The 72,089-nt window shown below is 46.5% G+C and overlaps 1 protein-coding gene and 1 long non-coding RNA gene across 2 annotated transcripts; one reads left to right on the forward strand and one right to left on the reverse strand.

The window, feature by feature from the left end:
* Positions 1 to 2,242: 2,242 nt before the first annotated feature.
* Positions 2,243 to 28,311, reverse strand: LOC148140786 (cytochrome P450 2K1-like). Its single transcript, XM_087978922.1, has 9 exons — positions 27,818 to 28,311; positions 24,615 to 24,777; positions 22,347 to 22,496; positions 14,117 to 14,277; positions 12,914 to 13,087; positions 11,411 to 11,552; positions 8,140 to 8,324; positions 5,260 to 5,401; positions 2,243 to 2,572 (listed from the first exon to the last, which is right to left on the reverse strand). Exons 1-9 carry the CDS (start codon positions 28,007 to 28,009, stop codon positions 2,394 to 2,396), a joined length of 1,488 nt encoding a protein of 495 aa, XP_087835048.1. The 5' UTR covers positions 28,010 to 28,311; the 3' UTR covers positions 2,243 to 2,393.
* A 3,747-nt stretch (positions 28,312 to 32,058) lies between these two features.
* Positions 32,059 to 38,868, forward strand: LOC148140787 (uncharacterized). Its single transcript, XR_015752961.1, has 3 exons — positions 32,059 to 32,253; positions 33,478 to 34,231; positions 38,626 to 38,868. It is a non-coding gene; the product is annotated as an uncharacterized LOC148140787 (long non-coding RNA).
* The last annotated feature ends 33,221 nt before the right edge of the window (positions 38,869 to 72,089 follow it).

Here is a 72,089-nt window from a genome sequence, read left to right on the forward strand (position 1 = left end):
GTGACATGGAAGGGAGAGAAAGACAGTGGAGATCTAGGGACAGCACGGTGGCTCAGTGGTTAGCACAGCTGCCTCACAACGGCAGGGACCCGGGTTCAATCCCACCCTCGGGCAACTGTCTGTGTGGAGTGTGCACATTCTCCCCGTGTCTGAGTGGGTTTCCTCCAGGTGCTCCAGTTTCCTCCCACAGTCCAAAGATGTGCAGCTTAGGTGGATTGCCCATTGTGTCCAGGGATGTGCAGGTTCGATGGATTGGCACAGTAAATTGCCCAGAATGTTCAGGGCTGTGGGTCAGGGTGGATTGGCCTGTATTAAATAGTCCACAGTATCCAGGGATGTGCAGGATGGTGCATTAGCCACGAGGAGGGCAGGGTTAGGGTTGAGGATGGGTGTGGATAGGATGGTCTTTGGAGGGTTGGTGTGGACCTGTTGGGCCAAATGGCCTGTTCCCACACTGTGGGGATTGTATCTCTTCCCTAAATGCACAAAGATTAATCTTGGTCTGCCCCATTCCCGGGGAAACTGTGAGTTGCGAGCAGAGATCTGTTTAAGCGATAGACCCAGGGATACAGAGGTGTTCAAAAAGGCACCATGAATTCTCTATCATGTGGCCTCCCAGTGTGATATACATGAGCCTGTGTAACAGAGGTAAAGTACAAACCTGCTCATCTCCACGCTCTGACTCAAAACAGCAAGCAACCAGCCACCAGTCCGGGCCCCACACTCTGGGCACTATTCATAGAGTAGAATCCTCACAGGACGGAAACAGGCCATTCAGCCCAACAAGTCCACACTGACCCTCTGAAGAGTAACCCACCCAGACCCATTCCCCCACCCTATTACTCTACATTTACCCCTGACTAATGCATCTAACCACATCCCTGAATACTTTGGGGTAATTTAACACAGCCAATCCAGCCTTACCTGCATATCTTTGGATAGTGGGAAGAAACCCACACAGACACAGGGAAACTGTGCAAATTCCACACAGACAATCGCCCAAGGCTGGGATCGAACCCGGGTCCCTGGCGCTGTGAGGCAGCATTGCTAACCACAGGACCATCGTGCTGCAGACTCAGGGGTGCGTCTGCCCCAGGCTGGGACTGGCTCATATACAAAACAAGTAGTGGCTCTATTTTGGTGTCCAATAAGAAACAATTTTCCTTTCCAGCTGTGACTCCTCAATTATTACAGAGAGCAAAATGGACTGTCGCAGATTAACAATTCACTTCAGTATAGGAGTTGGAGGTCATGCAGTGGTTGTACAGGACCTTGGTTAGGACCCTTTTGGAATACTGTGTTCAGTTCTGGTCTCCCTGCTATAGGAAGGATGTTGTGAAACTTGAAAGGGTTCAGAAAAGATTTACAAGGATGCTGCCAGGATTGGAGGATTTGAGCTACAGGGAGAGGCTGAACAGGCTGGGGCTGGTTTTACTGGAGTGTCGGAGGCTGAGGGGTGACCTTCTAGGGGTTTACAAAAACCATGAAGGATATGGAGAGGGTGAACAGCCAATGTCATTTCCTCAAGGTAGGGAGTCTAAAACGCGAGGGGTTTAGGTTTACTGTCAGAGGGGTAAGATTTAAAAGGGACTTGAGGGACAACGTTTTCACATAGAGGCTGTGGAGTGTATGGAATGAGCTGCCAGAGGAAGTGGTGGAGGTTGGAACAATTACAACATTTAAAAGGCATCTGGATGGGTGTATGAATAGGAAGGGTTTGGAGGGATATGGACCAAGTGTGGGCAAAAGGTATTAGATTAGGTTGGGATATCTGGTCAGCATAGACAAGCTGGACTGAAGGGCCTGTTTCTGTGCTGTACATCTCTATGACTGTACGACTCTAATAGCGAACATGGTTAAACCATTCAGTTATTCATTTTAATCTGACAGTTTTTACACAATTAGGTTTGTATGGAACTAGACCGACCAGTCTGACTAGGCTGTGTGAAACCTCCCAAACAAACAATTCAGAGAGAAATGCGAATTATTGCAAGATTCGGGAACATGGTTTAATCATTCAGTCATTGCAATGCATCAGTTCAAATACCTCAATGAATGTAATGCTCCAAAAAGCAAGGATTCACCTCAAAATGAATCAGTCAGACAGGTTTGGAATGGGGTCTGAGTTAATTTGCAAAGAGCATTCAAACCCTCAATGAAATGCCTGCCTCCTTTTGTAATGGGAGAACATTCTCAGCCGATTCCCTGGAAACGTTATCGTTACAGAAGTGAAGGTGGGACGATATAGATTTGTACGAAGAGTAAATGATTGTGTGCCACGTCACATAGAGACAGGGTAATCCGGTTCTGGTGCTGCCTCACACTTTGTGCTGCAGCTCCCACCTTTATAAACCCAGCAGTGAAAGACCGACTGGGCCTGTCGCTGGGCCCCATCAGCGAGACACAGCACAAACCCGGTGGGGTTTCGGGTTGGACACTAAGCCGATTCTCGGGCTGGTGTCCAGGTCTGTCACGCCTGGTGGGGCCTGGAAGTGGAACTTCTGCAGCAGGGTGGTGAAGAACAGGAAAAGCTCCACTTTAGCCAGTGCCTCACCAGCGCACACCCTCCGACCTGAAAAAGAACAGGGGAAGGTCAGTACCTCACCCAACACACACACACACACACACACACAGACACACACACACACACACACACACACACATATACACACACACAGACACACACACACATATACACACACACACACACACATACACACACACACATACACACACACTCGCACACACACACTCGCACACACAAACAGGCAGACACACACACATATACACACACATATACACACACATAAACACACACACATACAGACACATACACACACACTCGCACACACAGACACACAGACACACAACACATACATGTACACACACATATACACACAACACAGACACACACATATACACACACACATACACAGACACACACACATACACACACAGACACACACAAACACGCATAGACACAGACACACACCAACACACACTCAGATCCACACTGACCCCCCCACACACTCCCACCCACTCACACACACAGACACACACACACACACACACACACACACAGTCTGTTCAGAGACCACCATCTTCCAAACCCCCATCGCTGAAACCATCCCAATGGTCACCAACTGCAAGCAATCTCATTCCCACAGTGTGTCTCTCTATCCCCGTACAGACAGAACTCGAACAGCTGGGAGTACATTCGGCCCTTCATGCTCTTTGCTCATTCAATAAGAACCTGGCTGATCTGCTCCCTCCACCCCACCTTCCCAAACCTTCTCCATTCCTATCCATTTAGTTCGGATCCAATAGCCTGGTCCTGAATCTACTCAATGACTGAACATCCACAGACCCTCAGGGCAGGGAATTCCAAAGACACACCCCACTTTGAGTGAGAGAACATTGTCCTCTCCCCATCCGAAATGGACACTCCTTCACTGTGAGGCTGTCCATTGAACAGAAATGATGGAGTTTAATTCAGATAAATGCGAGGTGCTGCATTTTGGGAAAGCAAATCTTAGCAGGACTAATACACTTAATAATAAGGTCGTAGGGAATGTTGCTGAACAAAGAGACCTTGGAGTGCAGGTTCATAACTCCTTGAAAGTGGAGTCGCAGGTACATAGGATAGTGAAGAAGGCGTTTGTTATGCTTTCCTTTCTTGGTCAGAGTATTGAGTACAGGAGTCGGGAGGTCATGTTGGTGCTGTACAGGACTTGGAATATTGCGTGCAATTCTGGTCTCCTTCCTATCAGAAAGATGTTGTGGAACTTGAAAGGGCTCAGAAAAGATTTACAAGGATGTTGCCAGGGTTGGAGGATTTGAGCTATAGGGAGAGGCTGAACAGGCTGGGGCTGTTTTCCCTGGAGCGTTGGAGGCTGAGCGGGGACCTTATAGAGGTTTACAAATTTATGAGGGGCATGGATAGGGTAAATAGGCAAAGTCTTTTCCATGGGGTCAGGGAGTTCAGAACTAGAGGGCATAGGTTTAGGGTGAGAGGGGAAAGATATAAAAGGGACCTAAGGGGCAACCTTTTCACCCAGAGGGTGGTGAGTGTATAGAATGAGCTGCCAGATGATGTGGTGGAAGCAGGTACAATTGCAACATTTAAGAAGCATTTGGATGGGTATATGAATAGGAAGGGATTGGAGGGATATGGGCCGGGTGCTGGCAGGTGGGACGAGATTGGATTGGGATACCTGGTCGGCATGGACGGGTTGGACCGAAGGGTCTGTTTCCATGCTGTACATCTCTTTGACTCTATGACACATCCCCTCTCCAGGACCTGAAGAATTATACTTATTTCAATGTCTTTAAGGAATAGAGCACCAAGACCCTGTTCCAGGAACCAGCTCAGTGACTCTCTCTAAGGTAACTTTACCCTTCCTTGGGTGGAGAGACCAAAACTGTGACTGAGTGTGGTCCCACCAAACCCCTATGGGATCGCAGGACCTGTGCCACCTCCTGAGCTGAATTAGTTGACATTACTGGTCATAGCCTTCGTATTTAACTTCCCTTTTCCTTATTCACTCATGGAACATAAAATATTCCCATTTCTGAAGTGAGGCAACTGACTGTGGAGAGCCAGCTCTGATTTGAACTGGGAGCAAGCTCCAAAATTTCACAATGGGTTGAGCTCCCCCATTTGGCTCTTACTTCATCCACGGTATGTGGGTGTCACTGGCTGGGCCCAGCACTTATTGCCCATTCCCGATTTGTCCCGTTGGGAAGGTGGTGGTGAGCTGGCTTCTTGAAACACTACAGTCCCTCCGAGCCACTCACCATCCTGACCTTAAGACCACGAGAAATAAGAACTGGAGCAGACCATTCGGCCCCTCGAGACTGTTCTGCCATTCAATAGGATTATGGCTCATCCCACATTCTTCACATCCACTGCCCTGCCTTTTCCATCTCCCCATTCCTTCAGTGTCGCTGGCTCAGAATCGTGGAGTTCCCTCCCTAACAGCATTGGTCCAGCGCATGGACTGCAGTGGGTCAAGACACCAGCTCACCACCACCTTCTCAAGGGGCAACTTGGGCAGGGGCAATAAATCCTGGGCCCAGCCAGTGACACCCACATACCGTGGATGAAGTAAGAGCCAAATGGGGGAGCTCAACTCATTGTGAAATTTTGGAGCTTGCTCCCAGTTCAAATCAGAGCTGGCTCTCCACAGTCAGTTGCCTCACTTCAGAAATGGGAATATTTTAGTCACGGAACACATGGCCCCTTTTACAACCGGTTACCTGCAGAGAAAGGCATGAAGGCGTCTCTCTTCACAAAATTCCCATCAGCATCCAGGAAGTGAGCCGGGTTAAACTGGTGGGGCTTTTCCCATTGGGTTTTATCGTACAGCACCGAGGTCAATAAAAGAATAACGGACGTTCCCTGAAAAACACGGAAAGTCGTTCTGAATGTGTTACTGTGCCTGTGTTTAATGGAGAGTGAGTCATGCAGGATGTGGAAAACCCAGTTTTCTCCCTGATCCTGTTAGTTTCACTAGATACCTCAGGTTATAACCGACTCCACCTTATTGTCAAATGTAGCGGCTCTTCCCCACGATTAAAGAAACTCAGTTCCTAAAATCCAAATTGCTGTTTGGCCTGCAGTGGGACATAATTACCTGCAGTGGAGGCTGGGTAGATTAGTGCACAGGGCCCTGCTGTTTGCTGACAGAAGGAACACGTACATAGATTGTGCCTGTTCAATTCAATAAAACAGGTGACTGCCTTTATCCAGTTCACTCTTCAGGGCAATCATAGTCAACCTGCCCAGTTTAAAACTTAAACAGAGCTTGGCAGTTAAGCACCAGTCATCATTAACTGGTGCATTTGCTTTGACCTCTGCTAATCAGAGTCTACTGGCCAACCAATCAGCACTCTCCTCTCATTCATTAACAATAATGTTACCTGCCCCTCTTCCGTAGTTACGTTAGGGCCCGGGTGTCCTTGGAGAAGGAGCACGCGGTGTCCACCAACACCCTGGAGTTGTTCAGGGAGAGGTGGGCGCCACAGGGAGTGGAGGGCATTATTTCTCCTTCCAACTCTATTTTGATTTAGTCCCTACCTTCCCCTTCACTGTTTGATCACACAGCACTGCCCTTTGATGTGAAGGGCAGTACTTGTCACTGGCCACTCGGGTGTTTTCCTATCTTCCTGGTGGTGGAAATTGAATAAAGATCCATGCGCTTTGTGTCTTTCAATGTGTCTCACACCTGCACACACACACCATGGGTGCTGGGGAAAAAATAAGCACCACCGCGGTTAGGCGGTAGTGTGGGGGTTAACAAAAGACAAAAAAATAAAAAAAAATAAACGAGAGTGTCGTCCCTACCCTCCCCTTCACTGTTTTGATCACACAGCACTGCCCTTTGATGTGAAGGGCAGTACTTGTCACTGGCCACTCTATCCCCTTCCCCGACAGAAAAAGGAAAGAAAAGAAAAAAAACAATAATATTACCCTTTTCATTGATGAGTGCAAAGTGTTTGTAACAGGATTGAGAGTCAGATGGCACATTTTAACCACATTTTGAAAAAAAGCATGTGTGAGGTGCGATTTGACGCATTTTAAAAAACACAAATGTGAGGTGAGATTTAAAATCAAACCTCTTCCCACAGTTAGTGACTGGGTTTGGAATGAAGTATGGTCAAGACAGGGTCACATGAGGCATTCAGGAGAGCACTTGATGATTATTTCAATAGGACCAATGGCTTATGGGGGAAAGGCAGACGTTTGGTTCTGTCAAAATGCTAAAGAGAGCTAGTACAGATAAGATGGGAGAAATGGCCTCATTTTTCACTGTTGAGGTTGTGTGATGGGAACCTTCAATGTGACTTTTTTATTAGCAATTCTCAACATTGAAATTTCCCCTTTTAATTTGTTTCCCTTCTAACTCAGTTCCTGTATTTATTCAGAAAGTACCATAATATTATTACCATGGTGACAATGTTCCAAGTAGAACCCTTCTTCAGGACTCGGGTGGGGGGTGAGGGGAGCTGCAGATAAAGGTGGGGGGGGATGTCGGGGAGGATTTTGGGTAGGAAGTGGGCCGGGTGGCAGGGAGCAGTGGAAGAGAGGGGGATGGTCTGGGAAGGGAGGTTGTTTGAAATTGGAGAGTTCAATGTTGAGGCGGAGGATAATGGACATGTCGGAGAGGGTATGGGAAGGGGAATTGAAATAGGCAGTGGTTGGGAGGTCAGGTTGGCCAACTCTAACTAGACCCAACCCCAAGAACATCTCCCCCTCCCCACCCATCTCTGCCCTCAGGAAAAAAACGCTCCCTTCAACAGTCCTTGGTTTGTGCCACTCTCCCACCAACATCTCCCCATCACCCCACATCCAACCCATGGTACCTCCCCTGCAGCCGGAAAAGGTGCAAAACCTGCTGGTACACCACTTTCCTCACCTCCCTCCAGGGCCCCAAACAGTCCTTCCAGGTCAGACAGGGGTTCACCTGCCTCACTTCCAACCTAGTTTACTGTATCAGGTCCTCCCAATGTGGTCTTCTCTACACTGGGGAGGCAAAATGTAAACTTAAGGAACTGTTCACTGAACCTCTCAGCCGGGCCCACAGGGGCCGACCTGACCTCCCAGTCACTGTCCATTTTAATAACCCTTCCCACTCCCTCTCCAATATGATCATCCTCAACCTTTACCATTGCCAGACCACAAGTTGGAGGAACAACACCTCATCTTCTGCCTGGGCAGCCTACGGCCAGGAGGACTCATCGTTGAGGTCTCCAATTTCAATCCCTCTCCATCCCCTGACTCCCTTCCCAGCCCCTCCCCCTCCCTTCCATTCCTAGGATCGACCCTTCCTTCCGGCTACCAACTGGATACATTCCTCCCATCGACCAACCAGATCGTGCCCTCTCCCTGTGTTCACCTATTCCTACCTCACCACTCTGACCCCCTCCCCCACCCCACCCCCTCACCCCCACCCCCAGTGCTGAAGAAGGGTTACACCCGAAACGCCCACTTCCCCACCTCCTGGTGCTGCCTGACTTGCTGTGTCCTTCCAGCCTCCTGTTTGTTTATTTTGGTTTCCAGCATCTGCAGTTTCTTTTGTCTCGAACAATGCTCCAAGTGGCACAAATTGTGAAAAGTAAGCCTTGTATCTCTGATACCTTTGGAAGGAAATACCCTCTGAAATGTGTGTCCTCGGTTGTCGAATGAGCAAGGTTCGGGACAATGTTGGCAAACCTCTGGATTTCGTGAATCACAGCCTCAGTGTAGGGCATGTGTCTCTGGTCTTCTGTCCTCGGGAATCGACCAGCTCCTATCACCCGATCAATTTCATCTTGAACTTTCCCTGAAACAGACAAAAAGGTAAAGATCTTTGGATGGAGGGTAACAGTTTACAGCAGACTGAACTGAAGTGGAGAACTTTGTGTTGTTGAGTGACACGGAATGGGCTCGATCAGTTCCATTGCCAGTACATTCCCCTCTCAATACTTTACTTCATCAACTCTGACAGGCATAAACATCAAACTGCCCCAAACACACAGCTGATGTGATACCACCCACTGTGTGCTAACCTCCAAGGTAAATTTTTATTGTTCACTACTGAGGACAACTTGACAATCTATTTAAAATAATTCCATGCCACTATTCATATTTATTACCCTTGAGAAGGTTCCGATTGAAAGTGCTGATTTGTCGAGTGTCATAATTTCCACAAACAAAGTGCTGGGCAGGAAACTCGGCAGGGGCAGGATGATCCCAGGAGGGACATTTTAGGGCCACCCCCAGAGTATTCCCCGCTCAACCTAGATCGAAAGTATAACAAATCAATCCAAGTGGCCCATCCCCTCTGCAGTGACCTGTTTATTGGGATAACTGTTCACCTCAACCGACATAAAGGAGGAGAAAGTGAGGTCTGCAGATGCTGGAGATCAGAGATGGAAATGTGTTGCTGGAAAAGCGCAGCAGGTCAGGCAGCATCTAGGGAACAGGAGAATCGACGTTTCATTCCTGAAGAAGGGCTAATGCCCGAAACGTCGATTCTCCTGTTCCCTAGATGCTGCCTGACCTGCTGCGCTTTTCCAGCAACACATTTCCATCTCAACCTACATAAAGCCTTCTTGTCTTCAGTCCAATTGGGAATCAGACAGTGAGGTAATTATTTACCCAAGTGAATCAGACTGACAGAGGATCTGCCAATTCTGTTGGATTCCCGATGTCCCTGAGGGAGGCTTTGTCTCTCTGTCAGAGAGCGAGAGAGGTCTTGGATACAACTTGTTCGAGGCTTATCAATGCTCTGTCTCCACATTCCATGCTGTTGGTTCCCCTTGACCACAACGATCCACAAGATTGGAGTGTTCACTGTGCAGCTACTGGGGTGTTCACCTGGGCTTAAACTCAGGAAAATTGTGATAAATTGGATAATTCTCTGAACATCGATCCAGGTATGGAGCTCAGTGCTGGACTGCAAGGCTCCACCTAGTGAGATTAGTGTGTAGATGCAGGACTATGACTGTGCCACACTGTCAACAGGTTATAGCTCTGCTCTCTTTCAAACCTGCACTCCCAGGTCTAGCATTTTCTCTAGTGTTTAATAAAGTTTTTGTGCTCCAATTCCAGGGCAGAAGTCAAATACAGAATTTAAAATGTGGATTGATGAGATGTGTCAATATTGATTTTGTGTCTTTATGAACGTCACCCTGGGTATCATCCCGGAACCTGCAATGAAAGTTGTCTCCTCTGTGCCCAGAGGTGTCACCTTGGGCTCAAGCTCAGGAAGACTCCACTTGCTGGCTCACTAATGATCAGCTCGTTCTAATCCCAACCATTGGAGGGGTTTCTGATTGAGATGGCCAATATAGTGCTGAACCCAGAGCTGTTTCAGTATTGCTCTTGGTGGTCACTTGGTTCCTGGCTGACAATGTCTTGTCTTATTCTCAATCAGATTCTTACAGGGGTCAGTATTTTACCCTGAGGGAAGGGTGGGTTTGAGCGCCAGATGTAGATATGAAATGCCACGTGCCAAGACACTCATGACAGGAACTAACCTCCCTCAGGGAACATAAAGGACTGACTAAAACAAAACAAAGGAGAGTAGAGCCCAGGAACACGCCCTTCGGCCCAACAAGACTGTGCTGACACGTGATGCCTTTCTAACTAAAACCCTTTTGCCTCTACGTGGTCAGTATCCCTCTATTCCCTGCCTGTTCCTCAATTGTCAAGATGTCTCTTAAACGTTACTATTGTCTTCACCTACACCACCTCCTCCAGGCACTTACCAACCTCTGGGTAAAAAAAATTTGGCTCTCATATTTTTGTTAAACTTACCCCCTTTTACCTTAAATTGATGTCACCCAGGAACTGTCATTAAGGACTCCATCTATCCATGCCTCTCATAATTTGTAAACATCTATCAGGTCACCCCTCATCCTTTGAAATTATAGTGAAAACAACTGAGTTTTTCCACTGTCTCCTCATGGCTAATGCCCTCTACGCCAGGCAACATCCTTATCAACCATTTCTGAACCCTCTCCAAAGCCTCCACATCCTTCTGGTAGTGTGGCGACCAGAACTGTACACAATATTCCAAATGTGGCCTCACTAAAGTACCACACCACTGCCACATGACTTGATAATTATTCATCCTCTATCCCTGACCAGTGAAGGCAAGCATGCCCAGATGTCTTCTTGACCTCCTTATCGACTTGTGTTGTCACTTTCAGGGAACTGTGGCCCTGCACACCAAATGCCTCGGTATGTTGGTGCTACGAAGGTTTCTGCCATTTACTGTGTGCAGTACTTCCCTCCTGCATTAGATCTCCCGAAATGCATCACCTTCCATTTGTCTGGATTAAACTCCATCTGCCATTTCTCCACCCAACTCTCCAACCAATCTCTATCCTGCTGTATCCTCTGACAATCCTCCTCACCATCCACAGCACCCCTGAACTGTGTGTCATCCACAAACGCATCAATCAGACCATGTCTGCATTCCCCTCCCAACCATCTATATACATTACAAGCAACAAGATACAATTATATAAGTAACAATATTATATTAGATTCAGATGCCAATTTAGGCACAACCACCAAACTAACACGGGTGGCACGATGGCACAGTGGTTAGCACTGCTGCCTCACAGCGCCAGAGACCCGGGTTCAATTCCCGCCTCAGGCGACTGACTATGTGGAGTTTGCACGTTCTCCCCGTGTCTGCGTGGGTTTCCTCCGGGTGCTCCGGTTTCCTCCCACCATCCAAAGATGTGCAGGTCAGGTGAATTGGCCATACTAAATTGCCTGTAGTGTTAGGTAAGGGGTAAATGTAGAGGTATGGGTGGGTTTTGCTTCGGCGGGTCGGTGTGGACTTGTTGGGCCGAAGGGCCTGTTTCCACACTGTAATCTAATCTAACAAACACAGAGTGAAGGATTCCTTACTCTGGATTTCTGGGTAGTTTACCATCAGAAGAAGTCCCCAGCAGAGGGTAGTGGAGGTGGTTTCTGTGCCAGCAGCAAACAGGTCAGTGATTGTAACCACGATATCCTTTTTCTTACTCTCTAAATCTTCACCTCCCAGCTCCTTCAAGACAAAATGAAACAAAGGAGAGTGTGTCGCCTCCTTCAGGAAAATATTCAGCTCCATAAATGTCTGGACAGGGGTATGTGTGCCCGAGGATAGTGATCCTTCCAGCCTCTGGTCATGAACGTCACGATGACAATGACAGACTTGGCAGATGGAATACAATGCAGGGAAATGGGAAGTGGAGGGAGGAGAAATACACTCACTCATGGTCAGGCTTTGGGGAGGCAATAGACTTCACCAATTTGAAGGTGGAGGGACAGGTCGGGAAGTCCTTTAAAGCAACTTTACAGCTTTTGTTGGACTGAGTACGTACATTAGGAAGTTAACCCACACCATTCTGTTTTATTTACAAATATATATAAAAATCTGGTAAGGCCTCAGCTGGAATATTGCATCCAGTTCTGGTGTCACACTTTCAGGAAAATGTCAATGCTGGGGCGTGGGTGCAGGGCAGATTTACTGAAGGGGAGAAGATCAAGGGGAGATTCGATAGAACCATTGAAAATCATGAATGGGTTTGACTGGATAAGTAAGGAGAGATGATTGCAGGAGCAGGGTGGGTCAAGGGACAAGTCCAGTAGGAGGGGGCAACAAGGAGCACTCTACTGTAATGCGATGCTGAGTGACTGGAATTCCTGACACAGACACAAAGCTACATTCACACGAGAGTCGGGGATATACTTGAAGGGAAATAAGTGACAAGGCAGTGGAGAAAGAATAGGGGAGTGGGATAGCTCTACCAGGGAGCAGCTATCGATATGATGGGCCGAGCGACCTTCCCCTCTGCTGAACCACCCTCCAATTCTCTGAATGAAAGTTGCCTCTCCTGTCTGAGTTCACCATTAGGTTTCAATCCACTCTGGCAGCTCAGCAGAGATGAAGGGGCAGGACTTAATGAATGTGGGGTTTAAATTAATTAAAGAGATTGATTTCCTCGTCAAAATGAGAATAGTGTGGCTCCAAAGCACTGAACAACAGATCCAGGTGTGAGTTCAAGGGCAGTGTTCGGGGAAAATAATGTGTAAAATTAGGAAAGACCTCTCCTCAGTTATATTACTCATGAGACTTTCCGTGTTGACTTTTGCAAGATTGAATCTCACACACCATCAATGCTATATTCTGGACACATTGAGCATCCATGTGATGTCATGAGCACTACGATGAGATAAATAATCAGATACAGTGAGCGCTTGAAGCTACACATTCGTAGTTGTATCCAGAAACGAGGGGCAGCACTGAGCGACATTTTAACAGATGTTTGACACAGAATCTTCCTCCATCAAAACCCACAAAGTCCTGGTGTGGAGTCTGAAATCTGGGGAGATTCCCCTTAGTGCTGAAGAGGTGTGTCACTGTACCTGCTGATGCCTCAGAATTAAGGCCTCGCTGAGTGTCTGGATGCTGTTCTCGCTCAACGTCTCTTTAGCAGCTTTGAAGAAACCTTCAAAGATTTCATGCATGTTCACTTGATTTTGAATAATCTTCCTGCGGCTCGGAATCAGAAATCCCAAAGATGGGAAAGAGTTGAACAGCTGGATTGGAACAAGAACATAAGGATCAGGCCTTTGGAGGATCCAGTGATCGCTCGTCCACGGTCAGTGCAGCAACTACTTACATTCAGTGATGCTTCATGGGAGATAGGAGATTGTCATGGCAACACCGCACTTCCTCTCCTCTCCTCAGTGCCCCCACCCCAACCCATAAACCCTCCAAATTTACAGCTTTAGTTTGAATGCTTTAGCTCTCATCCAGAATGGGTGACCTATCAGCTATCATCTGTTACACATGGATTCCAAAACTCAGATACAGGTCAGACCAAGTAAGGACAGCAGATTTCCTCCAAATTAGTGGACCAGCTGGGCTTTTCTTGCCAATTATATTCATCATTATACTCTTAAATCCAGATTTGTATTGTTAAAGCGAATTGAAATTCCGCCATCCACCACAGCAGGATTTGAACCCGGCTCCCCCAGGTCACTTGCATCATTTTCCTTCATGTGGGAAGCTGAGGGAATCACATCTCTTGAAAGCATTACCCCACCTCCCCCCCCCCCAACACCCCAACCCCGCCCACTCCCTCTCCATATCAAGAGTCTGGGAGAATGATTCCACTTCGGGGAATCTTTCTGTGATTCTATAAAATGCCTCATTTCATTCTAAATGAGTTGAGAAAACTCATTACGGTGACAACACGTTCAGTGCCAGGCCAGGTTAATTTTGTCAGTGCTGAAGGAGGGCCATTGGACTTGAAACTTTCTCTCCTCAGAGGCTACCAGACCTCCTGGGTCTTTCCAGCAACTTCCCAACCATTTTCTGATTGCCAGCACCCCCATTGTTCTTTGCTTTATTTTAAAATAGTTTTCCACGTTTATTTTCTCACTTAAACGTTTTCCAATTTAGCCCACGTAGGCCTGTCTCACATATCAGCATTTATGGCTGAGACACAATGTTAACAAGAGTCTTCAACCTGTAACAGGTCAGGTGCGGAAATCGTCACACACACCAAATTGCAAATGACCTCAACACTCAGCCTGAGTACAATACCACAGAACGACAATTACATGTATTGGAGCTGTTCCCAACAGTCTCGTGTTCTCATTAACCATGTTGGTTAGATAGATAAATACTTCATTGTTATAATCAAAACGGTCTCCAAATATGATGGAACAGACGATATTGCTCACAGCCAAATACATAATCTGTGCAGTTTCAAAAGGCTGACCTGTGAATAAACACAGAATTCCATTACAAAAAGGCCTCTAAACAGTAATAATACTTCAATCATTGTCCTCTTTTACAAAGCACAAGTTACTCATGTAAAACAAAGAACCGCGGAGGCTGCAAATCTGAAGCGACAACAGAAATTGCTGGAGAAACTCAGCACATCTGGCAGTATTCCTGGAAAGAAAGCAGAGTTAGTGTTTTAACAAACAACAGTACATTACTGGAACAGGCCCTTTGGCCCATCGAGCCTGTACTGATGCATGAAACCTTTCTGAACTGAAACCCTTCTGCCTCCACACACTCCATATCCCTCTATTCCCTGCTTCTTCAGGAATCTGTCCAGTTCCCTATTCAATGTTCCTGTTCTAAAGACGGGGACTCAAAAGGTTAGACCTGCTGAGTTTTGTCAGAAATGGGAAGAATTGGGATTAATCAGGAAGCAGGAAGTCAAAATTACAACAAAGTGCACATAGAAGTGCACAGTGTGGAAACAGACCCTTCCCTCCAGCTCTCCCATGCTGAACAGATATCTGAAATTAATCTAATCCCATTTGCCAGCACTTGGCCCATATCCCTCTAAACCCTTCCTATTCATGTACCCATCCAGATACCTTTTAAATGTTGTAATTGTACCAGGCTCTGCCACTTCCTCTGGCAGCACATTTCCACACACGCACCACCCTCTGTGTGAAGACGCTGCCCCTTAGGTGCCTATTAAATATTTCCCCTCTCACCCTAAACCTGTGCCCTTTAGCTCTGGACTCCTCCACCCCAGGGAAAAGACCTGGTATATTCAACCTATCAGTGCCCCTCATGATTTTATCGTCCTCTGTAAGGTCATCCCTCAGCCTCCACACTCCAGGGAAAACAGCCCCAGCCTATTCAGCCTCTCCCTATAGTTCAAACTCTCCAAACCTGGCAAATTCCTTTTCCATCTTTTCTGCACTATTTCAAGTTTCACAGCATCCTTCCTGTGAGAGGGAGGCCAGAACTACACATAGTATTATAAAAGTGACCTAACCAATGTCCTGTACAGCCGCAACATGACCTCCCTACTCTTATACTCAATGTACCAATAAAGGCAAGCAGACCAACTACCTTCTTCACTATCCTGTCAAGAAACTATGAAAATGCACTCCAATGTTCAGCAATACTCCCCAGGACCTTTCCATTCAGTGTATAAGTCTGCTCTGATTTGCTATTCCAAGCTGCAACACCTCCAATTTATCGAAATTAAACTCCATCTGCCACTCACTGATCCATCAGCCCATCTGATCATGATCCCATTGTACTCTGAGATAACCTCCTTCACTGTCCATTACACCTCCAATTTTGGTGTCATCTGCAAATGTAGTAACTATAATTCCTTTGTTCACATCCAAATCATTTATATAAATGACAAAAACCAGTGAACCCAGGCACTGATCCTTGTGGCAGACCATTGGTCACAGGCCTCCAGTGAAAAGGAACCCTCCACCACCACCCTCCATCTTCTATCTTGGAGCCAGCTCTGTATCCAAGTGGCTAGCTCTTTCTGAATTCCATGTCATCTAACCTTGATAACCAGTCTACCGTGCGGAACCTTGTTGAATGCCTTACTGAAGTCCATACAGATCACATGCACCACTCTGCCCTCATGAATCCTCAGTTACATCATCAGTAACTTGGAAACTCTCCCTAATCTCCCACATCCAACAGGAAGAGCACATCACCCGAATAAAGGCCATCTTCACACCATAATAATCTACAGACACAGAAAATAGCTCAGTCTTGCTGCTCTAAAAGGATAACTTAGCACCTATATTTTATATCTTTAAAGTATATTAAAGAGAGCGATCTCAATAAAAATATATAATCAAAAAATAATTGTTCTCACAATTGTACATTTACCAAAAAACACAATAAGATTACACTTTAAAACTAGTCACTTCGCTGCTCCCCTGTTGTGAGATCCCCACATGGTTTCTCAAAGGTCAACTGTGAATTTCACTGTTTGTTCATTTTTGTCAGAATGAACTCCAATGTCCAGATACATTGATTACTAAACAGCAAAATCAGGCAGCTGTGCAGGTTCATTGCTGGGTCAAATATCTGTGCAGGGTCACTGCTGGGTCACACAGCTGTGCAGGGTCACTGCTGGGCCACACAGCTGTGCAGGGTCACTGCTGGGTCACACATCTGTGCATGGTCACTGCTGGGTCACACAGCTGTGCAGGGTCACTGCTGGGTCACACAGCTCTGCATGGTCACTGCTGGGTCACCAGCTGTGCAGGGTCATTGCTGGGTTACACAGCTGTGCAGAGTCACTGCTGGGTCACACAGCTGTGCATGGTCACTGCTGGGTCACACAGCTGTGCATGGTCACTGCTGGGTCACACAGCTGTGCAGAGTCACTGCTGGGTCACAAAGCTGTGCAGGGCCACTGCTGGCCCACACAGCTGTGCATGATCACTGCTGTACAGGGTCACTGCTGGGTTACACAGCTGTACAGGGTCACTGCTGGGTCACACAGCTGTGCAAGGTCACCGCTGGGTCACACAGCTGTGCAGGGTTACTTCTGAGTCACACAGCTATGCAGGATCACTGATGTGTCACACAGCTGTTCAAGGTCACTGCTGGGCCACACAGCTGTGCAGGGTCACTGCTGGGTCACACAGCTGTGCAGGGGCATTGCTGGGTCGCACAACTGTGCAGGGTCACTGCTGGGTCACACAGCTGTGCAGAGTCACTGCTGGGTTACACAGCTGTACAGGGTCACTGCCGGGTCACACAGCTGTGCAGGGTCACTGCTGGACCACACAGCTGTGCAGAGTCACTGCTGGGTCACACAGCTGTGCAGGGTCACTGCTGGGTCACACAGCTGTGCAGGGTCATTGCTGGGTCACACAGCTGTGCAGGGTCACTGCTGGGTCACTCAGCTGTGCAGGGTCACTGCTGGGCCACACAGCTGTGCAGGGTCATTGCTGGGTCACACAGCTGTGCAGGATCACTGCTGGGCCACACAGCTCTGCAGGGTCACTGCTGAGTCACACAGCTGTGCAGGGTCACTGCTGCCTCACACAGCTGTACAGGGTCACTGCTGGGTCACACAGCTGTACAGGATTACTGCTGGGTCACACAGCTGTGCAGGGTCACTGATGTCTCACACAGCTGTACAGGGTCACTGCTGGGTTACACAGCTGTACAGGGTCACTGTTGGGTTACACAGCTGTGCAGGGTCACTGCTGGGTCACACAGCTGTGCAGGGTCACTTCTGGGTCACAGCAGTGCATGATCACTGCTGCGTCACACAGCTGTGCGGGATCACTGCTGGGTTACACAACTATGCAGGGTCACTGCTGGGTCACACAGCTGTGCAGGGTCACTGCTGGGTCGCACAGCTGTACAGGGTCACTGCTGGTTCACACAGCTGTCCAGGGTCACTGCTGTGTCACACAGCTGTTCAAGGTCACTGCTGGGCCACACAGCTGTCCAGGGTCACTGCTGGGTCACACAACTGTACAGGGTCACTGCTGTCTCACGCAGCTGTACAGGGTCACTGCTGGGTCACACAGCTGTGCAGTGTTACTGCTGGGTCACACAGCTGTACAGGGTAACTGCTGGGTCACACAGCTGTGCAGGGTCACTTCTGGGTCACACAGCTGTGCAGGGTCACTGCTGGGTCACACAACTTTGCAGGTTTATGTCTCCATTTCTAACCTCCCATGTGGTCTCTGTTTTGTCTCACTTCATTCTCTTTTTTCTAAACACTGTTGTTTTGATTTTTTCCCAAAGTAAACAAAGCAACAGCTTATAAAACAGTAATTACTTCTTCAAAAATTCCAGGAAATCATCTCCAACCTGAAATACCTCCATTATGGAGCAGCTGTTACAGCCACTATTTTTTCCCGTCCTCCACCTCAGGATCCTCCAGTTTAAAAAATGACTTGGCAGCGGTGGGATTCAAACCTACATCTCCGAAGGGAGTGGAGTGTGGGAGCAAGACAAAGATTCTGCAAAATTAAGGAGCAGGGCAGTTTCATTGTCAGTGAAAGTAATGATTTATGGTAAATTGGTGAATTGAGGGTTGGGGGTCGGTTTCACTCAGTTGGCTGGACTGTGATGCAGGAGAACACCACCTATTTGTGACACCTCCGATACTGAAGCAGTCCATGTTCGCAGGCAAAAAGATCCGGACAATATCCAGGATTGAGCTGACAAGTGACAAGTAACATTCATGCCACATGGATGCCAGACTAATACCATCACCAATAAGAGATAATCTAATTTTTATCCCTTAACAATCAAGATCATTACCATTACTGAATCTTGTTTTAGGATTAGTGGTGCTGGAAGAGCACAGCAGTTCAGGCAGCATCCGAGGAGCAGCAAAATCGACGTTTCGGGCAAAAGCCCTTCATCAGAAATAAAGACAGAGAGCCTGAAGCGTGGAGAGATAAGCTAGAGGAGGGTGGGAGTGGGGAGAAAGTAGCATAGAGTACAATGGGTGAGTGGGGGAAGGGATGAAAGTGATAGGTCAGGGAAGAGTGTGGAGTGAATAGGTGGAAAAGAAGATAGGCAGGTAGGACAAGTCATGGGGACAGTGCTGAGCTGGAAGTTTGGAACTAGGGTGAGGTGGGGGAAGGTGAAATGAGGAAACTGTTGAAGTCCACATTGATGCCCTGGGGTTGAAGTGTTCCGAGGCGGAAGATGAGGTGTTCTTCCTCCAGGTGTCTGGTGGTGAGGGAACGGCGGTGAAGGAGGCCCAGGACCTCCATGTCCTCGGCAGAGTGGGAAGGGGAGTTGAAATGTTGGACCACAGGGCGGTGTGGTTGATTGGTGCGGGTGTCCTGGAGATGTTCCCTAAAGCGGTCTGCTAAGAGGCGCCCAGTCTCCTCAATATAGAGGAGACTGCATCGGGAGCAACGGATGCAATAAATGATATTAGTGGATGTGCAGGTAAAACTTTGATGGATGTGGAAAGCTCCTTTAGGGCCTTGAATGGAGGTGAGCGAGGAGGTGTGGGTGCAGGTTTTGCAGTTCCCACGGTGGCAGGGAAAGGTGCCAGGATGGGAGGGTGGGTTATTTGGGGGCATGGACCTGACCAGGTAGTCACGGAGGGAACAGTCTTTGCGGAAGGTGAAGGGGGTGGGGAGGGAAATCTATCCCTGGTGGTGGGGTCTTTTTGGAGGTGAAGGAAATATCATCAGATGATGTGGTTTATGCGAAGGTTGGTAGGGTGGAAAGTGAGCACCAGAGGTGTTCCGTCCTTGTTACAGTTGGAGGGGTGGGGTCTGAGGGCGGAGGTGTGGGATGTGGACGAGATGCATTGGAGGGCATCTTCAACCACGTGGGAAGGGAAATTGCGGTCTCTAAAGAAGGAGGCCATCTGTGGTGGAACTGGTCCTCCTGGGAGCAGATACGGTGGAGGCGGAGGATTTGAGAATACGGGATGGCATTTTTACAAGAGGCAGGGTGGGAAAAGATGTAATCCAGGTAGCTGTGGGAGTCAGTGGGTTTGTAAAAAATGTCAGTGTCAAGTTGGTCATCATTAATGGAGATGGAGAGGTCCAGGAAGGGGAGGGAAGTGTAAGAGATGGTCCAGGTAAATTTAAGGTCAGGGTGGAATGTGTTGGTGAAGTTGATGAATTGTTCAATCTCTTCGCGGGAGCATGAGGTGGCGCCAATGCAGTCATCAATGTAGTGGGGAGTGGTGCTGGTGTAATTACGGAAGATCGACTGTTCTATGTAGCCAACAAAGAGACAGGCATAGCTGGGGCCCATATGTGTGCCCATGGCTACCCCTTTGGTCTAGAGGAAGTGGGAGGATTCGAAGGAGAAACTGTTAAGGGTGAGGACCAGTTCGGCCAAACGAATGAGAGTGTCGGTGGAAGGGTACTGTTGGGGACGTTGGGAGAGGAAAAAATGGAGGGCTTGGAGGCCTGGTCATGGCGGATGGAGGTGTAGAGGGATTGGATATCCATGGTGAAGATGAGGCATTGAGGGCCAGGGAAACGGAAGTTTTGGAGGAGGTGGAGGGCGTGGGTGGTGTCTCGAACGTACGTAGGAAGTTCCTGGAGTTTTTACCATTACTGAATCCCTTACTTTCATTGAGGTTACCATTGACCAGAAACTCAACTGGACTGGTCACATTAACAGAGTAGCTTCAAGAGCATGCCAGTGGCTAGGAATACTGCAGAGAGGAACTCAATTCCTGATCCCCCAAAGCATGTCCACCATCTACAAGGCACAAATTAGGAGTGTGATGGAAATTCCCCACTTGCCTGGACGTGTGCATTTCCAACAAAACTCAAGAAGCCAGACGCCATCCAGGACAAAGCAGCCCATTTGACTGGCATCACATCCATAACGAACCATTCTTCCACTACCGATGCTCTGTCGTAGCTAGTATCGTGGAATCCCTACAGTGTGGAAACACTGGCCCAACAAGTCCACACTGACCCTCTGAAGACTATCCCACCCAGACTGATTTCCCTACACTATAACTCTACATTTACCTTGACTAATCCACCCAACTTACACATCCCTGAACACTGTGGGCAATTTAGCTTGGCCAATTCATCTAACCTACACAACTTTGGACTGTGGGAGGAAACTGGACCATGGTGTGGAAACCCACACAGACACTGGGAGAGAGTGAAAACTACACAGACAGTCAACAGAGGCTGGAATCAAACCCAGGTCAATGGTGTTGTGAGGCTGCAGTGCTAACAACAGAGCCACCGTACCGCCCTTCAACCAAGCTATAAGATGCACTCCAAAAATTCACAAAAGATCTTTTGAAGCACCTTCCAAACCCATGACCACTTCCATCTCGAAGGACAAGGGCAGCAGATACGTGGGAACATCACCACCTGCAAATTCCCCTCCAAGCCACTCACCATCCTCACTTGGAAATGTATGGCTATTTTGCATAACTGAATCAAAATCCTGGAATTCCCTCCATCAGGACATTATGGGTCAACCTACAGCATGTGAACTGGAATTGTTCAAGTAGACAGCTCACTGTCTCCTTCTCAGGAGGCAACTCGACACGGGCAAAAATGTTGCTGGCAGTCAGCAGTGCCAATTCCATGCGTAAAATTTTGAAAACATAGCATGGTGTCAATTCTCACACTGGTAGTGGTTGCTATAAAGGTCCCACCTTTTCAACCTCACCCCTTACCTGAGGCATGTTTAAGGTTAAACTCAGCACCAGTCATGTCTACTCAGTGAGAGAGAAGGACGGCGGTGACTTTACCTGTCAATTATGTCACACCAGGTCAAGGAGGAACAAACAGATCTTCGGGGTGAAATGAACCATTGGTTTGAACAACCAAATGTCTAAATTGACCCAAGAGTTGGGAAGAGCATGAGAAAGGCTGTTAATACCCCATCGCACCTAACCTTTAGCAACCACCGTCCACACTGAAGGAATGGAAGTAATTCAGTAAGCTTTGTGCAGGAGCAGACAACCAGACACAGACCATGTTGTGTCCGTGCTTACACACCAGAGTCTGGACTCAAATTACCCTCAAACTCCCTTGCCACTGCACCAGTGTCACACCCTGTTGTGTCCTGTGGGAATCGGTGTGCACGGACCAGCCCACATTTTAAAATAAGAAATCCCACAATGGTGCTTTCCACTCATCTCCAAGTTGTATTGGGACCTGGAACCTGAGGGCCCCATTGGGCCACCCCTACAGTGACTGACTTGGGAGCCTCACCACTGCCGTAGCTCAGCAAGTCTAGGTACCTCGCCACCCACATCTCTGCTGTATACGTGAGAGCCTGTCACCAACACGTGGAGGCGATGGTCAAAGGACTCGTGTGGCGAACTCTTCAAGCAGACCTGCCCCACAAGTGGCAGAATCTCTGCTGATCAGGCAGGACTGAGTTAAACTGAGGGGAAGCATAGACCTGAATCTTCACAGCAGCAGCAGCATTGGTATGTGGATGCTGCCCTGGAACATTATCTTGATCTAAAGTTGGTGTTGGCATCTTTTATTCAAGTGAAAATCTTTTCTGTAGATGTCAATTTCGAGGGAACCATGAATTCCAGCATGTTATGACCCACCAAGCACTCACCCTTGTGACTCTCAAACACATTGACAAGAAAGCTGGCTTCTTCATTGATCCTGTCTTCAATGGATTTCTTGCCCATGCCAAATCCTCGGAGAGCTGAGATCACAAACTTTCGGTTCTCCCGCCACAACTTCCCGTCGCTGAATATCACGCCTGAAAGTGACACACGAAAAGCTGATCAAATATTGTACATGGGTTCTGCTGTGAGTGCTGCCAAACCCCAGGTTTCTAACACCCTTTCCTTTCCTGAGAATTACACCATTCTACAAAAACCAAGACGAATACCATTGTATCCATGAGTGCTCTTTGGAGGCGTTAGCCCGTTGGTCTCCCTTCACAAGATTCCTCTTCATGTTGTCATTCTCAATTCCCCTTTGGATGTTCCTGTTGACCCTGCTTCCAGAACCATCCCAGGTACTGCATTCCAGGTGACAATGAGAGCTGTAAAACCAAATCTCATCTTCCCTCTGATTGGTTTTTGTAACTAAGCGGCCTCTTTTGGTGTTGTCTGTCCAATTCTGGTCTCCCTCTGCAGGGAGGATATTATTAAACTGGATGGGGTTAAGAAGAGATTCACCAGGATGTTCCCGGGATTAGAGAGTATGAGGTATGGGGAGAGGCTGCAACTTTTTTCACTGGAGTGTGGGAGGTTGAGGGGTGACCTTGTAGAAGTTTATAAAATCATGAGGGACATGGATAAGGTGAATGACAGGTGTCCTTTCCCCCCAGGTGGAGGATTTCAAGGCGAGGGGCATATTCTTTCAGTGTGAGGAGAAAGGTTTAAACAAGAGATGGCAGCCATTGTTTTATACAGAGTGTGGTTTGTGTGTGGAATGAACTTCCTGTGGAAGTGGTAGAAGTGGATATAATTATAACATTAAAAAGGCATTTGGATAAGTACATGAATAAGAAATGTTTGGAGGAATGTGGACGAAGCGAAGCCAGGTGGGATTAGTTTAGTTTGGAATTATGTTCAGCATGGATTGGTTAGACCGAAGGGTCTGTTTCAGTGCTTTATGACTCTATGATACTATAATAACCCTCCCAATTTCAGTGTTTGTCAGTTCATATTTAAGATTGTCCCACAGTAAAATTATTTGTTGATTTAATATTGACCATCTACAATATATCACGTGAAGATTAAAGTTCTGATGCTTGAGCAACATTTATGGAGTTAGACAAATTATTGACGCAGGGGATTGTACCAGGTATTTGATGATTAACACTATCTTGAGAAATGTGATGAAAAATGCAGTACCTTGAGACAGCAAGGTATTGGCAAGAAGTTAATTGGCAGCAAATAAAAAGTAGGAAGGTAACAGGGTCTGACTGCCAACCCAACAGCGTAACCAAGGGAGGGATGTGAGGTCTGTTAGCAGTTCGGGATCTGATCCCTGCCATTTAATATGACAGCAGGAAGCTCGAGCGTATTGGGGTTTTGAATGAGATGTCGAAGTTGCACAATGTATTTATGTGGATGTGTAAATGTAATGACTTTAATTGATAGTAGCCCTCCTCTCACGCAGCACAAATTTTGGTTGACATTACTTTGGCATTTTCTAGCAAAATGCAAGGTAACAGATTGATAGAATGTGTATTTCTTCAGCAAAAATAAAGGAAGTTTTATTGAAATTTAACAACATGCTTGTTTGGCTTGAAGTGGAGCATTGTATTAAATTCTGAGCGCCACATTGTTGGGAAATGCTTGAGCAAGGGTCGCCATCAGATGAATGAATGATGATCGCTTGTCAAAGGTGGTCACCTGGAGAAGAGAAGGTTGTGTGAGCTTTTGGATGGAGATATCTAAGATCATAAGGGATCTAGTCAGAGTAGGTGAACACTGCATGTTTCCCATTGGCTGGAGGACTGAGAATCAGATGGCACAGAGCTCATAGCATTGGCAAAAGAAACAAAGAGGGTTTGTGGAAAGACACATTGAATGGTGATGATCAGAAGTGCCTGATCAATGGAAATTCAATGGAAGTTTTCAAAAGAGAATAGCATAAGTGCCTGACGAGGGAAAGCTTTTCAGCGGTGGAGGAAAGGGTAGGGGAGCAGGACCAGTTCAGTTGTAATCGCTGATAAACATTGGCCTAACCCAGGATTATTGGGAATGAAAAGCTTGGGTATTGATAATTGAAGGAAATAGTGGCTAAAATGCTACAGTTCAATATCATAACATTTTGGGTCACTTTGACCACCATGATCAGGTGAGTTGATTGAAGATGGAAATGATCAAAGAGTAACATAGAGATGAAAGAGGGAAATTACCACTTCGGAATGAAACTGCGTCATATATCGGTAAGTTTGGCCTCCCACTGAATTGATCAGCGTGATTCACAAGAGCGTCTTTCACTGCATCATAACCAGTCAACCCCACTGCCTTCAGCGGTCCGAGCTCCACTGAAAATACACTGCCATATTTCTCTGCAAGCTAACAAAGAGAGATTTATTTCATTAAGGTTTTATTTCTAATCAGCTGGAGCACAATTCAGGGGCGAAAAATGAAGGAAAGAATATTAATCCCCAATTCTTAAGAATTTGATGCTCATCTGTATTTTTCCTCTAGAAGGTGTTGGTGAGCTGCCTTCCTGACTCACTGCAGTGCAGGTGGGTAAACCTTCAATGGTGTTGGGAAAGGGATTCCAGAATGTTGAACATAGAAACAGAAGGAGGCCATTCAGCCCCTCAAGCTCCCTCCACAACTCAATGACATCATGAATGATCTTTGGCCGAACTCCATGTTCCTGCCTTTGGCCCATATCCCCTCATGGTTTTGCTTCATAAAACTGTATCTACCTCAAGTTTAAAACTAATAACTGATCCCACACCCACTGCCATTTGTGGAAGAGTGTTCTACCACCCTTTCTCATATCTCCCTCCCGAACGGTCTGGCCCAGACTGTGTCCTTTCGTTCGAGACTCTCCAAACAGTGGAAATAGTTTATCTTTATCCACCCTTTTCATGTTAACAATCTCGAAGATTTTGATCAGATCACCCCTTATCTTTCTAAATTTAAGAGAAAGCAGGCCTTATTTGGATCATCTCTCCTCATAACCTAACCCCTGAAGGACATGTATTATTCCTGTAAACCTTCGTTGTGCTCCCTCCAAGACCATTCCATCCTTCCTGAGGTGTGGAGCCCAGACCTGCTCACAGTGCTCCACGTGGGCTCTGACCAGGGTCCTGTCTAACTGCAGCTTAATTTATTCATCCTTTTGTATTCCAGGTATGAAGGCCAACATTCAACCAACTTTCTTGATTATATTCTGAACCTACTTATGTTATTTCAAAGATCTGTGCACCCAAACTCTCAAGTCACTTTGCACATCCACTGTTGAGCCAGTGACACTGAAGGAACAGCAATACTTTCTCCTTGTAGATTCAGCACTAACTTACTTCCATGTTGTCATGGTCCCATGTGGCTGGCTATCTGCATCAGCGACTCACCAATATCATTGACCACACTCTGTGCATTCACGGGTAGGCCCAGTGATTGTTTTTTGGACCTTACTGCTGTTCCTCTTACTCAGAATGTAAGTAACCTTTTTCATTCTCTTGCTAGCTGCCTCTTCCAATTCCTGGCTTTTCCTCTCTAGTGTTATCTCCTCATTCCCATTCCCCCGAAAAATTAATTTGAACCCTTCTCAACAGCATTAACATACTATCCCATCAGGATGCTTGTCTAGCCTCTATTTATGCGTAAACATCCAGCTTGGACAAATCTCATTCTGCTCCAGAATTGTTACTAACCTCTGAGGAGTCTAAAGCTCACGCTCCTGTGTTATATCCCCTGCCATAATGGTCTCCTTCCTATCTGAAGAATGTTTTGAAACTTGAAAGGATTCAGAAAGATTTACAATGACTTTGCCAGGGTTGGAGGATTTGAGCTATAGGGAGAGGTTGAACAGGCTGTGGCTGTTTTCCCAGTAGCGTCAGAGGCTGAGGGGTGACCTTGTAGAGTTTATAAAATCATGAGGGGCATGGATCAGGTAAATAGACAAGGTCTTTTCCCTGCAGTTGGGGAGTCCAGAATAAGTAGGGATAGGTTGAGGGTGAGAGGGGAAAGATATGAAAGAGACCTAAGGGACAACTTTTTCAAACAGAGGATGGTACATGTGTGGAATGGGCTGCCAGAGGAAGTGGTGGAGGCTGGTACAATTACAGAATTTAAAAGGATCTGGATGGGTATATGAATAGGAAGAGTTTAGAGGGATCTGGGCTGGGTGGTGGCAGGTGGGACTAGATTGGGTTGGGATATCTGGTTGGCATGAATGAGTTGGACAGATGGGTCTGTTTCCATGCTGTACATCTCTATGACTCTATAACTGTACGACTCTATGTGTCTATCTGCTTATCCCACTGAAGGTTTCCTGACCGGTGTGTAGCACTGTAAGTTATCCTGAGATTGCTGCCTTTGACGTTCTGCTGGCTATTTCCATTCCCAGCTCCTTCAACTCGAACTGCAGGGCCCCATCCCTCTTTCTATTGATGTGCATAGCCACTAGCTGTTCACCCTCTGAGTGTTCTGCAGGCATTCAGTGACGTTCATGAACCAGGAACCGGAGAGACATCACACTGCCCTGGATTCCCAGCTGGGGCCGCAGAAACACCTGCCTTTTCTCCCAAGTCCCAAATTCCTTAGAGCTGTTGCTTTCCCAATCCTTCCCTTGCAAACCTACTCCACCCCATACCCAACCTTGGGCGCCCTGTGGTGGTACGGACCCATGGACTTCAAATTGCGTTGGGAAGCGGTGACTTTAATCAGCTTTCATTTTGTTCACGATTATTGGACTGAATTTTAAGATTTTTTTTCTGTTCCCCCAACACCACGTATTTGATGGACACTTGGCTCTGGGATATACCTCAAAGGAACACTCACTCTCACAAATCAGTCCCTTCCCTTTGTGTTGACCTCACTTTGGTTTTTTGATCAGGACATGAATTCCAGTGTTTTCCTGATCTTTCACAATGTCAATATCTCTGGTTATAATGGCATAAAAAAAAAGCCCAGAGATTTTCAATTCTCCCAGATCTTCTTCCATGATTTTATATCTATCCGCTCTATATTTTAAATATGTGATTGTAAGGATCTGGGAGAAAGTGAGGGCTGCAGATGCTGGAGACCAGCAGGTCAGGCAGCATCTGAGGAGCAGGAGAGTCGATGTTTCAGGCTTCGTCAGGAATGGCACATATTAATTTTGCATGTTAATTAAATTGAACATTTCCCAGATTGTCCACTGTGCCAGACTCTCTGAGCTTCCATAACTTTGCAATTGGTTTGTTTTTTTCTGTTTAGAGTAAAAGTCCGATCAGAGATCAGAGATCAGAGATTTTCAGAACACAGCCCCCAGGACTAACAGATTCCTCGGTCAGGGATTAGGGATCTGCTTCGGTTTGTGGCTCTCTCGGTCTCTGTGAGCTCACACCGCCCCATCCCTCGGACAGTCCCCCAGTGAAGGATTCTCACTTACCCCCATGAGAGACCAGTCCAGCTTCTTGAGGTCCAGTTGGTGCAGGTTTCCGATCAGAGGAAGCAGGGTCGGTCCAGGAGGGAAATTCCTGGGAACTCTCCACCGAATAACGGACACAGCCAGGAAGAGAAAGAAGGCCAGCAGCAATAGGGCCAAGGTGTAGTCTGTGGGGAAGAGCTTGAGGAGAGCCATTGTGTCAGAGTGCTCAGACACCAGTGATGTTAGAGTGTGTTCTGTCCTTCAGTCCAGTCCCCCACTGGCAAACAACAGCCCCCTTTTCCTGATTTGTCTCACTGAGTGTTTTTGAGTTTCAGTATAGGACAGCCTCTTGGCACAGAAGTGGTGCTGCCCTCTCTTGTAGTTCTACATGGAAGCTGTGTCAATTCCCACACCCCTCTCCAGCTTGTTTTGTCTTGTCTCATGAGGTGGACGTGCCTGAGGTGGTTTCTTGGCTTCGGTCGGGATCCCAGGATAACTGCAAAGAGGTGGAAAGTGCCACCAACAATGCCAACAAGTCACACGGCGTTCATAATCGGCTGACTGACAGGAGCATGTGAATCTATTTTAACGCATTTGGTATGCTTTCCTTTATTGGTCAGATCATTGAGTATCGGAGTTGGGAGGTCATGTTGCAGCTGTACAGTAGGACATTGGCCAGGCCACTTTTGGAATGTAGTGTGCAGTTCTGGTCTCCCTCCCATCAGAAAGATGTTGTGAAACTTGAAAGGGTTCAGAAATAATTTACAAGGACGTTGCTGGGGTCGGAGGATTTGAGCTATAGGGAGAGGTTGAATAGGCTGGGGCTGTTTTCCCTGGAGCGTCAGAGGCTGCAAGGTGACCTTATAGAGGTTTATAAAATTATGAGGGGCATGGATAAGATAAATAGACAAAGTATTTTCCCTGGAGTGGGGCAGTCCAGAACTAGAGGGCATAGGTTTAGGGTGAGAGGGGAAAAATTCAAAAGTTCCCTCAGGGGCAATTTTTACACACAGATGGTGCTGTGTATATGGAATGAGCTGCCAGGGGAGGTGGTAGTGGCTGGTACAATTAAAGCATTTAAAAGGCATCTGGATGGGTCTGTGAATAAGAACAGTTTAGAGGGATATGGGCCAAGTGCTGGCAAATGGGACGAGATTAATTTCGGATATCTGATCAGCATGGACGAGTTGGACCAAAGGGTCTGTTTCCGTGCTGTACATCCCTATGGCCCTATGACTATAACCCTTAATGAGATGATGAGACACTGTCTGGTGTGTGGGATTACTGAGATGACTGTGCAAAAATGCCTGTTAGTTTAAGTGCCACTCTCCTCCCCCTGACTGAACTTGTTCTCTCACTGACCAATTTCTCCTTTAATTCATCTCACTTCTGCCAAGTCAAAGGAGTGGCCAAGGGGACCTGCATGGGTTCCAGTTATACCTGCCTCTTTTTGGGGGATGTGGAACAATCCTTGTTCCAGTCCCACACTGGCCCCGGCCCACAACTCTTTTTTGAGTTCAACACCTTCAGATTGTGAACCACCTCCTACTTCTTCCTTTTCTTTTATTTTATTTGTTACCTTCTCCAAGTTATTCCTTTACAGCTTTATTTGTTGCATCCTCTGTCGCCATGCCCTCTCGTTCCCTCCCCCCACCCCAGTGGGACAGCCTGTCCTTTCCCATCTGGTAGTTAGACACACCATTATTCTGCCATTCTCTCCTTCCAAACATTAATCAACATCTTTTCTCCACCAGCACTCTACACCCCACCAGCCCCACACCCTCTCCCCCAACCTAACTATAGCATAAATGCTGCCCCCTCCCTCCCCCCCCACTTCATGTCAGCTCTGATGAAGAGTCATCTAGACTCAACATTACTTTGCTCTCTCCACATGGATGCCATCTGACCCGCTGTGATCTCCAGCATTTGTTGTTTTCAGTTCCTAACCCCAGTTCTCCCAGTCTCTCTGGACTTGCACTCCCCTCAGAATTGCATCCTTTAATTTGTTTTGCATCTCCTCTTGAAGTTGATGTTATCATCATCGCTGTTCAGGATACTTCCCAACTTTGGATTCATCTTCATATATTTAAGTTGTGTCCTCTCCGTTTAAGTATAAGTCATTCAATTACATCAAGAAAAGCATTGCTCCCAGGACCAACCGGTGAACAACTCCCACTAGAAACCTTCCTGCAATCAAAAACAAAACATCATTTTGCAGCAGTATCTAATTTCCCACACATTCAAACTCCACATTGTCATTGTCTCCTTTACTCCATGGGGCGTTTCCTCTGGCAGCAAGCCTGTTATGTGGCAATTTGTCCAATGTCTTTTGGAAGTCCCTGGATCCACATCAATTGCATTATCACAATCAGCCCTCCTGTGTAAAAGTTTCCATGTTCTGTCTGCCTCTCACTGCTATTGGGCCCTATTGATGTGAGCGCTGCAGCAGACAAGTGGGCACGCAGGAAGGAGTGCAGCAGCTCTATCAGATCAATGACCACATATAGATGTGACCTCTGTGACCGGGATTGTCACTCCAGTATCGGTCTCTTCAGTCACAAGCGACGTTGCTTCAGGGAAGCAGGAAGCGACAACAACAAGGATGCAATTCATAGTCAGCCATGACCGAAAAGAGCCTCACCTCACCTCATTGCTCTTATTAACCTGACTCTTGCCAGATTTGCCCCGTTTATTGTGTGAGAGGAGTATCCGTTTTTTGTGTGACATGATTGGATAGGTGTGTCGCATTCTTGAAGAGACTGTCTAAGATGATTGGATAGGTGTGCCACATTCTTGAAGAGGCTGTCTAAGATGATTGGATAGGTGTGCCACATTCTTGAAGAGACTGTCTAAGATGATTGGATAGGTGTGTCACATTCTTGAAGATGCTGACGATAACATCCATCATATCGTGTTCCATTACTGACGAGCTAAATAAGATAGACTCCATTCAGACACACCATCTCACGCCTGGGTATCCAGGGTCAGCAGAAACAGCAAAATTGTATTGATGAACAATATCTCATCTCATGACCTGACATTGACCAGTCAGGGCCTTATGTGTGAAATCAAATTCCCTTTCACTCCTTTATAATACAAGCCAAGCCTGTCCAACCTTCCCTTATCAGAAAACTAACATGTTCGAGGTATAATTCTGGGAAACTTTCTCTGAACTGCTTCCAAATGTCTTTGCGTCTTTCTTTAAATTGTCGGCAATAATTCAGATGTGATCTCAGCTGTGCCATGTATAACTGAAGCATAACCTGCCTACATTTTTATGTTCAGTTATTCGTGTGATAAATGATCACATTTGACTCGCTTTCCTAATTACTTGCTGCAGCTGCACACAAACCTTTTGTGCTTCATGCCCCACAATCCCTCTGCACCACAGGGCTGTGTAATCTCTCACCATTTCGAAAATATGGTTTCTTTGATTTTTCCTGTCAAAATTGACAATTTCACATTTTCTCATGTTATATCTGACAGGCAATTTGCACACAGCGAGCTCCAGCAGACAGCAATGTGACAATGACCATGCAATCTGATTTCTGGGATGGTGACTGTGGGCTTGGTGACTGGGAATAACATCCCAAAACCGTGTCGTGATGATTGTTTGTATCCTCCCGAACAGACAGTTTGTGACTTTGTCTCAAATAATACACGGCAGCTCAACAATGCAATACTCAATGTGTCCTACACAGGAGCACAAGCACTGATTTTCATGCTCAGGCTGAGAGTCAAAATGAACCCAGAACCTTGTGACCCAGAGGCTAAAGTGCTAGAAAAGTATCACCATCTCGTCCAAACCCCGAATGTGATTGAGCTTCCTCTTGTCATTTAAATTCCAGCAATCGGATCTCAAGCTGATCCCTCCCTTGGTTAAGCTGTTGGGTTGACAATCAAACCCAGTTACCTCCCTACTTTTTATTTGCTGTTGAGATTGGCCAATTGCCAATGTCCTGCTGACTCAAGGTACTGCACTCCTTTCCCATGTGGCTCTAGATAATTCTCATCATTGAATTCCTGGCACAAGGAATAGTCCTGGAAATCATCCAGACTTTCTGTGGGCTTTATCAACCAAACCTCCCCGTGCGTCAACAATTCTTCTAACTCCATAAAGGTTGCTCAAGCGCCAGAACATTGACCTGCATGTGAAATGTTCGAGCTGGTCAATGTTTGGTCAACAAACTAACTCCTGACTGGGTTGGCTTGTTTTAGCATAGGACCATCTTAATTTTTTTGTTCATTTGTGGGACTTGGCCAGCATGGACAGCCCGTCCCTATTGAGAAGGTGGTGGTGAGCTGCCTTCTTGAATCGCTGCAGTCCACTGGCTGTGGGTCTCTGTTGTGACTTTCTAGCGATCGATACAACTGAGTGGCTCGCTTGGCCAGTTCGGAGGGCAGTTGAGAGTCAACCAAATTTCTGTGGCTCTGGAGTCACATGCCGGCCAGATCAGGTAAGGATGGTAGATTTCCTTCCCGAAAGGATATTAGTGAACCGGATGAATGGACAAACACTGGAATTGGGAGGATCATTGGTTAACAGCAAATCAGAAGAGAGGGTAAGATTTCATTTAGTGCCTCTCATTCCCATCTATAATGCAGTACCTGAGAGGGTTGTGGAAGCAGGGTCAATAGGAACATTGAAAGAGAATAGGCCAGACACTGAGAATGACAATGAGATGCCGACACTCTAGTCCCTGTCTCTGACTGAGGCAGTACTAAAGTCAAGGGCCATTCAATAAAGGGTGACTCAGTGACAAGATACCAACCTCTGTGGAGCTGTCTCAGCAAAACATGTATTCCTCACGGCAATGTCTTGGTCAGTCAGAGTCAGCCTGATTTGAATTTAACCAAATGCTTGGCAAGAAATAATTCTCTGGTGCATGGAATCATCTCGCCCAGTCAGACCGTATTTTCCCATGAATGAGCAACCTCTTCTCGTGTAGCACAACCTGTTGTTCCCTCAGACCGGACAACAGAAGAGATCATAGACGTAATTGCTTGGCATGTATCACATGTAGACAGGATGGTGAAGAAAGCATTGAACATGCTTGCCTTCATTACTGAGACTTTTGGACAAAGAAGTTGGGAACCTCATGTTGAGGTTGAACAGGATGTTGGTGAGGCCTTTTCTGGAGGCCCGTGTTCAGTTCTGGTCGCCCCGTTATAGCAAGGTTAGTATTTAACTGGAGAGGGTTCAGAAGAGATTTACCAGGACTTTGCCTGGAATGGAGGGTGTGAGTTATCAGGAGAGGCTGGATAGGCTGAGCTGTTTCTCACTGGAGTGCAGGAGGTTGAGGGATGAACTTGTGGTTGAGCGATAAAATCGTGAATGACAGTGTCCCTTCCCTAAGCCTGGGGGCATATTTTTTAAGGTGAGAGGAGAAAGAATTTTAAAAAAGACCTGAGAGGCAACTTTTTTGCATAGAGAGGGGTTCGTGTGCGGAAAGGACTTCCAGGGGAAGTAGTAGACAGTTGCAATGTTTAAAAAACTTATAGATAAGTCCATGAAAAAGAAATGTTTAGAGAGATATGGGCCAAGCACAGGCAGGTAGGATGAATTTAGTTTGGGATTATGTTCATCATGATTTGGTCGGACCGAAGAGTCTGTTTCCATGTTGTATGACTCTATGACCTGTACCAGATGCAAGTCCTCAGTAGAATGTCTCTTTTATTAGGAATGCTCAAGACTGTACTACCAAGCAACGATTCACTACATGGATGTCAATAACCTTTAAGGTGTGATTTGGAACAGCAAACCTGCAGAGATATAATTCTCTGCTTTGCTACATGTGTGGAAGGTGACTGGATATCCTTACTTCTCATCGAAACCTGTATCCTGGGAATGAGAATCTTACCATAAAACCACGTCAGGTTAACCTGTCCAGACAAGCTCAGCCAGAGTCAGCTGTGAATGTTTGCAGCACTTCCTCTGAGTGGGATCTTGCTGTGCCTGAACATCACTCCCCCCAGGGACTCCAGGTGAGGGCACCACCATTTTCTGTGCCCTTTATCAGAAACTGTCCTGTACTTCAAACTGAAGCTCCGGGAATGTACACCGACCTGTTTAATTTAATAGCCCAGCACACAGCAAGGTAGGGGTTAAAGAGACACAGGCGATGAAGCAAAATGAGGCGGTTCTTTGGGAACTATTAAGTGGAGAGTTGGAGTGAAGGACAGCCCACAATATAACATCAGGAACACCAGTGACTCCACTTAGTGTGTGGGCACTTGGGCACAATGGCTCTCCTCAAGCTCTACCCCACAGACTATACCTTGGCCCTATCGCTGCTGGCCCTCTTTCTCTTCCTGGCCGTGTCCGTTATTCGGTGGAGAGTTCCCAGGAATTTCCCTCCTGGACCGACCCCGCTTCCTCTGATCGGAAACCTGCACTAACTGGACCTCAAGAAGCTGGACTGGTCTCTCATGGGGGTAAGTGAGAATCCTTCACTGGGGGACTGTCTGAGGGATGGGGCGGTGTGAGGGAACAGCTCCCAAGGAGAAGCTCACAGAGACCGAGAGAGCCACAGAAGGAGAGAGCTCGAAGCTAATCTGGAATCCGTGATCGGGGAATCTGTTATCTCTGGGCCTATGGTCTCTGAACTTTGCTCAGACTTTGATTAAAAAGAAAAAATAAATTGCAGAGTTTTATCACCTCACAACGAATCATGCAGCACAAGAGGAAAAGTAAATATTTGATTTAGTTGACTATTTTTAATTTGGAGGTGCCAGTGTTGGACTGGGGTGGACAAAGTTAAAAATCACACAACACCAGGTTATAGTCCAACAAGTTTATTTGGAAGCACACTAGCTTCCGGAATGCTGCTCCTTCATCAGGTGGTTGTGGAGTAGAAGATTGTAAGACACACAGAATTTATAGCAAAGTTTACAGTGTGATGTGACTGAAATTATATATTGAAAAGGACCTGGATTGTTTGTTAAGTCTCTCATCAATTAGAATGACCATGTTGGTTTCAGTTCTTACACATGTAAATCGCAAAACATTTTTAAAAATTACATTCTTAAGTGAACTTTAACAATTGGTGTCATTTTAGCCCAGATAATGTACGGAAGGTGTGAGCTTCCTTCTGTGAGACTGTCTGTGCCACAATGGTCGGGCTGATTCTAATCTGAAAAACAGATTTACAGAATCTTACATGGATTCAGGCAGTTTTTGAGTAAAGTAAAATGTAATTCTGCAAGTACAGATTCACCCGACAAACTTATATGTGTATGTGTGTATGTGGGTGTGTGGGTGTGTGGGTATTGGGGGGATGTTATGGGGGTCTGTGAGAGAGTGTGTGTATGTGTGTGAGTGTGAGTGTAAAGGGGTATAAGTCTGTGAGAGGTTGCGCCTGTGAGTGTGGGAATGTACGTGTGAGTGTATGAGATAGGGTCTGCATGAGTGTGTGTCTGTAAGAGAGTATGTATGTGTGCGTGTGTGTAGGAGTGTGTGCGTGTGTGTAGGAGTATATGTGTGTGTGTGTGTAGAAGTGTCTGTGTGTGTTTGTGTGTGTGTCTCAGAGTGTTTGTTTGTGTGTGTGTGTGTGTGTGAGTGTATAGTGCAATGGGGTCACCTGTAGTGTGACATGAACCCCAGGTCCCAGTTGAGGCTCTCCCCATGGGTACCAAACTTAGCTATCAGCCTCTGCTTGGCTACTTTTCATTGTTGCCTGTTCTGAAGTCCGCCTTGGAGGATGGTCTTCCGAAGTTCTGAGGTCGAATGTCCCGGATCGCTGAAATGTTCTCTGACTGGGAGGGAACACTCCTGTCTGTTGATTGTTGTGCGGTGTCCATTCATCCGTTACTGTGGCTTCTGCTTGGTCTCACCAACGTACCATGTCTCAGGGCATCCTTACCAACAGCGTATGAGATAGACAACGTTGAGTCGCATAAGTCTAGATTAGAGTGGTGCTGGAAAAGCACAGCAGGTCAGGCAGCATCCGAGGAGCGGGAAAATCGACATTTCGGGCAAAAGCCCTTCATCAGGAATAGAGACAGGGTGCCTGCAGAGTGGAGAGATAAATAAGAAGGGGGGTGAGGGTGGGGAGAAAGTAGCATAGAGTACAATAGGAGAATGGGGGTGGGGATGGAGGTGATAGGTCAGGGAGGAGGCTGGGGGAAGGTAGCAAAGAGTACAATGGGTGAATGGGAGCTCCCGCAAGGAGTTTGAGTAATTCATCAACTTCACCAACCCGACCTTAAATTCTCCCGGGCCGTCTCTGATATCTCCCTCCCCTTCCTGGACCTCTCCATCTCCATTAATGACGACCGACTTGACACTGACATTTTTTACAAACCCACCGACTCCCACAGCTACCTGGATTACACCTTTTCCCACCCGACCTCTTGCAAAAATGCCATCCTTTATTCCCCATTCTTCTGCCTCCGCCATATCTGCTCCCAGGAGGACCAGTTCCACCACAGAACACACCAGATGGCCTCCTTCTTTAGAGACCGCAATTTCCCTTCCCACGTGGTTGAAGATGTCCTCCAATGCATCTCATTCACATTCCGCACCTCTGCCCTCAAACCCCATCCCTCCAACCATAACAAGGACAGAACCCCCCGGTGCTCACCTTCCACCCTACCAACCTGTGCATAAACCACATCATCCGATGATATTTCCGCCACCTCCAAACGGACCCCACCACCAGGGATATATCTCCCTCCCCCTCCCATTTCCGCTTTCCGCAAAGACCGTTCCCTCCGTGACTACCTGGTCAGGTCCACGCCCCCCAAAAACCCACCCTCCCATCCTGGCACCTTCCCCTGCCACCGCATGAATTGCAAAACCTGCGCCCACACCTCCTCCCTCACCTCCATCCAAGGCCCCAAAGGAGCCTTCCACATCCATCAAAGTTTCAGCTGCACATCCACCAAAAGCATTTATTGTATCCGATGCTCCCAATGCGGTCTCCTCTACATTGAGGAGACTGGATGCCTCTTCGCAGAGCACTTTAGGGAACATCTCCGGGACACCCGCACCAATCAAGCCCACCACCCTGTGGCCCAACATTTCAACTCCCCCTCCCATCGCTGCTCCCACACCACCCGACGCCTGGAGGAAGAATGCCTCATCTTCCTCCTCAGAACACTTCAACCCAGGGCATCAATGTGGATTTCATCAGTTTCTTCCTTTCCCCTTCCCACACCTCACCCCAGCTCCAACCTTCCAGCTCAGCACCACCCTGATGACCTGTCCGACATGCCTATCTTCCTTCCCATCTATCCACTCCACCCTCCTCTCTGACCTATCACCTCCATCCCCACCCCCATTCACCTATTGTACTCTCTGCTACTTTCTCCCCACCCCCACCCCCCCCCCCCCCCTCTCATTTATCTCTCCACTCTGCAGACACCTTGCCTCTTTTCCTGATGAAGGGCTTTTGCCCGAAACCTCGATTTTCCCACTCCTCGGATGCTGCCTGACTTGCTGTGCTTTTCCAGCACCACTCTAATCTCGAATCTAGTTTCCAGCATCTGCAGTCCTTGTTTTTACCTGAGTCACATTAGTACCTGCCACGTACATGGTGGGAGGTGTCCCCACCTGTAATGGTGGAATCCATGTCCACACTCTGACACGTCTTGCAGCACCTACCGTGACAGGGTTGTATGGTATTGTCCTGAAAGCTGGGCAATTTGCTACGAACAATGATCTGTTTGAGGTTTGGTGGTTGTTTAAAGGGGAGAAGGGGCTGTACAGCTCGAGTTTCCGTGCTGTACAGCTCGATGACTCTATGACTTCGATAGCAGAACAGGCCCTTGCAAGATTCAAAGGCGAAGCTGAGAAAAAAATGGGAAGACTCCAAATGATGCAGACCAAGATTTTGAAAACAAAAGATAGAAATCCCAAAAGCAAGGGGGAAAAGACTACAGAAGACATTGCTGCGAAGCCAGGACCAACAATACCATGGACAGTGACAAGATGGGATCAGATCACTTTGGCAGTATTTCAGAAAAGGCCTCAGGTCAGCCAGGCGTTTAAAGTCTGTGGGGATAACGAGAGAGCGGCCTTGCCTCACTGATAAATCAGAAGGTCAATAACGAGGTGAGAGGTGGGAGCCCCTCGGAACAGTTACACATCAGAACGATGCCAGTCAGTCCTTGGATGAATAATGTCACCACCCGGTCAAATTCCACTTTCCGTGATCCAGTCCATTTCCTTGCAGGTTACAGTGTGTCCAGTGCGGATGCAGGCTCCTTTCCAGCGATTTCCCACCTCAGCGACCAAACTGGGCAGCAGATTCCAGACTCCCAACACCCTGTGGCTGGGAAAAAAAAATTTCCTTGAGTCCTCTTTAATCTTTCCACCAATCACCATAAAGTTGTGTGCCCAATTTTTGGCCTCTCTGAGGTAACCCGGGTCCTCCCTATCCACTCCATCCAAGCCCCTTATTATTTTCTATTAAGTCACCCCTCTATTCTAACCCCTCAACCTCTTGCGTTCCGGTGAAAACAAACCCAGTCTATCCAACCTTTCTTCATCACTAATCAGTTAATTCCATTCTCCCAGACTTTACATATTTCTCCTTTTTCTTTTTGACCAAGGTCATGCAAGGTTCACGTAACTTGCCCTTCCTGTTCCAATTTTTGAAAAAAATCCCAAGGCCTCACCGGACTCACAATGTTAACTCTGCTTTCTTCTCACTGATGTGGCCAGACGCACTGTGTTTCTCCAGAAATTCCTGCTTTTGTTTCCAATTTCCAGCAGCTCTTTGTTTTATGTCACCGTAAGTTACTTGGCAAATGCATCGACTACAGACGGACAGTCACTTATTAACTCAACGCCTGAACTTATTGGTTATGTTCTTGTTTCAATCCAGCTGTACAATTCTTACCCATCTCTGGGATTTCTGATTCCGGCTCGCAGGAAGATGATTGAAAATCGAGATACGATGATGGAAATCTTCGACAGTTTCTTCAAAACAGCTGAAGAAACCTTCAGTGAGAACAGCATTCAGACCCTAAACGAGGCCTTAATTTTGAGGCATCAGCAGGTACAGTGACACACCTTTTCAGCAGTAAGGGGAATCTCCCCAGATTTCAGACTCCACACCAGGACTTTGTGGGTTTTGATGGAGGAAGATTCTGTGTTAAACATCTGTTAATATATCGCTCAGTGCTGCCCCTAGTTTCTGGATGGAACTACGAATGTGTAGCTTCAAGCGCTCACTGTATCTGATTATTTATCTCATCGTAGTGCTCATGACATCATGTGGATGTTTGTGTCCAGGGTGTAGCATTGGTTTCAGACATGGGATGTGAGTGACAGGGGCTGGACCGATATTTATTACACAGAGGGCAGTGGAGTCACCCACATTGCTGTGGGTCTGGAGTCACATGTAGGCCAGACCAGGTAAGACTGGCAGATTTCCTTCCCTAAGGGTTATCAATGAACCAGATGGATTTTTTACAACAATCGACAGTTTGATACATGGCCACCTTGGGGCCTTGGAGGGAAGTAAGGGGGGAGGTGTGGGCGCAAGTTTTGCATTTCTTGCGGTTGCAGGGGAACCGCCTCCACGATTGCCAGGAAGACCATCACCGACAGATAAGCGGCCTCCGTGGCTATCGGGAATAACACTGTCTCTGTCATCGCCACAGCCACTTCCGCCCCCCAGTGACATCACCAACCTGCACGACCACCACGCTGCATGTGTCTCCGCCCCCACGCCGATCTCCGTCACCACGCTTAACTCCACCCCCATGCCGATCTCCGTCACCACGCTTAACTCCACCCCCATGCCGATCTCCGTCACCACGCTTAACTCCACCCCCACGCCGATCTCCGTCACGTCTAACCCCACCCTCACGCCGATCTTCATCACCACGCCCAACCCCGCCCCCACGCCGATCTCCGTCCCTGCCCCCACACCCAACCCCACCCCCACTCCCAGCTCCAGCCCCACACCAGGTCCTAGGTCCTCGCTCCCAGCCCTGCCGTGTTTTCACCATCCCTCCAGACCTACCCCTCTCTGAGGATGAAAGATCAGACCTCAGCAGAGGCCTCACCTTCATTCCCATACGCTCTCGGATTAACGAGTTCAATACACGGAGTGACACCGAACAATTCTTCCGCCGCCTTCCCCTCCGTGCCTACTTCTTCAACCAAGACTCTCGCCCACCCTCTGACGACCCCTTCTCCCGCCTCCAACACACCCCATCCACCTGGACACCCCGTGCTGGCCTACTACCTGCCCTCGACCTCTTCATAGCCAACTGCCGCCGCGATATTAACCGCCACCTGAACTCCCCCAGTCCTCTCACCCACTCCAACCTCTCACCCTCGGAACCTGCAGCCCTCCACTCCCTCCGTTCCAACCCCAACCTCACTATCAAACCAGCAGACAAGGGAGGTGCAGTAGTAGTTTAGCCTTTACACCGCTGAGGCTAAACGCCAGCTCACGGACACCTCCTCCTACTGCCCCCTTGACCATGACCCCACCTCCCACCACCAAACCATCATCTCCCAGACCATCCATAACCTCATCATCTCAGGGGATCTCCCATCCACTGCCTCCAACCTCATAGTCCCACAAACCCGCACCGCCCGTTTCTACCTCCTGCCCAAAATCCACAAACCTGACTGCCCCGGCCGACCCATTGTCTCAGCCTGCTTCTGCCCCACCGAACTCATCTCTGCATACCTCGACACGGTCCTGTCCCCCTTAGTCCAAGAACTCCCCACCTACATTCGGGACACCACCCACGCCCTCCACCTCCTCCATGATTTTCGCTTCCCCGGTCCCCAATGCCTTATCTTCACCATGGACATCCAGTCCCTGTACACCTCCATCCCCCATCACGAAGGACTCAAAGCCCTCCGCTTCTTCCTTTCCAGCCGTACCAACCAGTACCCTTCCACTGACACCCTCCTTCGACTGACTGAAGTGGTGCTCAACCTGAACAACTTCTCTTTCCAATCCTCCCACTTCCTCCAAACCAAAGAAGTAGCCAGCTATGCCTGCCTCTTCATAGGATATGTGGAACAGTCCATCTTCCGCAGCTACACTGGCACCACACCCCACCTTTTCCTCCGCTACATCGATGACTGTATCAGCACTGCCTCGTGCTCCCACGAGGAGGTTGAACAGTTCATCCACTTTACCAACACCTTCCACCCCGACCTCAAATTTACCTGGACCGTCTCAGGCTCCTCCCTCCCCTTCCTCAACCTTTCCATTTCTATCTCGGCCGAACGAATCAACACAGACATTTACTACAAACCGACCGACTCCCACAGTACCTAGACTACACCTCCTCCCACCCTGCTCTCTGTAAAAACGCCATCCCATATTCCCAATTCCTTTGTCTCCGCCGCATCTGCTCCCAGGAGGACCAGTTCCAATACCGTACAACCCAGATGGCCTCCTTCTTCAAAAACCGCAATATCCCCCCAGACGTGATTGACGATGCCCTCCACCACATCTCCTCCACTTCTCGCTCCTCCGACCTTGAGCTCTGCCCCTCCAACCGCCACCAGGACAGAACCACACTGGTCCTCACCTACCACCCCACCAACCTCCATATACAGCATTTCATCCGCCGTCATTTCCGCCACCTCCAAACGGACCCCACCACCAGGGATATATTTCCCTCCCCTCCCCTATCAGCGTTCTGAAAAGACCACTCAATCCGTGACTCCCTCGTCAGGTCCACAACCCCCACCAACCCAACCTCCACTCCCAGCACCTTCCCCTGCAACTGCAAGAAATGCAAAACTTGTGCCCAGACCTCCCCCCTTACTTCACTCCAAGGCCCCAAGGGATCCTACCATATCCGCCACAAATTCACCTGCACCTCCACACACATCATTTACTGCATCTTCTGCACCCGATGTGGCCTCCTCTATATTGGGGAGACAGGCCGCCTACTTGCGGAACATTTCAGAGAACACCTCTGGGACACCCGGACTAACCAATCTAACCACCCCGTGGCTCAACACTTCAACTCCCCATCCCACTCCACCAAGGACATGCAGGTCCTTGGACTCCTCCATCGCCAGACCATAGCAACACGATGGTTGGAGGAAGAGCGCCTCACCTTCCGCCTGGGAACCCTCCAACCACAAGGGATGAACTCAGATTTCTCCAGTTTCCTCATTTCCCCTCCCCCCACCTTGTCTCAGTCAAATCCCTCAAACTCAGCACCGCCTTCCTAACCTGCAATCTTCTTCCTGACCTCTCCGCCCCCACACCCACTCCGGCCTATCACCTTAACCTCCTTCCACCTATCGCATCTCCAACGCCCCTCCCCCAAGTCCCTCCTCCCTACCTTTTATCTTAGCCTGCTGGACACACTTTCCTCATTCCTGAAGAAGGGCTTATGCCTGAAACGTCAATTCTCCTGTTCTTTGGATGCTGCATGACCTGCTGCGCTTTTCCAGCAACACATTTTCAACTCACCACATAAATGCAGTGTCTACAAGAGCAGGTCAGAGGCTAGAGATACTGCAGCAAGTAACTCGTCTCCTTATTTCTCAAAGCCTGTCCACCAACTACAAGACACAGGTCAGGAGTGTGATGGAATACTCCCTGCTTGCCTGGATGAGTACAGCCATCTCAACACTGAAGAAGCTTGATACCATCCAGGACCTAGCAACCCAACTGATTGGCACTGTATCCACCAACATCCAGTCCCTCCACCACTGACGCTCAGTTACAGCAGTGTTTGCTATCTACGGAAATTCATCAAAGATCCTTAAACAGTGCCTTCCAAACCCACAACCACCTCCATCTGGAAGGTCAAGGTCAGCAGATATATGGGAACACCACCACCTTCATGTTCCCCTCCAAGCCACTCACCATCCTGACTCGGAAATATATCGCCATTCCTTCACTGTTGCTGGTCAAAATCCTGGATTTCCCTCCCTAATGGCATTGTGGCTCAACCCACAGGAGGTAGACTGCAGCAGTTCAAGAAGGCAGATCACCACCTCCTTCTCAAGGGCAACTAGGGACGGGTAATAAATGCTGGCCAGTCAGAGACACCCATATCCCACAAAAACAGAATCAATACAAAAACTGGGGGAGGTGTGATACATGGTTATTGTCTCTGGAGGAGGAATCCCGTGACCAAAGTATCATTCCAGAATGAGAAGCCTCTTTCTCCTCCAGGGAGTTGTTCAATTTTCACACCTGGATGTGACAGGACAGCAGAGCTTCGGTCTTATCTATCGGTTGTGGAATCACTAAGTTCTGACTCTACTCCCTCTGCTGTTTACTGCACAATCAGTCCTGATCTGTCACTTCACTGACCAACACCATCACTTACAAGTTCCCCTCCAAGCCACTCACCATCTGACTTGGAAGTATATTGCACTTGGTTCACTGTCACTGGGTCAAAATCCTGGAATTCCCTCCCACCACCATATGAACTGCTGCTGTTCAGGAAGGTAGCTCACCCCCACATTCGCAAGGACAGTTAGGGATGGGAAATAAATTCCAGCAGCCAGTGATTCCCACGTCTCTCCAGTGAATAAAAAAGACATCACTTTTCATCTCTCCTTGGTCCTGCTCCTGTGATCCCTCCCACATTCCTCATTGAACCGGGGTTGGTCCCCTGGCTTGGTGGTAATGAGAGACTGGGGGTTGGGGTGAGCCATGAGGTTACAGTTTGTATTGGATGGCAGTTCTGCTGGTGTTGATGACCCACAGTACCTCATGGACACACAGTCTTCATCTGCTCGACCTGTTCACATCCCACAGGAGGGGAGGGAGGGGGTATGCCATGAGGTTTAATGGGGAAATGTGTTCCCATATGATGGTTATTGGTAGGAGCAGGGTGCAGTGAACGGGCTGTAACCCCCCCCCTCACCTCCACGGGGTCTCTGTACCTGACCCTCACCATCAATACCCCCCCCCCCCCACACTGGGTTGTCTGTACCTGACCTTCACCATCAATCCCCCCTCCCCCCCCAACACTGGGTTCTCTGTACCTGACTCTCACCATCAATCCACCCCCCCCCACACTGGGTTCTCTGTACACCTGACCATCACCATTAATCCCCCACTCCCCCCCACCACACTGGGCTCTCTGTACCTGGCTTTCACCATCAATCCCCCCCTCGCCCCTCCGCGCCCTCTGTACCTGACTCTCTCCATCAATCCCCCCACACCTCCCCCCCACCCCTCCCCCACACTGGGTTCTTTGTTCCTGACTCTCACCATCAATCCCCCACCCCCAGTCGGCTAGAAAGTTTGCTCTTTCCAGCCAACTCTTCCCACCAAACCCCATATCGGATTCTCTGTGATTATGTGATGCAAATAACTCTGTAAAACTCCTTTTCACAAAAGCCCATAGGCCAACCTGACTCTCTGTAATTAATCCACTCCATGTTCCCTCACATTAAACTCTCTGTCAGGTTTAGCTCATTGATCACTGACTGGGTGAAGAATCTCTCTCACTGTAACTGTGTCCTCCTGTTCTGAATCTCTCGGTTTAGTTTAAAACCAATCTCAGATTTCCCTTTTCCAGACTGTTTAATGTTTTATAAATCCCATCAGGTGCTTCCTTTCCTGGTAGAATAGCCCAATTCTCTTTGCCACATGACCCAGAACCTTGACCCTGGGGGTGAGCCTGGGCGTTTCTCTCTCTGCACTCCCCCCGTCCACACTCCCCCCTCCCAAGGTCTGAGTGTCTCCCCTTTGACTGTGTCCTGAATTAGACTCAGTACCAGGACGAACACCAAGGTCCATGGGATTCCCAGCCAGCCCAGGGTTAGCAGTGACTGATACTGACCTGTGACCCATGACCCAGGGTGGCACCATGCCTCAGTGGTTCGCACTTCTGCCTCACAGCACCAGGGACCTGAGTTTGATTCCAGCCTTGGGTGACTGTCTGTGTGGAGTTTCCCTGAGTCTGCAGGGGGTTCCTCCGGGTGCTCCAGTTTCCTGCCGCAGTCGAACAGGTGCACCTTGGGAGGATTGGTCATGCTCAATTGCCCACAATGTCCAGGGATGGGCATGTGGGTTAGCTATGGAACATGCAGGGTTACGGGATGGAATGGAGTGGTGGGTCTGGGTGGGAAAACCTTGAAAGGGTCAGTGTCGACTCAATGGGATGAATCGCCTGCCCACAATGTCCAGGGATGTGTATGTTGGGTGGATTAGCTGTAGGGATTCTATGATTCATGAATGGCCTTTAATCTCCCAGTTCCCAGAGACTGAATGGAAAGCTGAATTCTCTACTCATCGGGAGAGACTCAGGGAAAACACAGGGAGGTAAAGGAAAGGATCACAACATTCTGGGAATACACTGCCCCTATTCCAATCAGGAACTGGGAATTAAACACTCTGAGGGGAAACAGCTTCTGTTTACAAACTGGAAAAAACAGTAACACAACAATCTTTGGAGACTACACCCTATTTGTTGAGAAATTTGATCCATTGTTTGATGTGAAGCTGCAGAAGCAGAAAAATGGAACAAGTGCTAAGTGATGACCCGGTCCCAGTGACGGGGAAGCTCCAGCACAGCCAGGCTGAGGTTCAGGCTCTGAGCCAGTAAGGCTGGGGCTGAGAAGAGGCCTCCCCCACCAGCTCAATGAGCGTCAGGACAGCATTAGGACCCTGCGATCCCCCTCTCACAGTAAACATATGGCTCAGTCCTTCCAACTGGGGGAGGCGATGGTACATCGGGATTGTCCCTGGAGCAGGAATCCAGCAACCCAAGTGGAGCCTCCTCCTCCTACATTGAGTTGTTGAATGATCATGACTGGATGTAGTAGGACAGCAGATCTGATCTGTTGGTTGTGGAATCACTGAGCTCTGTCTCTGCTGCTCCTGTTGTTTCTGCAACCTCGTCCTGTTCTGTAGCTTCACCGAGGAACACCATCATCTGCAAATTCCCTCAAAGCCACTCACCATCCTGACCATCCATTCCTTCACTGTCACTGGCTCCAAATCTTGGAATTCCCTCCCTCCCTAATGACATTGTGGGTCTGCCTCCAGCACATGGAATGCTCCATGAGGTTCACTGGGGAGATGGGTTCTCCCATGACTGCAGGGAACCAGCTGAATCTCCATGCTGGATTCTCTGTACCAGACTCTCACCATCAACTCCCATACTGGAGCCTCTGGAACTAAACGTCCCACACCACTCTCTGTCATTAATCCACTCCATGAAGACCCCACACCACACTCTTCATTTCTCTCTCTGCACTCCCCTCCCTCCCCCAGGGTCTGAGTGTCTCCCCTGTGACTGTGTCCTGAATTAGGCTCAGTACCAGGAAGAACACCAGGGTCCATGGGATTCCCAGCCAGCCGAGGGTTAGCAGTGACTGATACTGACCTGTGACCCATGAATGGCCTTAACTCTCCCAGATCACATTGAACTGACCCTCAACAACTGCTGATACGAGGACCCACAAGCTGCTGAGTGAAAATCTCGTGAAATTATTAGCAATGAATTCAATCAACAACGAACAATTATTCATTGATGACTAACCACAATTATCAGCATTTACAGTCAGTTGAATGATATAAATAGGAAAAGATTGTTTTCCTATTTGCATATTTACCGTCTAAAAATTGTAAAAAAATTTCCACTTTGGATCCAATTTGCATGACACAAAGTACAAAGTCAGTCACATCCTTTCAATGCAGTCTGTGGCTCTCTGAGCTGCCTCACTACATTTATAATTGTCGGTTATATTTTACAATATACACAGTACGCATCCTCCATATTATTGGAGACTAATAGGGTGATGTAAATTGCATACCTAACATCGAAACATCACCTTTCACATTAGCTTAGGGGCAGAGCGTCTGATTTACAATCCAGCTGTTGTTTGTATCAGCAATGGTAAGCACATCACACCCTCGAAAATATATCTAAGCAACAACAACATCTTGCATTTATATAGTATCTTTGATGAAGTAGACACTTCAGAAGAATAATTAGCAAACACAATTTAAGACCAAATCACTTAAGCAGCTACTAGGTGATGTCCATGAAACCATTGTTGATGAATGCTTCTGAATTATTCCAATTAGGAATGGCCAATAAATGCTGGCCTGGCTGTTGATGTCCTCATCCTGTGAATGAAGCTTTTTTAAAAAAAGGTCAGGTGACTGCACGCTTGGTCAAAGAGGTGGTTTTAGGGCATCTTAAACAAGATCGAAAGAGGTAGAGATGTTCAGGAAGGGCATTCCCTACTTCAGGGTCCAGTGAGTTGGAGAGACTAAGACAGAGGCAACTTGAAGAAGCCAGAGTTGGAGGGGTACAGAGACCCTGAAGGGTTGTGGGCTTGAGGATGTTATGGAGACAGGGAGAAGTGAGACCAAGAAGGGATTTTAAAACATGTATGCAAAATTTCAAAATCAAGGCATTGTTTAACTGGGAGATATCATGGACCAGTCACCAAGATGGAGTGGGGAAATAAGATGTTCACTGATGAAGTGATGTTTGGCACGAAGCATGAGTTTGAAAACATATTAAACACATAATACTCAAATAGTATTGTGAAACATTACTTGGTAAAGTGAGACACCCATCCTCCAGTTACTCTTTGCGGAGATTTAACCAAGAATTTAGTTGTTATTAAAGGTTACATGAAGCTAGATTAAATCTTTTTTTTTGTAAAGTGATTAATTGCTGATTAAATTTTGTACAGTTTCAAGCCCGATTGCTTGATAAAGTTAGGTTAACTAATGGAAGGGAGGACCATTTGTTCAGACTTTATGGGAAATCCAATTTTGTTCAAACACTTTCAAACAGAATTCAAGCCTTTGTTCACCATGAAATTAACATTCTAAACCAGTGCAATAATTATTTCAAAATAGAATGTTAAACAATTTATTTATCTTACGATGATAAAATCCTACAAAAGGACAACATTGCCAGGTACTACATATTGTCCAATAATTGAGCACACTTGTCATCTACTATTTGATTATTTGAAGAAAACATTTTTGAAAGAGTAAAATCATAACATGTAACAATAGGAATAACTGAGTAGAAATGTTAATGTAGTGTTTAACCTCCCAAAACTGATATTTTAGGAATGTGTGATCATTACTATTTGTTTCTGAAGTTAGTTCCTGATTTTCTTTAGATACATTCATGACCTTCCTCCTTGCCCTATCCATGGCACTGATCATCGCTGTGTGCAGTATGGACAGATAACTCAAGAATAAGAAAATTGTTATGGAATTATTAAATAAATTTCTTCTCTGAAGCTAAAATAAAACAGATACAAATTGAAAATAGTACAAATACATGATAGGCTAGTCAGCATTTGAATAGGGAAAGTACAGTTTCAGGTTTTAGATTGAGATTTTGAAAAGTCAATCTTATTGTTCCTTAAGGATTTTACATTGTGTCTTTTCAATCGGACTAGAATTAGGTTTATCGTCCTGTGTATTCAAGTTACAAAAGACCAGGGGTACAGTGTAAAGTGTACAATGTCACCAACACACTGCGCCAGCTTAGGTACAAATCTTAGTACAAAAAAAAAGAGAAAATGAAAGAAAGTTATACTACATTAGTGATATACATAATACAAATCAGGAAAATACAAAACAAAGCTAATAAGATAGACATTAATCTTTCCACAGGTTACCAACCAGTACCCATCGTTGCTCCGGACTATTGACCTCCCCACTCTAGAGATGCTGGTTGCCCCTTCTCAGGGTCCACTGGTTGCCCCTACCCTGGTGCCAGCTCTGAGAGCCACAGACTGCACTGAAGTGGGCTACTGTCCCCGCTTCACTCTGGGCTGCTGGCATCCCCACTGTGGGCCCACTGGCTATCAGCCCAGAGTGAGATGGCAGAGCAGTCAGCAGGCTTGGAGCTGGGGTGACGAGCCGCATGGTCATTGTCTAACACGTGTCAGCTGGATGATACTTGCTACTTAATAGTAGATGTTGGGATCATGTCCAGGCTTTGCTGCATTTTGACTGCTCTGTATCTGAAAAGTCATGAATTGTGCTGAATATTGTGCACCCCCACCTCTGTCCTTATGATGGGGGGGAAGATCATTGACAAAACAGCTGGAGATGGTTGGGCGAAGTACACCACCCTGAAGAACTCATACAGTGATGTCTTCTGGATATGGTGAGTGATTCTTAACAATTACAGTCATTATTTATTGTGCTGGATATGTCTCCAACCAGTGGGGAGTTTTCCCCGATTCCTATTGACTAGTTTTACAGGGCTCATTAAGGTTACACTCGGTCAAATAAAACACCGAAATCATTGGCAGTCATCCTTACTTTCCCTCTTTAATTTTCTTTTGTCCATTTTGTACCAAGGCTATAATGACATTAGGAGGTGAATGGGCCAAGTGCAATCCAAACTGAGTGATAAGGTTATTGTGGAGAAAGTGCCACTTGATGGCATTGTCAATGACACGTTTTATAGTTTTGCTGATGAATGAGAGTAGAATTACAGGGTGGAAACAGGGTGGATTTTTGTGTACAGGACCTACCTGGATGATTTTCCACATTCTTGGTAAATACTAATGTTGTAGCTGCACTAGATCAGCTTGGCTAGGTGCATGGCTCATTCTGGAGGCTTAGTCTTCACTGCTGTTGCTGGAATATTGTCTGGGCATAAAACTGCGATGGTATCCAGTGCCAAGATCATTCACTTGGCATGTCGAGCTGAAGAAAACGCTTCCACCTTAGGAAAGGAACAACAAAAACCATGGAAGACATCTACATCCAGGCAATTTGATTTGATTTAAGTGACCTGGATTCTTCAAATCACATGAGTGGTGAGCACAAATGAGGCGAGTAATACCAAGTGATAAATTGTTCACTAAATTGGGTTTAAGAGTCTTTGGATGGTAGCCCTTATCAAAAGGGGGATTGTTCGGGTAACCATGACCGAGCAGCACAAAACGGCCAATGACTGCACCTGAGTGAAACAGCAGAACATGACTGACAGTTGTCTGAAAGTCTTTGGAAAAATATTTGCTGAATGCAGCCTGCACAACCTCGTCGCTCTGTGGACCCAAGGTACCAGAACTGAGATAGAATATGCAGCTGCAGTTGTTTAACCATAAGACATAGAGAAGAAATTTTAACACTTAATTAGTGAGTCTGTCTTGAATTATTTAATCAATCTGTTACAATACTAACAGTAGGTTTTCGTTAAGATCCTTCAAATAATCATCGGTATGGATTCTGAAGTGGTTATATATTCATCTATATACCAAAAAAACACTGAAAACATTAAGGGGAAAGATCCAAATAAAATCATGAGGGAAAACCAGTGTCAGAGAGTAAAAGCAGCCTCTATATCATTACAGGGAGAACAGGTACAGAAACTAGAATGCAGGTTAAATGAACATATTGTAAGACACCCAAGGGTAAAGATCAGGGTGTCTCATAAACACGGTGAGAAAGAAACTGCTCACAACTCAGTAGCTAAAGAATTCTAACATTAGGTGGTAACCATATAACTTCATAACAACTAGCAAAAATTTTTTTTTGCATTTCATGTAATGAGGTTAATGAGGAACTGAAGAAGCCCTTAAGTGATTGGTGAATATCCAATTAACTTACAGTTAACATGGTGCAGCTGACAAATATCTGGGCGGGAATGTACTTGAATACAGTGCCCATTGTGAAAAGTCCCAAGAAGGGAGTGAGGAGAGTCTGGGAAACATCATGAGACCATGGAGGACTGGGGGCTGACCACAGGCATGTCCATCTGTAGCTGTTTAGACAGACAATTAACTTAATTGAAAATATATATAATTAATTAACGATTGGATTGTCAGCGTTAAAGACCGGATGAAATAAATGTATAAACATCTATATTGTCCTTTGTTAGTGAAGACTTCTTTGGATTTTCAGCTGTTTTTCTTCCCCAATGGAATAAACTCTTTGGTGCTGGCAGTGAACTCCTGGGTGCAGAGTGAATCATTTGGTCATTCCACCCCTCACTAGAAATCTGAAACAAATATAGAAAATATTGGATATGTTCAGCTGAAGTCAACAGGATCTGTGGAGCAAGAAAAACAACATTTACGAATGGTGTTGATTACCTTTCAACAGAAATGGGATGGAATATTGATGGTGAACAAAAGTCTAAAGTTTTCAGCTTTGGAGGTTATGTCAACACTAGTAAATACCAACCCTCCAATCTTCCAGCATCTCACCCATGGCTAACAATGATGCAAAAGTATCAGCCAGGGTTGATATTTCGGTCATTGTTTCAGATTTCTGAGGAATTCAGTCTGGTTCGGTTGCACATGGAACCCGGTCAAGCTGGATGGGTGAAAGCTTCATGGGACCTGACCCAATATTCTCTCAGAGATTTGTTCCCGCTGATAAGGTGGTTTAAACCCACCCCTATCAGGGAAAGGAAACTTGAGGGGTAACCCAAATTAGAAAGCAGTGAAGTTGGTAAAAGGATAGCAAAAAGATTCTTGGGAGACTAGCAGGTAGGAGAACAAAGTAGAGGCACTGATTAAGGTTTGAAAATAGAATGATGTCAAAAATCCAAAGTTAAAGGCACTTGACCTAAAAGCACACTGCTTTCACAGCAATATAATCAATCTAAAGGCACAAATAAAGATTATGGGTATGATCTAATGTTGCTGCTGAAACAATGGCTGCATGGTAACCAGGACTGGGAACGCAGTATTTAAAGACGGATATAAGGAAAAGGAAGTGGTATTGTGCTGATAATAATAGATGGGATCATACAGTAATGAGGGAGGATTTCAGATCAGCAGAGTAAATGTGTGTAAGCTGTCTGGGTGGAGCTAAGAAACAAGAAGGGGCAGCAATATCAGCTGGATTTGTTTATTTGCCACCAACAGTAGTAATGGTGTGGGGTGTGGTATTAATCAGGAGATGAAATTATGTTCTAACATGGGCAATATAGCTGGGTGACTTCAATCTGCATATGCACTGGGTAAACTAATTATGCATAATGCAGGGAAGGACAATATTTTATTTCAATTCGCTCATGGATGAGAGTGAAATTGGCTGGGCCAGAATTTACTGCCCGTCCTTAGCTACCCTTGAAAAGATAGCTGTGAGCTGCCTTCTTGAACATCAGCAGTCCATCTGCTCTAGTTACAGCCATTACGCCATTGAAGAGGGAATTACAGGATTTTGATTCAGCAACAATAAAGTAACGGTGATATAGTTCCAACACAGAATGGAGAATGGCTTAGAGGGGAAACTGTAGGTGGTGGTGATCCTAAGTATCTGTTGCTTGGAATGTATCTGTTGCTCTTGTCCTTTTGGAAGGAAGTGGTAATGGGTTCAGAAGGTGCTGTCTCAGGATCTTTGGCAAATTCCTGTAGTGAATCTTATCGCTAGTATGCAGTGATGCACCTGAGTGGGTGGTGGAGAGTGTGGATATTTGAGGATTAGGTACCAATCAAGCTGGTTGCTTTATGAGAGATGGCTTCAAGCTCCTTGTGTGTTCTTTGAGCGTTTCTCATCTTGACAAGTGTAGAGTATTCCATCACACTCCTGACTTGTGCCTTGCAGATAGTGGCTAGGCTTTGAGAAGTTAGAAGATAAGTTACTTGGTGCGCTAATCCTCACCTCAATGGAATGTATTTGGGATGGGGTTGTCAAGCAATATCTCGGTTAACCAACTCGATCATGTGTCATTTTTGATCTAGTATTTTGTAACGCAAAAATGCTAATTAGTAATCTCATTCTTCAAGACCCAAATGGAGTGAGTTGTCACTCAGACACTGTTACATTATGTTTAAAAGTGAAGAAGTTCATTCTAATTAAGGAAATGAAGGAGGCAAGAGTAACAAATGGTTCAGGTGAATTGGAAAAAGACTTTATAAGGCATGACTGTACAAAGTAATGGATGGGTTTGTTTGAAAAGCTTGGTCACATGACTTACAGCAACTATCCATTTGTTCATGCTGCAAAAACTGGAAAAGAAAAGCCAGTCAACGGAGGTTAACAAATAAAGTTCAGAGTTGCCTTGCACACACAGGCGACTGACTGTGTGGAGTTTGCACGTTCTCCCCGTGTCTGTGTGGGTTTCCTCCGGGTGCTCCGGTTTCCTCCCACAGTCCAAAGATGTGCAGGGTCAGGTGAATTGGCCATACTAAATTGCCCGTAGTGTTAGGTAAGGGGTAAATGTAAGTGCGGGGGTAGGGGTATGGGTGGGTTTCGCTTCGGCGGGTCGGTGTGGACTTGTTGGGCTGAAGGGCCTGTTTCCACACTGTAATCTAATCTAATCTAATCTAAAAAAAGGATCTGTAAAGTTGCCAGAAATAGCAGCAATTCTCAGGTTTGCAAGGTTCATAGAATACAATGACAGAGACCCGAGAGTCTGACAAACTAATAGAACTTTAACATAATTTAGCAACTTAAATATGTAAATAGACTGTAAAAGCTTACATAGAGATGTAAATGGAAAACACGACTGAAATAAAGTTGATATGTTACAGAAAATTTATATTGATGAATATAGAAATGGCAGAGAAGCTTTATATATATTTTCAATAAGCAAGATACCAGAGATCTCCAGAAATTTGAGAGATGATATGGTTATACTGGAGATATTAATGCAGCTGGAAATGGATAAATCTCTCGGACCTGATAGTCTTCATCCCAACATGTTGAAGGAGATGGCTATAGGGATAATTGATGCATTTTTATTGTCTGTTCTTGCTGATTGGAAATTAGTGAATGTCACTATTATTTAAGAAGGGAGGCAGAGAGAAAATAAGGAATTACAAACGTTAGGCCTACATCAGTAACAGGAAAAAATGCTACAAATCTACAGAATCAGAGCAAAAACTGATAGTCAAGTTCAATACCCATGAAGATGACCTCAACCATGATCTTGGGTTCATGTCATTTACATGTGAGCCCACCACACAGTTCTGTATCTGTAAAACCTTCCTTTCTGTCCTGTTTTGACACAATCACCTTGATAAATTATGATCTCTCTATCTTAATTACGTCATATAGTTTTAGATTTATTACTTTTGTTAGACCTGCAACATGCGATTCTTACACCGATCATATTATTCCAGTCAAACAAAACCAAAATAATTACAGACACTGTAAATGAGGAGGGGGTTTGCTTAGTGGGTCTAGCAGCATCTGTGAAAAAGATTCAGAGTTAACGTTTTTGGTCCGGTGATCCTTCCTCCGGGATTTCTTCCCAGATACTGCCGGGCCTGCTGTGCTGTTCCAGTAGCTTCCGTTTGTGTTCCCTGTTACTCCAGTCAATTGGGCTGTGTCCAGCACCACTTTATTTTTCATTTTTTTGTAATTATCTCTCTGCCTCACTTAAACTGATTAGAGGTTATCCTTTCAGTTGTTATTCACCTGTTGACACTTTACTCCCACTGTATACTACTCTTCGTCACCTGCAGAGGCTTATTGTGTAACACTTGACTCACACCATTGATATGATCTGATTTCTCTGCCGATAAACTGTGTTCTGTGTTTTTCTCACTCACTTCACCTGACAAAGGGGCTACACTTTGAAAGCTTGTGATTTCAAATAAACCTGTTGGACTATCAGCTGGTGTTGTCTAATTTTGACTTTGTTCACCCCAGTCCAACACCGGCACCTCCCCATCATATAAATCTATTGTGGAGGATGGGATAATACACACCTAGGTGTTGAAGAACGGTTTGGGCATAGTCAGTGTGGATTTGCAAAAGAGAAATTGTGTTGGACAAAATCGTTGGAGTTTTCTTAAAACAGAATTTTAAGAAGAGAGCCAATGATGTGAATAAACTTAATTTTTAGAATATGTTTGATGAAGTCCTCTGAGCAGGCTAGTTAGAAAGATTAAATATATTGGATAGGACTGGCACAGATTAATGATTGGCAAACAGACAGAATCAGAGATACAGGTCATTCTCATGTTGGCAGGTTGTGCTTCACGGGATAACACAAAGATCTGTACTTAGTTCCAGCTCTTCACAATATACATCAGTGATTTGGAGGCAAGGATCAAATGCAATATTTCCAAATCTGCAGCTCATATAAACTGAGGACAGGGAGAGGCCATTCAGCCCCTCGAGGCTGTTCCTTCGTTCAATTAAACATGGCTGGCCTATGGCCTAAATCTATATACTAAAATCTTGATACTTTTGCTCAATAAAAATCTGTCCATCTTAGATGTAGTAGCCTGCTATTGTTCAAGAAAACTAAAGTCATTAAAAAAGAAAGCCAGAAATACAATCAGAGCAACTGAAATAAACAAGGCAGAAACACTGGCCAAAAAGCAAGGTAGGGTGGCAACACCTCAGCCAAGACACAGAGATAATTTTGCCCAAACAGGTCCTTGCAAAGATTCAAGCCCAGACAACTCAAAAGTAGAGAGATTCAAGACTGCTTTACAGAGTGTAAAGGGCAACTCAATATTTCCTTCCAAACAAATCACCACATGGGGCAGATATGCCTCAATAAAACAGAAGATTAGGTGCATACTCTGGTTTCAAAAGGTGGACACCTCAGTCCCTAAAGTAAACAATTCAAACAGGTCACTGTTAGCACGCCATCAAAAACTATTAACAACATTTAAAGATGGCAAAAACAATTAACTCAATGCCCCAATTGTTCAAGGTCTTGGGAAAAATTAGCAAAATTTACTTACCCGGGTATTTTTCAGTGTAATCGGGAAAGGACTACACACCAGCAGCCAACCATAAGTGAAGCATGCAGACACTTTATTCAAATACAACAAAAAAGGTAAGAAATAAACTTTTAACTGGAACAACTTGTTTCTTTGGAAACTTGAATATTCCCAGAGGCTGTCAGCTTTTGCTGACTTTTCAAACTCATGGAAATCCATTTAGTCCACACTGAGCCTTCAAAGAGCATCCCACCCAGACCCATTCCCCACGGCCTGAACACTGTGGGTAATTTAAAGTATGGCCAATTCAGCTAATCTGCACATCTTTGGTCTGTGGTAGGAAACCCACAGAGAAACTCTACACAGACAATGGTCCCGAGTGTGGAATCGAACCCGTCCCTGGAGCTGTAATGCAGCAGCGCTAACCACTGAGCTCCCGTGCTCCCCTGACAGTGACCATTCAGGGTCTACTCCTTTTTCCTGCCCTTCCTTCGGTCGGAGGCAGGACTTTAATCGAGGTTTGCAGCCTTTAATAAATGTGTTGAACCATTTCCCCATCCACCCTCCGGCTCCAAGGTTCACCTTCTCGTTCCCACATCCTCACCACCAGCATCACCCAGCCCTCTGTCACAATGCGCATGCTCCAGAGTGAGGGCGTTACTGCGTCTGCGTACTTCCCTGTTGTGGCCTGTATAGGGGAAGTTCTCAACCGCGGGGATTTCTGGGTAGATAGACTAGCCATTGCTGTGTAACTTCTCTTCGTTGGATATGGAGTGTGGGCAGGGAGATGGTGGTTTTTAATTAATAAAATTTGGAACCAAATTATACTTGAATAGCGGTAGTGTAAAGAACAATGAAGTGCAATGAAGAAGGGCTTATGCCCGAAACGTCGATTCTCCTGCTCCTTGGATGCTGCCTTTTTCCAACAACACATTTTTCAGCTTCAATCAAGCAAAACGTTCGAACAGAACTCACTATGAGCTAATTGCTGTTACAGAAACAAAGGTCACATGTTTAGCAGAACTGGGAAGTGAATAGTCAAGGAAATTCGAAGATTCGGAATAGATGACAAGTTGTAAAGGGAGGTTGTGTTAGAACAGTATTACGGGATGCCATGAATGGATGACCAAGGGAACAGCTCGGATCAGGAGTGGTATGTGGAATCTGTTCAGACGTGGCTAAAAGATAGCAGGGGGGCAGCAGACGTTAGTTAGATTCATTAGAGGCCACCAAATAGCGGTGGGGGTGTGTGGCATGATTTTCATCAGGACATGAGAGTGTTATGTCACATGGACATCTAAGTTGCCATGGGTGACTTCTATCCGCATATATAATGAGAAAACACAACACAGTTGAACGCCGAAGCTGTGAAGAACGAGATTGTGGAGTCTTTATCGGGTGGTTTTCTCAAACATAGTGTTGGAGGGCCAATGACAGGATGTGTTATTCTAGATCTAGTATTTTGGAAGAAGAAATGGTTAATTAATAATCTTGTCATTATTTTTTGAAAAAACTTCAAGAATGAGTGATCTTAAAACGACAGAATGTTATATAATCTTTAAAATCATGGTAGCATTCTCGCAAGGGTGTTAATTTTCACATAAGGCAAATTATGAAGACCTGAGGTCAAAATAAGTTTTGGTGAAGTTGAAAAATACAATAAACGGCATGACTCTACATAAGCAATGGACAGTCATTAAAGGACTATCACATAACTTGCAGCCAGTATGCATTCTGTCAATGTGCAGTAAAGAAAAAAATACATCAACCAGCCTATCAAAAGAAGTTGAGGACTCAGAAAAAACAAAGGCCTATAAAATTGCCAGAAATAACAGTAATTCTGAGTATTGGAAGGTTTGTAGAATACAATAAATAACATGCAAATACTGTTCAGCAACAGGAGAATACAATTCGCTGCAATCAGGCAAAATAAGACACACAAACCGATGGTAAAAGCCTTTGTCATATATAAAAGGGAATGCTTGCCCAACACAAACGTGGGTCCATTAAAAGTAGAGACAAGAGACTTTAAAATGGAGAACAGAGAAATGGAAGAGAAGCTAAAGGAATACCTTATGTTTGTCTTCACTGAGGAATCTACCATCAGTCTCCAAGAAGTAGAAATCTAAGCCACCAAAGAGAATGGAGTCAGAGGGAAGTAACATTAGTAATAATATTGTCCAGCAGAAATTAATGAGGCTGAAAATTATTAAACCTCAATGCTTGATATTCTTCATTTCGAAGTATTGAAGGAGTTGGATGTTGAAATATTTGAAGCATTCATGAATACCTTAAAAATCTATTCCTTTTGACTGGAAGATAGCAAATATCACGTGGTTATTTTAGAAGAGAGTGACAAATAAAACCGAGAAACAGAAGCTGATTAGACTTTGAAATTTAACATTTTCTCTACTACATATTTATGATAAAATTAATTTGAATTTGTAAATCACAAAGTGTTTGTCAAATTTGCTCGAGGTTTGGAAAACCAAACTTGATAAAAGAGAGCTAATAGATGTACTGTACTGTGTTTGCCCTGATGAGGAAACCAGAACTGAATGACAGAAGTGGGGAAAAATAAGGTAGATGCGATTAAGGTCCAAAATGAGGAGTTTTTTTAATGAGGGGTTGTGAATCATACTTGAAGGATGCTCAGCCTGAGTTTGTTCAGACCACAGATTGATAAATTTGGTTTCTAATGGCATACATGGTGTTGAGGATGAGGTGAATAAAATGTATTGCATTGTTCAATCAGACATGATCATACTGAACAACTGAGCAGACCGAGTTGGTGTACTCCTATTCTGATGTTCATAAGAACAACTGTGGGAATGCCAGTTTAATGGGGGTAGCAATGTATCTATAAAGACAAACTGGAGTCAAAGATTGGTAGGAAAATCACAGTTGAATGAAGAGGGGGCATTTCAGGCACAGTCAAGTGTGTTTTCTCAGTAGTAAAAGTAGGGCAAAATAAAATAAAGCTTCCTGGTTGACAAAAGATGTCAAAATACTGACAAATAAGGAAGTGTATTTATGACTGATGCAAATACAACATACAATTGAGAACTGCTTTGAATCTTTCAGAACAAGGTAACAAAGTGAATGCGAGAAGCATAACAGAAATATGAAAAAGGTAGCCAACTAAGCATGTATTCCATAAATCTTCTTGGCATATAAATAAGAAAATCAGAAGGAAGAACAAATAGGAAACAAAAAGGGGATTTACACATGTGAAGAACGTGGGAAGGCTGAGGTGCTAAATGAATGAGTTGTGGTGGTCTTTACCAAAGAACGTGCTGCCAAGGCCATGGTGAAAGAACTGAATAGGTACTTGAAAGGGTTAAAATTGATGAATTAATGGTAGGCTTTTGCAAGGTTTGTGAAGGTTTGTAGCTCAGGTTGAGGTTTAGGGTGTAGGTTTGATATCCAGAGGTTTCATTACCTGGCTCAGTAACATCATCAGTGGCGACCTCCAAGTGAAGCGTAGCTGTTGTCTCCTGCTTTCTATTTATATGTTTGTCCTGGATGGGGTTCCTGGGGTTTGTGGTGATGTCATTTCCGGTTCGTTTCCTGAGGGGTTGATAGATGGTATCTAGATCTATGTGTTTGTTTATGACATTGTGGTTGGAGTGCCAGGCCTCCAGAAATTCTCTGGCATGTCTTTGCTGAGCCTGTCCCAGGATGGATGTGTTGTCCAAGTCGAAATGGTGATTTTTTTCATCCACATGTAGGGCTACGAGGGAGAGAGGGTCATGTCTTTTTGTGGCTAGCTGGTGTTCGTGTATCCTGGTGGCTAACTTTCTTCCTGCTTGTCCTACGTAGTGTTTGTGGCAGTCCTTGCATGGAAATTTGTAGATAACGTTGGTTTTGTCCATGGGTTGTACTAGGTCTTTTTTGGTAGGCTGTCTGCACTTAAAATGGATAAGGCTCCAAAACTGGATGAGATGCATTCAATGAGACTGAGAGAAGTGAATGTGGAAAGTTTAGATGCAATGGCCATCAGTTTCAGTCTTCCTTAGATTTGGGATAGGGAGAGGGAGTGGTGCAGAGGAAGCAGAGATTATGCTTGTAAAAAGGAAATCACGTGTAATAACTAGAGATTTTGGAGAGATGACAGAGGGGGTTAATGTGGGCAGTGTTGTTGTGATGCACAGGAATTTCCAAAAGCCTCTTTTACAGTGTCGCACAATAAACCCATGAACAAAGTGATACCTCATGGAGTGAAATTTGCTCATGGAGGCAAGGGCAGAAATTACAGGGGCCTTGGCTCAAATATTTCAATAATCTCTGTCCACAGGGGAGGGGCCAGAGAACTGGAGGACAGCTAATGTGGTTCCACTGTACAAATGTAGGATGGTATGAATAGACTATGGAACTGTAGACAAGTGAGTCTAACATCAGTGGCAAGGAAACTGCTGGAGAAAATGGCCAAGGAAGAAACTAATCTCCATTTAGGGAGGCAAGGACTGATGAGGGTTCTCAGCATGGCTTTGCCAAATGGAGGTCATGCCTAACGAATTGTTTTGAATTTTCCAAGAAGGTCACCCACAGTTTGGATAAAGGTCAGGCACTTGATGTCATTCACACAGATTACAACAAGGCCTTTGACAAGGTCCCACACAGGAAACTGATACAAATGTCTTGGTATCCAGGGTACTTGGGGAAATTGGATTCAAAATTGATTTGGTGACAAGAGATTGAGGTGATGGTATTAAGCTGTCTGTCAGATTGGAGTCACAGGCAGACCAGAATTGCACTTTCCTTCTCTCAGGGACATTAGTTAATCAGATGATTTTTTTCCCCAACAATACACAATGAATTCATAGTCATCAACAGACTCTTAATTCCTCATTTTTATTGAATTCAACTTCCACTACCTGGCAAAGCAGGATTTGAACGTGGGTCTCCGGGTCATTAGCTGGGTCTCTGGACTAACTGTGCATTGACAATACCGTGCCATCACCTCCCCATCAGCTAACTGAAGACAGTGAAGATGAGAAAGTGTGAGGGAGAAACCATCTGCGAAGATCCCTCTGAAGGTGACACTGCTCACATTCTGTGATGGGACAGAAGAATGACTGGGTAGGCCTCACTTGAAGAATCAGGTCCCAAACCTAAGGATCCAGGCTCCACTGATCAATCTGTGGAAACACATTCCCAGGGAAAAAAAAACACTTTATCTCAATTCTGAAAGAACTGGGTGTGAACAATGAGCTGTAATTCTGTGTTTGCTGTGATATAGAAGGATGGACAATGATGTTCATGTTCACACTGGAACAGGAGAATCCTGTTATCCTGCAATGAGGCTCCGGGAATGTCCTGCAGTGGAGCCCAGGAAACCTACAAGTTCAGGAATGGACAGACACGAGGCAATCACTTCAGGGTGGGGAGGGGAATTATTTTGACAGGTTTTAAGTGTCTGGGAGGGTGAAACAGGGTTCTGAGAGAGTGAAAATGTTACAGGTTCATAAATGGATCCAAGCTAAATGTCACTTTTCCCCACCCCCACATACCAGGCCTTGTTATCACATCAGCTGCTATTGTACATAATCCTTTGTCAGATGCAAATAGTCCCAGTAGCAGCTATTAATGTTCCCAGACTAACCATATCCACACCTTTGTTTGTCTAACTGTTTATCTCTCTCTTTAGACTATTTCCACCTATTGTTTACCCATCCCCATCCCCCACAACATTTATCTCAAAAGATGCTGTCAGTCCTGCTGAGCTTTCCCAGCAATTTCTGTTTTTGTTTGATTTCCAGCATCCGCACACAGTTAATTCAGGTTTTTTTAACTGTTTAACTCACTGCCACGTCTCTTCTGGGTGTGGCCAATTTGAAGAAGTGCTGCTCCTCTCTCTGACAGGATTTCCATTCCAATCTTTCTTATTTCTTGTTCACCACCGTTAATGTTGCTGTCACTCCTGGTGTTTGACAAGGTATTTGTGAAAACCCCTATCCACAATCACATCATATTTCTCAGAGACTGCCTCCGGCTCAGACTCCCCCCACGTGGATTCCAACTCCAGTTCCAGCCTTTGTGTTGAATCCATCCAGTATCACAGGGATCTCTGTGCTGTTCAACGGGCCCCTGACAGCTGTTCTCATCATTTCCTGAGATCCACACTCAGTGTCATACATTGTCATATGCACATTCCCAACCTCTGTCCAACAGCAGCGCCTCATGCTGGCTCAGACCTGTGGTTGTTGCCTGGTGTACTGATCTCCACATTGCACAGGATGAGCACCAGCTCTCTGGTCCCTCCTCCTATCTCCCCCTGACCCATGACCCTACCATTGGCACAACAGTGCATTGTGTCCACTTTGGTCACCAACCTCATCTCACCCGAGAATCTCACCCTCAGTGTATCCAAGCTCATAGTCTCCTAACTCCGCACATCTCACTTCTACCTCCTTCCCAAAATCCCCACACTGGGCTGCCTGGGCAGACTCACTGCTCCAGCTGCACAGGAACCATCTTATCCTTCCTCAACTTAGTTTTGTGATCTGCCCTTGTCCAGTCCCTTCCCCCTTACACCTGCCATTCCTCTGCTTTATGTCAGTTTAGAATTTCCAGTTCATGGGCTCTGCCACCTCCTCTACACCTTGGATGTATTATCCCCTTTTACACATCTATCCCCAATCAGGATGGTCTCAGGGCTCTCCCAGTCTTCCCGGTAAAACGGCCTGAACCATCTCCATTCATCACCAACCTCCTCTGGGCCAAGCCCATCCTTAAAACTTCTCTCAACTCTTTCTTCAGGTCAAAGGTATGTGTACCAGACATATCCACATGCCTGCCTCTTGGAACATTCCTTGTCCCACTCTTATTCTGGCCTCCATCACAACTGTTTCTCCGGTAGGTCAATGATATCACCAATGCTGCTTCCCTCCCTTATCCAGAATTGATTTATCAAGTTTATCACTTTCCCTTTCAGTTTCCACCCTGTTCTCACCCTCACTTGGTCCATCTCTGACTCCTCCCTTCCCTTCCTTAACACCTGTTTCCATTTCTGGGAGAGCCTGGTGACAATACCCACTGCAAACCGACCGAGTCCCACAGGTACCTTGACTGGACATCCTCACATCCTGCTTCCTGTAAAGACTGTTCTATTCTCTGAGCGACTTTGTCTCCACTGCATCTGTTTGAATGATGCCAGCTTCGACAAAATGGCCTCAGAAATGTCCATCTTCTTCCTCAGCCGAGGAATTCCCAACACCGTGGTTGACAGGGCAGTTGGCCGGGTCTGACCCATCTCCCACACTTTGCCCCCCCCCCCTTCCCACAACAGTGATAGGGTCTCCCTTGTCTTCACCCACCGTCCCACCACCATCTACATCCGGAGGATCATCAGCTGCCATTTCCATCTCCAGCAGGATGCCAGCACCAAACCCACATTCCACTGCCTGACCCTTCCTGACCTTCTACAAGGACCATTCCCTCTGGGAAACCCTGGTCCATTCCTTCTTCACTCCCAACCCCCTCCCCAATCCCCCCACTGACCTCCGCGTCCCCCTCCCCCACAGCCCCACAGCACCTTTCCCTGCAATGGCAGAAGGTGTGTCACCTACCCATTTACTTCCACTGTCCTCCGTATCCCAGAAGCAAAACACACCTTCCAGGTGAAGCATTCCACTCAATCCCGGCGACTGTATTCACTGCTGAGACTGTGGTCCCCTCTCCATTGAGGAAACAAAGCGTACACTGCGGGACTGCTCCACACAACCCCATGCTCCATTCGCAAAAACGACCTGGAGATTTCAGTTCCTATCATTTCAACACATCACCCTGTTCCCTGGCCAACAGCTCTGTCTCAGGCTTGCTGCAATGCACCAGTGAAGCTCAGCACAAGCTTGAAGGACAGCACTTCATTTTCTGCTTGGGAACCCTGCAGCCGTGTGGACTCAATACAGAGTTTAACAATTTCAGGCTTGAGTACCTTTCCCCATGTTACACACACACACACACACACACAACACAAACACACACACACACACACACACACACACACCTATTGGCCACAACCCTTGCCAGCCATCAATAGTCCCCATTAGCAGTGACTCATTCTCCCAGGCTCTGTTATCCAATCCTTTGTCTGTACAACTGGTTTTCTCTCTCTTTGGGCTATATCTCCACTGATTGTTTACCTTTATCCAGATCCTTTTATTGTACAACATAAACAGTTGTGGTCCCAACACTGAGTCCTACAGAATTCTACCATCCTTAAAAAGATCGCTTTATCCCTACTCTCTGCCTTCTGCCAGTCAGACAATCCTGTAACCGTGCCAGTACCTTGCCCCTAACAGGGTGGGCTCTTGTTGTCTTGAGCAGCTATCTGTGTGGCACTTGTCAAAGGTCTTCTAGAAATCCAAATAGATTCACTGCCTCTCCTTGTCAAACTTGCTCATTACCTCCTCGAAGAATTCTAACGGATCTGTCAGACATGCTGGCTCAGCCTTACTTTACCTTCACTTCCAATACTCCACATTCTCATCCTTCATTATAGACTCTCAAATCTCACCAATGACCAAGGGCAGGCTAAAGGGCCAAGTATTTCTTTCTTTTGCTTTTGAACAGGAGTGTTATATTAACCATTTCCCAATCCATGTTACTGCTTCAAGAAGACCACCATCATCCTCGTGCCAAGGAAAACCCACACAATGTGCCTTAATGTGGACTGCCCAGTGGCTCTCAACTCCATCATCATGAAGTGCTCGAGAGGCTGGTCATGACTCACACCAACTCTAGTCTCCCCCTTGATCCCCTCCAATTTGCCTACCAGCAAAACAGGTCCACAGGGGATGCATTTCCGTATCCCGACACCCATCCCTGAAACATCTGGACAGTAAGGACACCTATGACTACAGCTCCTCCTTAAACACCATAACCCGCTCCAGTCCGATCTCAAAACACCAATCCCTAGGTCTCGCCCCCACCCTCAGCTTCCTGACCTACAGACCACAATCAGTGAAGATAGATAACAGCACCTCCTCCATGATAATCCTTAACACCGACACCCCACAATGATGCGTACTCAGTCCTCTACCATACTCCCTGTACCCCCATAGCTGTGTTACCAAATTCCCAACAAACACCATCTGCACATTTGCTGATGACACCACCGTGGTAGGATGGGTATCAAACAGTGGGGAGTCCGAACACAGGAAGGAGTTAGAGTGCTCTGTGCCATGGTGCAATGATAACATTCCCTCTCTCAATGTTGGCAAAACTAATGAGCTGATCATTGACTTCCTGAAGCAGGGAGGAGGACATGCCCTTATCTACATTAACAGAGCTGAGGTGGAGAGGGTCGAGCCTTTCGTTGGGAAGCCTGATGCAAAGTATCTATTCAGTTCCCCCACCATTTCCTTGTGCCTCATTACTGTTTCTCCAGCCTCAGCGTCCAGTGATCCAAAGGCCACTCTTGTCCCTCACATTCTTAGTCATCAAAAAATCTCTTGCAACCTTCTTTCATATTACTAGTTAGCCTCACTTATATTTCAGCTTCTCCCCCTTATTGCTTCTTCAATTGTCCTCTGCTGGGTTTTAAAGTTATCCCAATTTTCACCACACTCCATCCTTTATCATTTGACTTTTATTCTGTCCTGACTTCACTTGTCAGCCGTGGTTACCTCATCCTCCCTTTAGTATGTTTCTTCTTCCCTGGGATGAGTTTTAGGTGTATCTCCTGGATCAACCCCCCCCCAAAAAACCGCCTCTTATTGCTGCTGGGCTCCCCTTCCGATTCACTCAGGCCAGCTCCTCCCTCATGTCTTTGTGGTTACCTTTTGCTCAATGGTAATACTGTAACATCTGATTCAAGCTTCTCCCTCTCAAACTGCAAGGTGAAACTTTTCATATTATCATCACTGACGACTCAGGGTTCCTTCCCCTTCACCTCAGGTCTGCCTCATTACACATCATCAAACCCAGAACGGCCTGTTCCCTGGGGGCTCCACCACCAGCTGCTGCAAAAGACATCTCATAGACATTCCACACAAGCTCATTTCTGAGGCTCCACTGCCGAGCTGATTTTCCCAGACCACCTTCTTACTGAAGTCCCTCATGATTATTGTAATAGTGCCTTTTCTTACAGACCTTTTCTATCCCTAGATTTATTTTCTGTCCCACACCCTGATTCCTGCTGGGAACGGTACACAACTCCCATCAGGGTTATTATGTCGTGGTGGTTCCTGACCTGTATACAGACAGATTCGACACCTTCTGTCCATATGTTGCTTTTTGCTGTAAATTGAATTTCATTTCTTATTAACAAGGCAATCCTGCCTCCTCTGCCCACCTGTCTATCTTATTGGGAGGACTTGTTTCTTGGATATTTCATTCCCAACCCCGATCTCCTTGTAACCATGTCTCTGTGATGCCCATGCACCCGTATGGGCCCCAGCTATGCCTGCCTCTTCCGCAGCTACACTGGCACCACCCCCCACCTTTTCCTCCACTATATCGATGACTGTATCGGTGCTGCCTCATGCTCCCATGAGGAGGTTGAACAGTTCATCCATTTTACCAACACCTTCCACCCTGACCTCAAATTTACTGGACCGTCTCAGACTCCTCCCTCCCCTTCCTAGACCTCTCCATTTCTATCTCGGGCGACCGAATCAATACGGACATTTACTATAAACCAACCGACTCCCACAGCTACCTAGACTACACCTCCTCCCACCCTGCCCCCTGTAAAAACGCCATCCCATATTCTCAATTCCTTCGACTCCGCCGCATCTGCTCCCAGGAGGACCAGTTCCAATACCGTACAACCCAGGTGGCCTCCTTCTTCAAAGACCGCAATTTCCCCCCAGACGTGATCGACGATGCTCTCCACCACATCTCCTCCCCTTGACACTCCTCCACCCGTGAGCCCTGCCCCTCCAATCGCCACCAGGACAGAACCCCACTGGTCCTCACCTACCAGCCCACCAATCTCCATGTACAACATATCATCCTTCGTCATTTCCGCCACCTCCAAACGGACCTCACCACCAAGGATTTATTTCCCTCCCCTCCCCTATCAGTGTTCCGGAAAGACCACTCCCTCCGTGACTCCCTCGTCAGGTCCACACCCCCTACCAACTCAACCTCCACTCCCGGCACCTTCCCCTACAACTGCAAGAAATGCAAAACTTGCGCCCACACCTCCCCCCTTACTTCCCTCCAAGGCCCCAAGGGATCCTTCCATATCCGCCATAAATTCACCTGCCCCTCCACACACATCATTTATTGCATCCGCTGCACCCGATGTGGCCTCCTCTATATTGGGGAGACAGGCCGCCTACTTGCAGAACGTTTCAGAGAACACCTCTGGGACACCCGGACCAACCAACCCAACCACCCCGTGGCTCAACACTTCAACTCCCCCTCCCACTCCACCAAGGACATGCAGGTCCTCGGACTCCTCCATCGCCAGACCATGGCAACACGACAGTTGGAGGAAGAGCGCCTCATCGTCCGCCTAGGAACCCTCCAACCACAAGGGATGAACTCTGATTTCTCCAGTTTCCTCATTTCCCCTCCCCCCACCTGGTCTCAGTCAAATCCCTCGAACTCAGCACCGCCTTCCTAACCTGCAATCTTCTTCCTGACCTCTCTGCCCCGACCCCCACTCCGTCTATCACCCTCACCTTGACCTCCTTCCATCTATCGCATTTCCAATGCCCCTCCCCCTAGTCCCTCCTCCCTACCTTTTATCTTAGCCTGCTGGACACACTTTCCCCATTCCCGAAGAAGGGCTCATGCCCGAAACATTGATTCTCCTGCTCCTTGGATGCTGCCTGACCTGCTGCGCTTTTCCAGCAACAAATTTTCAGCTCTGTGATGCCCAGAACCATATACCTACTGATTTCAACCTGCGCTACAAACTCAACTCATTCACTTTGTTTTGTACCCTGGATATTCCCCACAACCACCCTGACCCCTCAGTTTGACATTTTCCACTCCTTGTTTCTTACCTCTCCACGGCCTTTTCCAGATGATTATTCCAAATATTGCAGACGTTGCAGTGTTTAGCGCAGCTAAGAGATGGAAATGTCCCACATTGTTTTCTGGGATTTCTGTAACATAATGGAATAATATCAAGATTGTCTCTGTTCCCAAATCCATTCCCAGGTCTGTGTTATTTGGGAACAATTTTAACTGGCCTTGCCCACTGGGAATTGATGGAATTGATTGAAATGTTGGTTAGACCCACACCTGATTTCACTCTTCAGTGTCATTCCTGAAGATCCCATTTCTGAGGCTGTAAAAGATCTGGTGCTAGAATCCTGGACAAGACAGAAACATCGTCAATAGAGTGAGCTCATTTAGGAATGAAATTAGGAAACATTTTCCCATAAAAATGGGTGTGGAAACGTTGGACTGTCTCACCACAACGCTGAGCACTGAGGATCAGTGGGGTATTTCCAGCCTGAGATCAGGAGGGTTTTGTTGGGGAAGGATGGCAAACGTCAGTGAAGGAGGTGAGGGACAGATCAGACAGCAACTCGTTGGATTGTGGAACAGAATAAGGGAGACGCGTATACACACAGACACACACAGACACAGACACAGACACAGACACACACACACACACAGACACACACAGAGATACACACACACAGATACACACACACACAGACGCACACACACTCAGATACACACACACAGAAACACAGACACACACACACCAGTCCCTTACCCAACTGATAGAGCTGGGCCTCTGCCAGGCTGCTGTGTTCAATGTGACAGGAGTATTGATTCTCATCCCCAGCATTGATCTCAATCTCTTTCTGGATCTGATGGGTCCCATCGTGGTTCGGTCGAACCCCCGAGGATTGGGTCTCAGACATGACCTCTCCATTCCTTAGCCAGGTCACCTCGATGTCTACAGGATCAAACCCAGTGACCAGGCAGGAGAGAGTGAGCGGCTTGTCCTGACCATTGGGCTCCCTCCTGGAGATGAACACTTCAGGCTGAACTGCGATGGGAAAGGGTGAAATCACAAACAATAGACAGACACTGAATGGAATGGGAGAGCGGTTTCATAGATCAGTGAGGTTAGATCAGAATGTGGAGCAAAACTGAAATACATACCTTTCCTTGTGAAATATTCCTTTCCAGCTTCCAGATACCTCTTTAAATGCTCAACAAAGATTCCATGCAGCTATGTTTCCCAGTAATTGTTCCAGGATTCATCGGAATCCCATTCCTCTTTTGTCTTCACTGCAAAGTGATTGGTTGCGATCCATCTCATTCTGTCTGGGTCTAAACTGATATAATCCTTTCCATTGGCTCCAAATCTCATCGATCCCTTCACAGAGCCACCATCACTGACCTCAACAGTAATAAACCATTGAAAGATGTGAATTCCTGTCACTAACCCAATAAGAATCAATGATCAATAATTAATTCTTAACTGAAACTGCGAAACAATCTGACCAAAGGTGAATGGGGATCCTGTATCAGGCCCAGGGTGAGGGGGTTACACACGGTGCTAATCCCAAGGGCCTGTGCTGTCAGAGGGTCCCACACTCAGGCAGCACTGCCCCTTTCTCCAGTGGCTGCCAACACCTCAACCTGGAGCAGATAAGGAACGGGCTCTCTGATCCGTATCAGAATTCCAGCACACACCTTCCCACTGTCGTGGAACGACAGCCCCGTTCCATCTGGTCATTTGTTTCGATCACAGACTGCATTCTGGGGGATGTAGTCCATGTCTGTCAGTGACCACTCTGTCAGCCTCCCACAGGCTCTGGCCCACGATCGGACTCTGTGTGTTATTTACAAGGACCCTCTCTCTGCGTGGGGCTGTGCAATCTCTTCCCCTGAGCCTGGCGGAATGGAGATGAGGGTAGATTTCTTTAAATTGCCGATTTCTTCCTGTACAACGTCCACAGATTATAGCAATGTTTTTAATTTTGTTCTAGTTGTTCAATCTGTTCATCACAGATTACACAGAATGGGTTGGGCTCGTGTGAGGCAATGGTCATATCCCAGAATGCTCAGCTGCTCCATAGGTTTCACAACATATCCATACAACCTGATTCAAAAGCGTCTCTCCATCACGAGTGGACCGTGACCATTCCAATATCTCTCCATCACGAGTGGACCGTGACCATTCCAATATCTCTCCATCACAAGTGGACCGTGACCATTCCGATATCTCTCCATCACGAGTGGACTGTGACGATTCCAATATCTCTCCATCACGAGTGGACTGTAACCATTCCAATATCTCTCCATCACGAGTGGACCGTGACCATTCCAATATCTCTCCATCACGAGTGGACTGTGACCATTCCAATATCTCTCTATCACGAGTGGACCGTGACCATTACAATATCTCTCCATCACGAGTGGACCGTGACCATTCCAATATCAACCCATCACGAGTGGACCGTTACCATTCCAATATCTCTCCATCACGAGTGGACTGTGACCATTCCAATATCTCTCCATCACGAGTGGACTGTGACCATTCCAATATCTCTCTATCACGAGTGGACCGTGCCAATTCCAATATCTCTCCATCACGAGTGGACTGTGACCATTCCAATATCTCTCCATCACGAGTCGACTGTGACCATTCCAATATCTCTCTATCACGAGTGGACCGTGCCAATTCCAATATCTCTCCATCACAAGTGGACCGTGACCGTTCCAATATCTCTCCATCACGAGTGGACCGTGACCATTCCAATATCTCTCCATCACGAGTGGACCGTGACCATTCCAATATCTCTCCATCACGAGTGGTCCATGACAATTCCAATATCTCTCCATCACGAGTGGACCATGACCATTCCAATATCTCACTATCACGAGGGGACCGTGACCATTCCAATATCTGTCCATCATGAGTGGACCGTGACCATTCCAATATCTCTCTATCACAAGTGGACTGTGACCATTCCAATATCTCTCTATCATGAGTAGACCGTGACCATTCCAGTATCTCTCCAGCACGAGTGGACCGTGACCATTCCAATATCTCTCCATCACGAGTGGACTGTGACCATTCCAATATCTCTTCATCATGAGTGGTCTGTGACCATTCCAGTATCTCTCCATCACGAGTGGACCGTGACCATTCCAATATCTCCCCATCACGAGTGGACCGTGACCATTCCAATATCTCTCCATCACGATGGACCGTGACCATTCCAATATCTCTCCATCACGAGTGGACTGTGACAATTCCAATGTCTTTCTATCATGAGTGGACCGTGACCATTCCAATATCTCTCCATCACGAGTGGACTGTGACCATTCCAATATCTCTACATCACGAGTGGACCGTGACCATTCCAATATCTCTCTATCACGAGTGGACCATGACCATTCCAATATCTCTCCATCACGAGTGGACCGTGACCATTCCAATATCTCTACATCACGAGTGGACCGTGACCATTCCAATATCTCACCATCACGATGGACCGTGACCATTCCAATATCTCTCCATCACGAGTGGACTGTGACAATTCCAATGTCTCTCTATCATGAGTGGACCGTGACCATTCCAATATCTCTCCATCACGAGTGGACCGTGACCATTCCAATATCTCTACATCACGAGTGGACCGTGACCATTCCAATATCTCTCTATCACCAGTGGACCGTGACCATTCCAATATCTCTCCATCACGAGTGGACTGTGACCATTCCAATATCTCTACATCACGAGTGGACCGTGACCATTCCAATATCTCTCCATCACGAGTGGACTGTGACCATTCCAATATCTCTACATCACGAGTGGACCGTGACCATTCCAATATCTCTCTATCACCAGTGGACTGTGACAATTCCAATGTCTCTCTATCATGAGTGGACCGTGACCATTCCAATATCTCTCCATCACGAGTGGACTGTGACCATTCCAATATCTCTACATCACGAGTGGACCGTGACCATTCCAATATCTCTCTATCACCAGTGGACCGTGACCATTCCAATATCTCTCCATCACGAGTGGACTGTGACCATTCCAATATCTCTACATCACGAGTGGACCGTGACCATTCCAATATCTCTCCATCACGAGTGGACCGTGACCATTCCAATATCTCTCCATCACGAGTGGACTGTGACCATTCCAATATCTCTTCATCATGAGTGGTCTGTGACCATTCCAGTATCTCTCCATCACGAGTGGACCGTGACCATTCCAATATCTCTACATCACGAGTGGACCGTGACCATTCCAATATCTCTCCATCACGATGGACCGTGATCATTCCAATATCTCTCCATCACGAGTGGACTGTGACAATTCCAATGTCTCTCTATCATGAGTGGACCATGACCATTCCAATATCTCTCCATCACGAGTGGACTGTGACCATTCCAATATCTCTACATCACGAGTGGACCGTGACCATTCCAATATCTCTCCATCACGAGTGGACCGTGACCATTCCAATATCTCTACATCACGAGTGGACCGTGACCATTCCAATATCTCTCCATCACGATGGACCGTGACCATTCCAATATCTCTCCATCACGAGTGGACTGTGACAATTCCAATGTCTCTCTATCATGAGTGGACCGTGACCATTCCAATATCTCTCCATCACGAGTGGACTGTGACCATTCCAATATCTCTACATCACGAGTGGACCGTGACCATTCCAATATCTCTCTATCACCAGTGGACCGTGACCATTCCAATATCTCTCCATCACGAGTGGACTGTGACCATTCCAATATCTCTACATCACAAGTGGACCGTGACCATTCCAATATCTCTCTATC

Source organism: Chiloscyllium plagiosum, unplaced genomic scaffold, assembly GCF_037043375.1.
Source record: "Chiloscyllium plagiosum isolate Xiang-an unplaced genomic scaffold, Cpla_swu_hap1 HiC_scaffold_35, whole genome shotgun sequence".
NCBI classification, from domain to species: domain Eukaryota; kingdom Metazoa; phylum Chordata; class Chondrichthyes; order Orectolobiformes; family Hemiscylliidae; genus Chiloscyllium; species Chiloscyllium plagiosum.

Coding starts and splice junctions, on each gene's coding strand:
- LOC148140786 (XM_087978922.1), bottom strand. CDS start 28,009: ATGGCTCTCCTCAAGCTCTTCCCCACAGACTACACCTTGGCCCTATTG. Junction 5,402..8,139: donor GAGGGTATTTCCTTCCAAAG/GTATCAGAGATA, acceptor CGTGTTTTTCAG/GGAACGTCCGTTATTCTTTT. Junction 2,573..5,259: donor CTTCATGCCTTTCTCTGCAG/GTAACCGGTTGT, acceptor GTTCTTTTTCAG/GTCGGAGGGTGTGCGCTGGT.